The sequence below is a fragment of the Mercurialis annua genome, linkage group LG1-X (assembly GCF_937616625.2).
Source record: "Mercurialis annua linkage group LG1-X, ddMerAnnu1.2, whole genome shotgun sequence".
NCBI classification, from domain to species: domain Eukaryota; kingdom Viridiplantae; phylum Streptophyta; class Magnoliopsida; order Malpighiales; family Euphorbiaceae; genus Mercurialis; species Mercurialis annua.
In genome coordinates this window covers 47,034,404-47,093,925 of record NC_065570.1, presented here as the reverse complement: position 1 = coordinate 47,093,925, position 59,522 = coordinate 47,034,404, and the positions used below count along the sequence as shown (strand labels likewise).

Sequence of the window (59,522 nt, the reverse complement as noted above, 5' to 3'; positions counted from 1 at the left end):
ATATATATTCACACACACACACACACACACACACACACACACACTCATATTATTTATATGTATTAATAATGTGTCATTAATGTATATGTGTAACATATTTTAAATTAAAACTACATGTATGATATATTTTAATTAAAATTTATGCATCAATAACATTTTAATTTGTTACTCGATATAAACATCATTATAATTTGGTTGCATTTTTTAGCTCATTTGCCTAAAATTTAAAAATTATGTGTATCTTGTATGTATGTAGAAGATATTTCTAACATATTTTAAGCATTATTATTTTCGATATATCTATCAAAATATATGACGTGTATCTGAAATGTATTTATAGCATATATCATATTAAAAAAATATGTGTTTCATATATATATTAGAGATTTATCTAACAAATACAAGTAAGAAACATGTTAAAATACGTTTAATAAATTAATATATATTTAAAATGTATACATTTGAACTGTTTTTTGATATGTATAATTTATATATTAAATAGAAAAACACAAATACATTTAAGATACATTTTAGATGCGTCATATATACATCTCATTTTTTCAAGGTGTGACTGAATAAATTTAGTTTTTAAATTCATAAAATGCCCTAGAAAAAAGTGATGCTAGAAAGTTATAACTATCGCTCAGATAAGCATTTCCTTATATCTTCAATTATTGTAAACCATATACCAACAATTACTCTACAACTATAATGATTCACTAGTTTAAAAATTGATCGATGTATCTACAATATATCAACGATGTATCGGTAATGTATTATTGATGTATTATTGATGTATCTGTAATGTATCTACAATGTATCGTTGGTACATATATGACTATCATGTGATGTATCTATAATGTATCATTGATGTATTCAATATATATATACATGATATATAAATAAAAAAAGATGAACTAGTAACAATATAATGTCGTCATAAAATTTTATTCAATAATTATTTAAATATTTTTTTTGTAAAAAGTTCTAACTATCGCTCATATAAGCATTTCTTTATATCTTCAATTATTGTAAACCATATACCAACAGTTACTCTACAACTATAATGATTCACTAGTTTAAAAATCGACCGATGTATCTACAATATATCAACGATGTATCGGTAATGTATTATTGATGTATTTATGATGTATCTGTAATATATCTACAATGTATCGGTGGTACATCTATGACGTACCATGTGATATATCTATAGTGTATCATTGATGTATTCAATATCTATATACATGATATATAAATAAAAAAAGATGAACTAGTAACAATATAATGTCGTCATAAAATTTTATTCAATAATTATTTAAATATTTTTTTTAGTTTTGTGTCATATATATTTTAATTTATATAAAATATTTCTTTCTTCTTTTGTAAGTTCCTTTTTTTTTTTCAAATGTACTTCATTTGCTATTTTACACAAAAAATAAGAAAAAAGGGTTGAATTACTAAATATATATAATTATAGTTATATAATTAAATTTGACATATTATATTATTTCTTTCTGTAAAATTAACATGTCATGTAATATTTGTGTAAAATAATTATTCAATTTTGTAAACACTATTTCCACTTTCTTTTTTTAACTAATTTATGCTTCATAAATTTGTATTTTTTTTCTATCAACTATTTCGATTAATTTTGTAGAGACAACTATTTTTCTATTTATATAGTGCTATATATATTTATACAAAGCGAATTTAACAGTTAAGAGTAAGAAAATAATAAAAAAAACTGCCAAAATTTCGAATAAAATTATTCAAAAAAAAAAAACAATAATAGTTAGTGAAAAATAAAAAAAATGAAAAAGAAAAAAATGACGAGAAATAGAAATAAAGTGTTGAGAAAAAAATTAAAATGGTAAAAAAAGCCAACAATAATAGTTAATTAATTTTTAAAAATATAAAAAAATTGAAGACATTTAAAATAAAGGAATATAATAATTTTAATATATCAAACAATAAATAAAATGATATTTTTATTTATGTTAAATAAATCATCAAATCTTCAAAAAAATTTAAATAAAGTACTAATCTTAATTATGTGAGTCGTATATACATAGGATAAGAATATTTTATACAAAAAAATAAAACAAATGGGAAGCCTTAGATAAAAAAAAGAGAGCGGAGAGCCATTGGATAGAAATATAGGAAGGACAACTTAGCATTTTATGAGAAAAATAGTGAGAGTTTGAAAGGAGAAGGACACGTGTAAATATTGGATGACACACGTAAGAAATGTAATAATGTATCATTAGCAGCTCTCTAATGTAAAGAGCAAATTAGCATTGATGAAAAGAAATTGGCAACTTAGCAGTTTTGTAATAATAGCCCGCAATTAGCTTATATGTGTAATTTTCTCTTTATCCTATTTTGCATTTTTTTCATTTCAATTGTACCATGAAGCATAAAATTGACCTTTTTTTATTTGACAAAAGTTCAAAAATATTCTCTAAATTGACCTTTTTTGCATTAGATTAATTTTTTATATTAAATTGATAATTTTTAAAGTTTTTTTTTTGAACTTTTGTTAAATAAAGAAATGATATTTTTATGCTTTAGGGTACAATTGAAATGAAAAAAAATGCAAATTAGGATAAAATTGACAAATTTTCAACGTCAAGGTAGGATTGACAAGGGGACGAAAGGTCGGGTTTTTTTTTAAAGGCATTAAGCCTGTTATACGGAATTGCTATTTCATGATTTTGTGGAATAAACACTCCTCTCAAAAAGTAAAGTATAGTTATTCCATTACTTATGTAATAGCTATTTTATTCCATGTTATTTCATTCAATGAACCAAACATGGCCGATATTCTATGTTTCAAGATTTTTTTTACCTGTTCTGAAAATGGTTGTTTATTGTATTGAAACTCAGAGAAAACTTTAAAATTTATTTTTTTCTGTAGATTTTCAAACTTGAATTTCAGATTGCCTTGGATCAACAATGACAGCTTTAAAATTTCTCTGTTTGTTCTTGTTCTTCTTTGTCTTTCATTTATGTTGTTTCTTTACTCAATATGTTCCCATATTTAATGATGTCTAAACTTTTGTATGCAGTCATTATATTTGCTGCTGATTGTTCATCATAATTTATTATAAATGCTCCACTTTTGATGATGTTTAAGTTTGTTTTCATTGATGAAAATTGTACAATTTTATTTTGTAGCAGAAACTCTTTCATAGAAATATAATACAAATACTTTGTAATGTCCATTTCATGCTTATTTAGTTTGAGGTAGAGTAAAAGATGGCTGCCGATCATTTGAAATTGAAGATTATTTTGTAGAATTTTGAAATAGAGGTCAAGAGTTAAACTTGAATGCTGCATTCCAAAGAACCAACAAACTGAAAAGTACAAAGATTACATTAAAGCTATGCCAAATTCATAGTTATTAGACTGTTAATTTTAAATTTCAAGTAAGAAAGGTTAGATAGATATTATCTATGTTAGGCTTAATGCCTTAAAAAACCCCGACCTTTCATCCCCTTTTCAATCATACTCTGACGTTGAAAAATTGTCAATTTTACCCCAGTTTGCATTTTGTCATTTCAATTGTACCCTAAAGCATAAAATTGACCTTTATTTATTTGACAAAAGTTTAATAATTTTTTTTTTAAAATGGTAAATTTAACATAAATAGTTAATCTAATGCAAAAAAGGGTCAATTTAGAGAATTTTTACCAAATAAAAAGGACAATTTTATGCTTTAGAGAACAATTGAAATGAAAAAATGCATTATAGGATAAAATTGACAAATTTGCAACATCAGGGTAGGATTGAAAAGGAGATGAAAGGTTAGGGTTCTTTTAAGGCATTAAGCCTATATGTTATGATTATTATTTTTATTAATTTTTTTATATTTTGATAGACATTAAGTAGAAAATGTACTAAAGTTATAATGAAATGATAGTTTTTAGATAACATTATATTCATTTTGCATATTTACTATTTTTTAGTTGGCCTAATTACTTAAAAAACCCCCACCTTGAAACAATTTTTCGTTTATACCCTAAAACGTTTCTTAAATAGGAATTTAAATTAGATTTAAAGAAGTTAAATATTTAAGAAGTTAAGAGAGCAAAACTTACTGCTATGTAAATAGGATGGAAGAACACATGGGCTATAATTTGGCCAAATAAGAATTTAATGGGCCAAAAAACAAAAAAAGTGAAGCAAAGTAATTAAATGCATGTCGTGCATGCATGCTTAAGGCAATATCTATTTTTCTTTTTCTTTGAATAAACAAAATGCATGGTTAATTTATTTAATTTAATAATACAAACCAAACTCGAATCAAAGATGAATCGAAACACTACCGAATCAATGAACGATTTAAATAAAATTAAATAAACATATTTAATAATAATAAATAAAAAAAATTTATCTAAAGGTCAACGTAATGCAAAAATTTGAATACAAAATAAAAAAAATAATAAATGAAAAATACGGAATATTACATTCTCTCCAACTTATTAAAAATTCGTCCTCGAATTTACCACAAAACAAAAGTACTATAAAATCAATTATAGCACGCAAGAAATCACACATAACTCAAAATACGGAGCAACGCATCCTCTACGGAACGAAAGAAAACAAATACGAATCACCATTTCTGATTCCCAAAATCACTTTACGACCAGGTGACAACTCAACGGAAATAAAATAACACCGCCTAATTCTACCTAAGCAAAACACAACCGCAATCTCACTAGATTAAATAAACTCTCATCAAGGGTAATCCTACCACAATGGAAACTGAGGAGAGTCAAAGCGAAACGAAACATAAATCAACAAAAAAAAACACGCTGAAAAATATATGGTGTATTACATTCTCCCCAACTTAGAGAAATTCGATCTCGAGTTTAAAACTGATTTTAAAACTCGAATGGTCACCACACACATACGCGAAATAATTTTGAGTTCAACAATTTGGTACATCAACGACTTCTCAAACACCACGGGTGAACGGATTGAAAATTTATTTTCTAACCGGGAATAACTAACACGCTATGCGAGGAAAAATTTCGAAAATAACAGGCTTAAGTCTCAAAGACTACCAAAGCAACACTACACGTGTAGGAACAATCCCAAAATTCAAATCGTAATCTTGCTAAGCCAAACTCTAATGCTACAAACAGAAATATATAGACACTCTCACTGAAAATAATCTTACATCTCTTACGCCTATGCACTATACCATCCCGTGATCACAACACCAAATACCTTATGAGAACCTTAAAACTCCCGTTAACAAGCATACAACAAACCAAAATGTCGTCCTGATTATATAAGCTCTAAACAACTAACAGCCGAAAATTAAACACCACAAAAATCGTCTCCGTTCAACTAACTAAAATCAGTTCAACAATATCATCAACTTCGCGAACCAAGATGTACGAAAACACATAAATTTCTAAGGAAACCTAACTTAAACTTCAGATAACAAAATTTTTTTTTCCTCCAATTTTTTTATCAATTACTATAACCTCGAATCCTATAGGAGATCATTAGATCAAATCACAATTTATCGGTTTATTGGTTATGCTCGAACCAAATTTATTTTTTTTTAAAAAAAACGCTTTCCATAAACACAAATATATAATAACACCATCCGCCTTTAGTTTGATTTTTTTTAGCCGAAAATAATTATCCCGATGAAAATCTTCTAGGTTCGTAAACGCATCAACATAATAAAACACTCTTAATTTGAAATCTCCACATAACTGTACTTTCATAATAAATTCATGATTTTTATAAAATCGTTCATTTAGAAAAATTTAAAATCCGTTTTTAAATCAAAACTGTCAAAGTTTCATCACTTTTCAAAAGTTAACATTTCACAAATAACAATTCCTTTATTTACGAAAAATTTCCATATCAGCATCAAAACTTTTTGGACAGAAATCGAATCCGTAAAATAAAAATTATTCAAAAAAAAAACTGAAAAAGAAAATAATAATAGTTAGTGAAAAATAATAGTTAAGAGTAAGAAAATAATAAAAAAAACTGCCAAAATAACAGTTAAGAGTAAGAAAATAATAAAAAAAACTGCCAAAATTTCGAATAAAATTATTCAAAAAAAAAAACAATAATAGTTAGTGAAAAATAAAAAAAATGAAAAAGAAAAAAATGACGAGAAATAGAAATAAAGTGTTGAGAAAAAAATTAAAATGGTAAAAAAAGCCAACAATAATAGTTAATTAATTTTTAAAAATATAAAAAAATTGAAGACATTTAAAATAAAGGAATATAATAATTTTAATATATCAAACAATAAATAAAATGATATTTTTATTTATGTTAAATAAATCATCAAATCTTCAAAAAAATTTAAATAAAGTACTAATCTTAATTATGTGAGTCGTATATACATAGGATAAGAATATTTTATACAAAAAAATAAAACAAATGGGAAGCCTTAGATAAAAAAAAGAGAGCGGAGAGCCATTGGATAGAAATATAGGAAGGACAACTTAGCATTTTATGAGAAAAATAGTGAGAGTTTGAAAGGAGAAGGACACGTGTAAATATTGGATGACACACGTAAGAAATGTAATAATGTATCATTAGCAGCTCTCTAATGTAAAGAGCAAATTAGCATTGATGAAAAGAAATTGGCAACTTAGCAGTTTTGTAATAATAGCCCGCAATTAGCTTATATGTGTAATTTTCTCTTTATCCTATTTTGCATTTTTTTCATTTCAATTGTACCATGAAGCATAAAATTGACCTTTTTTTATTTGACAAAAGTTCAAAAATATTCTCTAAATTGACCTTTTTTGCATTAGATTAATTTTTTATATTAAATTGATAATTTTTAAAGTTTTTTTTTTGAACTTTTGTTAAATAAAGAAATGATATTTTTATGCTTTAGGGTACAATTGAAATGAAAAAAAATGCAAATTAGGATAAAATTGACAAATTTTCAACGTCAAGGTAGGATTGACAAGGGGACGAAAGGTCGGGTTTTTTTTAAAGGCATTAAGCCTGTTATACGGAATTGCTATTTCATGATTTTGTGGAATAAACACTCCTCTCAAAAAGTAAAGTATAGTTATTCCATTACTTATGTAATAGCTATTTTATTCCATGTTATTTCATTCAATGAACCAAACATGGCCGATATTCTATGTTTCAAGATTTTTTTTACCTGTTCTGAAAATGGTTGTTTATTGTATTGAAACTCAGAGAAAACTTTAAAATTTATTTTTTTCTGTAGATTTTCAAACTTGAATTTCAGATTGCCTTGGATCAACAATGACAGCTTTAAAATTTCTCTGTTTGTTCTTGTTCTTCTTTGTCTTTCATTTATGTTGTTTCTTTACTCAATATGTTCCCATATTTAATGATGTCTAAACTTTTGTATGCAGTCATTATATTTGCTGCTGATTGTTCATCATAATTTATTATAAATGCTCCACTTTTGATGATGTTTAAGTTTGTTTTCATTGATGAAAATTGTACAATTTTATTTTGTAGCAGAAACTCTTTCATAGAAATATAATACAAATACTTTGTAATGTCCATTTCATGCTTATTTAGTTTGAGGTAGAGTAAAAGATGGCTGCCGATCATTTGAAATTGAAGATTATTTTGTAGAATTTTGAAATAGAGGTCAAGAGTTAAACTTGAATGCTGCATTCCAAAGAACCAACAAACTGAAAAGTACAAAGATTACATTAAAGCTATGCCAAATTCATAGTTATTAGACTGTTAATTTTAAATTTCAAGTAAGAAAGGTTAGATAGATATTATCTATGTTAGGCTTAATGCCTTAAAAAACCCCGACCTTTCATCCCCTTTTCAATCATACTCTGACGTTGAAAAATTGTCAATTTTACCCCAGTTTGCATTTTGTCATTTCAATTGTACCCTAAAGCATAAAATTGACCTTTATTTATTTGACAAAAGTTTAATAATTTTTTTTTTAAAATGGTAAATTTAACATAAATAGTTAATCTAATGCAAAAAAGGGTCAATTTAGAGAATTTTTACCAAATAAAAAGGACAATTTTATGCTTTAGAGAACAATTGAAATGAAAAAATGCATTATAGGATAAAATTGACAAATTTGCAACATCAGGGTAGGATTGAAAAGGAGATGAAAGGTTAGGGTTCTTTTAAGGCATTAAGCCTATATGTTATGATTATTATTTTTATTAATTTTTTTATATTTTGATAGACATTAAGTAGAAAATGTACTAAAGTTATAATGAAATGATAGTTTTTAGATAACATTATATTCATTTTGCATATTTACTATTTTTTAGTTGGCCTAATTACTTAAAAAACCCCCACCTTGAAACAATTTTTCGTTTATACCCTAAAACGTTTCTTAAATAGGAATTTAAATTAGATTTAAAGAAGTTAAATATTTAAGAAGTTAAGAGAGCAAAACTTACTGCTATGTAAATAGGATGGAAGAACACATGGGCTATAATTTGGCCAAATAAGAATTTAATGGGCCAAAAAACAAAAAAAGTGAAGCAAAGTAATTAAATGCATGTCGTGCATGCATGCTTAAGGCAATATCTATTTTTCTTTTTCTTTGAATAAACAAAATGCATGGTTAATTTATTTAATTTAATAATACAAACCAAACTCGAATCAAAGATGAATCGAAACACTACCGAATCAATGAACGATTTAAATAAAATTAAATAAACATATTTAATAATAATAAATAAAAAAAATTTATCTAAAGGTCAACGTAATGCAAAAATTTGAATACAAAATAAAAAAAATAATAAATGAAAAATACGGAATATTACATTCTCTCCAACTTATTAAAAATTCGTCCTCGAATTTACCACAAAACAAAAGTACTATAAAATCAATTATAGCACGCAAGAAATCACACATAACTCAAAATACGGAGCAACGCATCCTCTACGGAACGAAAGAAAACAAATACGAATCACCATTTCTGATTCCCAAAATCACTTTACGACCAGGTGACAACTCAACGGAAATAAAATAACACCGCCTAATTCTACCTAAGCAAAACACAACCGCAATCTCACTAGATTAAATAAACTCTCATCAAGGGTAATCCTACCACAATGGAAACTGAGGAGAGTCAAAGCGAAACGAAACATAAATCAACAAAAAAAAACACGCTGAAAAATATATGGTGTATTACATTCTCCCCAACTTAGAGAAATTCGATCTCGAGTTTAAAACTGATTTAAAAACTCGAATGGTCACCACACACATACGCGAAATAATTCTGAGTTCAACAATTTGGTACATCAACGACTTCTCAAACACCACGGGTGAACGGATTGAAAATTTATTTTCTAACCGGGAATAACTAACACGCTATGCGAGGAAAAATTTCGAAAATAACAGGCTCAAGTCTCAAAGACTACCAAAGCAACACTAAACGTGTTGGAACAATCCCAAAATTCAAATCGTAATCTTACTAAACCAAACTCTAATGCTACAAACCGAAACATATAGACACTCTCACTGAAAATAATCTTACATCTCTTACGCCTATGCACTATACCATCCCGTGATCACAACACCAAATACCTCATGAGAACCTTAAAACTCCCGTTAACAAGCATACAACAAACCAAAATGTCGTCCTGATTATATAAGCTCTAAACAACTAACAGCTGAAAATTAAACACCACAAAAATCGTCTCCGTTCAACTAACTAAAATCAGTTCAACAATATCATCAACTTCGCGAACCAAGATGTACGAAAACACATAAATTTCTAAGGAAATCCTAACTTAAACTTCAGATAACAAACTTTTTTTTTCCTCCAATTTTTTTATCAATTACTATAACCTCGAATCCTATAGGAGATCATTAGATCAAATCACAATTTATCGGTTTATTGGTTATGCTCGAACCAAATTTATTTTTTTTTAAAAAAAACGCTTTCCATAAACACAAATATATAATAACACCATCCGCCTTTAGTTTGATTTTTTTTAGCCGAAAATAATTATCCCGATGAAAATCTTCTAGGTTCGTAAACGCATCAACATAATAAAACACTCTTAATTTGAAATCTCCACATAACTGTACTTTCATAATAAATTCATGATTTTTATAAAATCGTTCATTTAGAAAAATTTAAAATCCGTTTTTAAATCAAAACTGTCAAAGTTTCATCACTTTTCAAAAGTTAACATTTCACAAATAACAATTCCTTTATTTACGAAAAATTTCCATATCAGCATCAAAACTTTTTGGACAGAAATCGAATCCGTAAAATAAAAATTATTCAAAAAAAAAACTGAAAAAGAAAATAATAATAGTTAGTGAAAAATAATAGTTAAGAGTAAGAAAATAATAAAAAAAACTGCCAAAATAACAGTTAAGAGTAAGAAAATAATAAAAAAAACTGCCAAAATTTCGAATAAAATTATTCAAAAAAAAAAACAATAATAGTTAGTGAAAAATAAAAAAAATGAAAAAGAAAAAAATGACGAGAAATAGAAATAAAGTGTTGAGAAAAAAATTAAAATGGTAAAAAAAGCCAACAATAATAGTTAATTAATTTTTAAAAATATAAAAAAATTGAAGACATTTAAAATAAAGGAATATAATAATTTTAATATATCAAACAATAAATAAAATGATATTTTTATTTATGTTAAATAAATCATCAAATCTTCAAAAAAATTTAAATAAAGTACTAATCTTAATTATGTGAGTCGTATATACATAGGATAAGAATATTTTATACAAAAAAATAAAACAAATGGGAAGCCTTAGATAAAAAAAAGAGAGCGGAGAGCCATTGGATAGAAATATAGGAAGGACAACTTAGCATTTTATGAGAAAAATAGTGAGAGTTTGAAAGGAGAAGGACACGTGTAAATATTGGATGACACACGTAAGAAATGTAATAATGTATCATTAGCAGCTCTCTAATGTAAAGAGCAAATTAGCATTGATGAAAAGAAATTGGCAACTTAGCAGTTTTGTAATAATAGCCCGCAATTAGCTTATATGTGTAATTTTCTCTTTATCCTATTTTGCATTTTTTTCATTTCAATTGTACCATGAAGCATAAAATTGACCTTTTTTTATTTGACAAAAGTTCAAAAATATTCTCTAAATTGACCTTTTTTGCATTAGATTAATTTTTTATATTAAATTGATAATTTTTAAAGTTTTTTTTTTGAACTTTTGTTAAATAAAGAAATGATATTTTTATGCTTTAGGGTACAATTGAAATGAAAAAAAATGCAAATTAGGATAAAATTGACAAATTTTCAACGTCAAGGTAGGATTGACAAGGGGACGAAAGGTCGGGTTTTTTTTTAAAGGCATTAAGCCTGTTATACGGAATTGCTATTTCATGATTTTGTGGAATAAACACTCCTCTCAAAAAGTAAAGTATAGTTATTCCATTACTTATGTAATAGCTATTTTATTCCATGTTATTTCATTCAATGAACCAAACATGGCCGATATTCTATGTTTCAAGATTTTTTTTACCTGTTCTGAAAATGGTTGTTTATTGTATTGAAACTCAGAGAAAACTTTAAAATTTATTTTTTTCTGTAGATTTTCAAACTTGAATTTCAGATTGCCTTGGATCAACAATGACAGCTTTAAAATTTCTCTGTTTGTTCTTGTTCTTCTTTGTCTTTCATTTATGTTGTTTCTTTACTCAATATGTTCCCATATTTAATGATGTCTAAACTTTTGTATGCAGTCATTATATTTGCTGCTGATTGTTCATCATAATTTATTATAAATGCTCCACTTTTGATGATGTTTAAGTTTGTTTTCATTGATGAAAATTGTACAATTTTATTTTGTAGCAGAAACTCTTTCATAGAAATATAATACAAATACTTTGTAATGTCCATTTCATGCTTATTTAGTTTGAGGTAGAGTAAAAGATGGCTGCCGATCATTTGAAATTGAAGATTATTTTGTAGAATTTTGAAATAGAGGTCAAGAGTTAAACTTGAATGCTGCATTCCAAAGAACCAACAAACTGAAAAGTACAAAGATTACATTAAAGCTATGCCAAATTCATAGTTATTAGACTGTTAATTTTAAATTTCAAGTAAGAAAGGTTAGATAGATATTATCTATGTTAGGCTTAATGCCTTAAAAAACCCCGACCTTTCATCCCCTTTTCAATCATACTCTGACGTTGAAAAATTGTCAATTTTACCCCAGTTTGCATTTTGTCATTTCAATTGTACCCTAAAGCATAAAATTGACCTTTATTTATTTGACAAAAGTTTAATAATTTTTTTTTTAAAATGGTAAATTTAACATAAATAGTTAATCTAATGCAAAAAAGGGTCAATTTAGAGAATTTTTACCAAATAAAAAGGACAATTTTATGCTTTAGAGAACAATTGAAATGAAAAAATGCATTATAGGATAAAATTGACAAATTTGCAACATCAGGGTAGGATTGAAAAGGAGATGAAAGGTTAGGGTTCTTTTAAGGCATTAAGCCTATATGTTATGATTATTATTTTTATTAATTTTTTTATATTTTGATAGACATTAAGTAGAAAATGTACTAAAGTTATAATGAAATGATAGTTTTTAGATAACATTATATTCATTTTGCATATTTACTATTTTTTAGTTGGCCTAATTACTTAAAAAACCCCCACCTTGAAACAATTTTTCGTTTATACCCTAAAACGTTTCTTAAATAGGAATTTAAATTAGATTTAAAGAAGTTAAATATTTAAGAAGTTAAGAGAGCAAAACTTACTGCTATGTAAATAGGATGGAAGAACACATGGGCTATAATTTGGCCAAATAAGAATTTAATGGGCCAAAAAACAAAAAAAGTGAAGCAAAGTAATTAAATGCATGTCGTGCATGCATGCTTAAGGCAATATCTATTTTTCTTTTTCTTTGAATAAACAAAATGCATGGTTAATTTATTTAATTTAATAATACAAACCAAACTCGAATCAAAGATGAATCGAAACACTACCGAATCAATGAACGATTTAAATAAAATTAAATAAACATATTTAATAATAATAAATAAAAAAAATTTATCTAAAGGTCAACGTAATGCAAAAATTTGAATACAAAATAAAAAAAATAATAAATGAAAAATACGGAATATTACATTCTCTCCAACTTATTAAAAATTCGTCCTCGAATTTACCACAAAACAAAAGTACTATAAAATCAATTATAGCACGCAAGAAATCACACATAACTCAAAATACGGAGCAACGCATCCTCTACGGAACGAAAGAAAACAAATACGAATCACCATTTCTGATTCCCAAAATCACTTTACGACCAGGTGACAACTCAACGGAAACAAAATAACACCGCCTAATTCTACCTAAGCAAAACACAACCGCAATCTCACTAGATTAAATAAACTCTCATCAAGGGTAATCCTACCACAATGGAAACTGAGGAGAGTCAAAGCGAAACGAAACATAAATCAACAAAAAAAAACACGCTGAAAAATATATGGGGTATTACATTCTCCCCAACTTAGAGAAATTCGATCTCGAGTTTAAAACTGATTTAAAAACTCGAATGGTCACCCCAAACATACGCGAAATAATTCTGAGTTCAACAATTTGGTACATCAACGACTTCTCAAACACCACGGGTGAACGGATTGAAAATTTATTTTCTAACCGGGAATAACCAACACGCTATACGAGGAAAAATTTCGAAAATAACAGGCTTAAGTCTCAAAGACTACCAAAGCAACACTACACGTGTAGGAACAATCCCAAAATTCAAATCGTAATCTTGCTAAGCCAAACTCTAATGCTACAAACAGAAATATATAGACACTCTCACTGAAAATAATCTTACATCTCTTACGCCTATGCACTATACCATCCCGTGATCACAACACCAAATACCTCATGAGAACCTTAAAACTCCCGTTAACAAGCATACAACAAACCAAAATGTCGTCCTGATTATATAAGCTCTAACAACTAACAGCCGAAAATTAAACACCACAAAAATCGTCTCCGTTCAACTAACTAAAATCAGTTCAACAATATCATCAACTTCGCGAACCAAGATGTACGAAAACACATAAATTTCTAAGGAAATCCTAACTTAAACTTCAGATAACAAACTTTTTTTTTCCTCCAATTTTTTTATCAATTACTATAACCTCGAATCCTATAGGAGATCATTAGATCAAATCACAATTTATCGGTTTATTGGTTATGCTCGAACCAAATTTATTTTTTTTTAAAAAAAACGCTTTCCATAAACACAAATATATAATAACACCATCCGCCTTTAGTTTGATTTTTTTTAGCCGAAAATAATTATCCCGATGAAAATCTTCTAGGTTCGTAAACGCATCAACATAATAAAACACTCTTAATTTGAAATCTCCACATAACTGTACTTTCATAATAAATTCATGATTTTTATAAAATCGTTCATTTAGAAAAATTTAAAATCCGTTTTTAAATCAAAACTGTCAAAGTTTCATCACTTTTCAAAAGTTAACATTTCACAAATAACAATTCCTTTATTTACGAAAAATTTCCATATCAGCATCAAAACTTTTTGGACAGAAATCGAATCCGTAAAATAAAAATTATTCAAAAAAAAAACTGAAAAAGAAAATAATAATAGTTAGTGAAAAATAATAGTTAAGAGTAAGAAAATAATAAAAAAAACTGCCAAAATAACAGTTAAGAGTAAGAAAATAATAAAAAAAACTGCCAAAATTTCGAATAAAATTATTCAAAAAAAAAAACAATAATAGTTAGTGAAAAATAAAAAAAATGAAAAAGAAAAAAATGACGAGAAATAGAAATAAAGTGTTGAGAAAAAAATTAAAATGGTAAAAAAAGCCAACAATAATAGTTAATTAATTTTTAAAAATATAAAAAAATTGAAGACATTTAAAATAAAGGAATATAATAATTTTAATATATCAAACAATAAATAAAATGATATTTTTATTTATGTTAAATAAATCATCAAATCTTCAAAAAAATTTAAATAAAGTACTAATCTTAATTATGTGAGTCGTATATACATAGGATAAGAATATTTTATACAAAAAAATAAAACAAATGGGAAGCCTTAGATAAAAAAAAGAGAGCGGAGAGCCATTGGATAGAAATATAGGAAGGACAACTTAGCATTTTATGAGAAAAATAGTGAGAGTTTGAAAGGAGAAGGACACGTGTAAATATTGGATGACACACGTAAGAAATGTAATAATGTATCATTAGCAGCTCTCTAATGTAAAGAGCAAATTAGCATTGATGAAAAGAAATTGGCAACTTAGCAGTTTTGTAATAATAGCCCGCAATTAGCTTATATGTGTAATTTTCTCTTTATCCTATTTTGCATTTTTTTCATTTCAATTGTACCATGAAGCATAAAATTGACCTTTTTTTATTTGACAAAAGTTCAAAAATATTCTCTAAATTGACCTTTTTTGCATTAGATTAATTTTTTATATTAAATTGATAATTTTTAAAGTTTTTTTTTTGAACTTTTGTTAAATAAAGAAATGATATTTTTATGCTTTAGGGTACAATTGAAATGAAAAAAAATGCAAATTAGGATAAAATTGACAAATTTTCAACGTCAAGGTAGGATTGACAAGGGGACGAAAGGTCGGGTTTTTTTTTAAAGGCATTAAGCCTGTTATACGGAATTGCTATTTCATGATTTTGTGGAATAAACACTCCTCTCAAAAAGTAAAGTATAGTTATTCCATTACTTATGTAATAGCTATTTTATTCCATGTTATTTCATTCAATGAACCAAACATGGCCGATATTCTATGTTTCAAGATTTTTTTTACCTGTTCTGAAAATGGTTGTTTATTGTATTGAAACTCAGAGAAAACTTTAAAATTTATTTTTTTCTGTAGATTTTCAAACTTGAATTTCAGATTGCCTTGGATCAACAATGACAGCTTTAAAATTTCTCTGTTTGTTCTTGTTCTTCTTTGTCTTTCATTTATGTTGTTTCTTTACTCAATATGTTCCCATATTTAATGATGTCTAAACTTTTGTATGCAGTCATTATATTTGCTGCTGATTGTTCATCATAATTTATTATAAATGCTCCACTTTTGATGATGTTTAAGTTTGTTTTCATTGATGAAAATTGTACAATTTTATTTTGTAGCAGAAACTCTTTCATAGAAATATAATACAAATACTTTGTAATGTCCATTTCATGCTTATTTAGTTTGAGGTAGAGTAAAAGATGGCTGCCGATCATTTGAAATTGAAGATTATTTTGTAGAATTTTGAAATAGAGGTCAAGAGTTAAACTTGAATGCTGCATTCCAAAGAACCAACAAACTGAAAAGTACAAAGATTACATTAAAGCTATGCCAAATTCATAGTTATTAGACTGTTAATTTTAAATTTCAAGTAAGAAAGGTTAGATAGATATTATCTATGTTAGGCTTAATGCCTTAAAAAACCCCGACCTTTCATCCCCTTTTCAATCATACTCTGACGTTGAAAAATTGTCAATTTTACCCCAGTTTGCATTTTGTCATTTCAATTGTACCCTAAAGCATAAAATTGACCTTTATTTATTTGACAAAAGTTTAATAATTTTTTTTTTAAAATGGTAAATTTAACATAAATAGTTAATCTAATGCAAAAAAGGGTCAATTTAGAGAATTTTTACCAAATAAAAAGGACAATTTTATGCTTTAGAGAACAATTGAAATGAAAAAATGCATTATAGGATAAAATTGACAAATTTGCAACATCAGGGTAGGATTGAAAAGGAGATGAAAGGTTAGGGTTCTTTTAAGGCATTAAGCCTATATGTTATGATTATTATTTTTATTAATTTTTTTATATTTTGATAGACATTAAGTAGAAAATGTACTAAAGTTATAATGAAATGATAGTTTTTAGATAACATTATATTCATTTTGCATATTTACTATTTTTTAGTTGGCCTAATTACTTAAAAAACCCCCACCTTGAAACAATTTTTCGTTTATACCCTAAAACGTTTCTTAAATAGGAATTTAAATTAGATTTAAAGAAGTTAAATATTTAAGAAGTTAAGAGAGCAAAACTTACTGCTATGTAAATAGGATGGAAGAACACATGGGCTATAATTTGGCCAAATAAGAATTTAATGGGCCAAAAAACAAAAAAAGTGAAGCAAAGTAATTAAATGCATGTCGTGCATGCATGCTTAAGGCAATATCTATTTTTCTTTTTCTTTGAATAAACAAAATGCATGGTTAATTTATTTAATTTAATAATACAAACCAAACTCGAATCAAAGATGAATCGAAACACTACCGAATCAATGAACGATTTAAATAAAATTAAATAAACATATTTAATAATAATAAATAAAAAAAATTTATCTAAAGGTCAACGTAATGCAAAAATTTGAATACAAAATAAAAAAAATAATAAATGAAAAATACGGAATATTACATTCTCTCCAACTTATTAAAAATTCGTCCTCGAATTTACCACAAAACAAAAGTACTATAAAATCAATTATAGCACGCAAGAAATCACACATAACTCAAAATACGGAGCAACGCATCCTCTACGGAACGAAAGAAAACAAATACGAATCACCATTTCTGATTCCCAAAATCACTTTACGACCAGGTGACAACTCAACGGAAATAAAATAACACCGCCTAATTCTACCTAAGCAAAACACAACCGCAATCTCACTAGATTAAATAAACTCTCATCAAGGGTAATCCTACCACAATGGAAACTGAGGAGAGTCAAAGCGAAACGAAACATAAATCAACAAAAAAAAACACGCAGAAAAATATATATGGGGTATTACATTCTCCCCAACTTAGAGAAATTCGATCTCGAGTTTAAAACTGATTTAAAAACTCGAATGGTCACCCCAAACATACGCGAAATAATTCTGAGTTCAACAATTTGGTACATCAACGACTTCTCAAACACCACGGGTGAACGGATTGAAAATTTATTTTCTAACCGGGAATAACCAACACGCTACACGAGGAAAAATTTCGAAAATAACAGGCTCAAGTCTCAAAGACTACCAAAGCAACACTAAACGTGTTGGAACAATCCCAAAATTCAAATCGTAATCTTACTAAGCCAAACTCTAATGCTACAAACAGAAATATATAGACACTCTCACTGAAAATAATCTTACATCTCTTACGCCTATGCACTATACCATCCCGTGATCACAACACCAAATACCTCATGAGAACCTTAAAACTCCCGTTAACAAGCATACAACAAACCAAAATGTCGTCCTGATTATATAAGCTCTAAACAACTAACAGCTGAAAATTAAACACCACAAAAATCGTCTCCGTTCAACTAACTAAAATCAGTTCAACAATATCATCAACTTCGCGAACCAAGATGTACGAAAACACATAAATTTCTAAGGAAATCCTAACTTAAACTTCAGATAACAAACTTTTTTTTTCCTCCAATTTTTTTATCAATTACTATAACCTCGAATCCTATAGGAGATCATTAGATCAAATCACAATTTATCGGTTTATTGGTTATGCTCGAACCAAATTTATTTTTTTTTAAAAAAAACGCTTTCCATAAACACAAATATATAATAACACCATCCGCCTTTAGTTTGATTTTTTTTAGCCGAAAATAATTATCCCGATGAAAATCTTCTAGGTTCGTAAACGCATCAACATAATAAAACACTCTTAATTTGAAATCTCCACATAACTGTACTTTCATAATAAATTCATGATTTTTATAAAATCGTTCATTTAGAAAAATTTAAAATCCGTTTTTAAATCAAAACTGTCAAAGTTTCATCACTTTTCAAAAGTTAACATTTCACAAATAACAATTCCTTTATTTACGAAAAATTTCCATATCAGCATCAAAACTTTTTGGACAGAAATCGAATCCGTAAAATAAAAATTTATTTTAAATCTTTCAATGTAAGTAAACACACAGAGCATAACCAATTTCTTGAAATCAAAAATCCTCAATTTAAATAATCTAAGCTGACACAATTCTTTAATCCGAACTCAATATTTTTCCGCACTTACCACAACTAAACCTCGAGTGCAACCTTATAACCATAGCTCCTAATTACCAAACACTGATACTCCAACAATATAGAATAAATCCTTACAATGTACCTTTTAAATCACCACCGTCATCACAGAGTATTGTCTAGATACCAACCAGATAAAAATTTTAAAATCGTTTGAAATTTTAGTAACTTTTTAAACACCGTTTTCACAATATAACTCGCGAGTTTATAAAAACATTTTTTTTCTTGAAAAGTTTCACTGGTAAAATTTGTTTTACATAATTGTGCGCTAGGGTGATGACAGCTCTCATCACCAAAGAGTTGCATTCAACCCTAATAATTTAATGTAGTGATGAATGTTCTAAATGCATGTATCAATTATTTATTTCTCTTTTAATTAGTGATCATACTAATTGCTCAATGCAGTTTCCTATTCGTGGCATTTCAAATGCATGTTCATGACATGTCTAGGCACAATTACGTGATAAAAACATTTCAATTACTTTAACAAGTTAACATTTGAAATCAATTTTCCCTCGAAACATTTCCTAGACATTACACTCTGTGAGACGTGCACTCGCCCATCTTGACATATTTGCCCATCTCCATTATCCTAGTCCACCAATTTGCATCGTCATTAACGAAATAACCCAAAACCGACAACGAAACTAAAATTTACCTAACAACGAATATCCTCTCAAATTGAATTGAAAATTTTCCAAGGCATCAAAGCAACACGACCGCCTTAACAGCTCCACTATGAGTTTCAGTATTTCACTGACCCACCTAAAGAAAACACCAGTGTATTACTACACTGATCAACCTCGATTCACAGATTGCATATCTAATTCAATAACGCGAACAGCCAAAACTTTCGATACTACAATTTATCACAAATGAGCCTGACGTAGAAACGCATAAGCTCGAAATTTCACGCACGAGGCAAACACCCACGCGAAGAATTATTTCACCGGTGTTGAGTAATATAACTCGAATCGCCTTCCTCTGACCAGGACAGATTCAGAATTCAAGTCTACGAACAGCTCTTGAGAATCGCTCCTCCAAATTTCTTGGTAACAAAATTAACCACTTCGATCTTTCAGAGTTCAGGCTAAACCAATTAGAACATCTAAACTAGTCGTAGGGACAAAACAAAGGTTCGAATCGCACATCGACACCAATGTCAAAGTTAAGCCAAAGATAAATTAGGGAGTAGTGTCCTCACGTTATACTCCACACAATGAGGCAAACGAGAACAATAACTACCATAGCATAACTTAACCAAACATGAGAGACAAAATAATAACACAACACTATAGGTCATTAATTTTCATACGACCGAAAAGCATTTAAATATCTTGCAATAAGACAACAATCATCAGGGTAGGTAAACAAAATTATACCAAAGAGTTGAGCATGCAACAACTTATCAAATCAACGTATTCCTACCAACATAGTAGTAACTCAAACAGCCCAACAATGATTAAAACATTAAATCATGTAATAACATGTTCAAAACGTCAATTCAGAATAAAAAGAATTGTGATATTGATCAAAAGTGCGCATTAAAACCAATTTTGAAAGATAGTATTTACAAAATATACTTCAAGTTCATGTCGAGTCCCACAGTTTTAAAAAATCATATTCCGGAACCTCCTTATGAAACATTGGTTAATAAATTTTTTTTTATTCCCAAACGTCTCAGTTTAAAATCATCGAGTTAGCCGAGTAATTAAAACTTCGAAGCTCAACTCCCAAATTGGGTGACCCAAGTCAACCCGCAATTACCATCTGTAAAATGTATACAAAATATTTTCAAATCCGGAAAAACGCATTTCAAAACAAATATCTATATTTTCAAAATAAAAAGCTCGAAGTCACCCAATTAACAACATCAGACTCATTTTCTAAGTGAGAAAACAATTATTCTTTAACAACCTTTTCATAAATACAGCTTTCGTCAAAACTAGCAAATCGAGCATAATACAAACAACACCAAAGTGTTGACAACCAAAATATGAAAAAAAAATAGAAGTAATATTAAATCATCAAAACGATATCCCCTTTTAAATAAATAATTTTATTTCAGAGAAAATATTTTGAACACACCATGATAGACGTAACATTAATTTTTTTTAATACGAGAAATTCATTTTATTTCAAAATAACAGCTTTTTTTTTTCCAATCTCAGTCAAATGTTAAATTTTGAATATAAGAATTTTATTTTACTACCAAGATAAAAAAAATAATGTTTTAGGGTGTCGTGTCGAGACTATCCATTTGATTTTTTGTCTCAAAACACCAGTTAGGCAAAAATAATTTTCTTAAGAAAAATTAAACCAATACGTGGCCAGCAACATAATCCACAAAACGTGAAAAACATTTTTCAGTTAAAAATTATTTAATCCCGAAACAATGTCAAGTCTAACAAAATATCATTTTTAAAATCAAGGCTCTCGGCCAAAACCAGAAGTACTCACAAAATAATTCAACGTCAATAATTTTTATAAAAGGCATAAAACAGCCAAAAATTTATCACCCAGTGAAACGCATCAACAACATGATAAGAAAAATAACATCATGCCCAAGCATGAATTAAAGCAAATTACCACCATAGAATTTTCCTAGAAATCAAAAGCAATTTAAAATCACTGAAGTGAAATGGCGTTAATAAGATAAAAATAATAGCATCAAATCAAAACATCAATATTGACTGACTTGACGTAATCCTATCGGTGTAGGCAGAAAGTTAAAAATTAAAAGATGACATTTCAAAGACAAGACATGAAACCTAATTCCGCAGTAGTACCTATGACTCAAAAACGACCTAACAGAGTAAACACAGAGCAAGCAAATGGCCTTGGTTTGAAACCAAAGCTCTGATACCAAGTTTGTCACGACCCAATTTCATGGATCGCGACCAGCGCTAGGGTATGGGTATGGTTGTACCAAAACCCGTAGCAAGCCTTGCGGATAAAATCAAACATACAAAGTAATATAACAACTTAAATATAATTACTTACATTAAATAATAAATAGCCAGAGTTAAACAAATAAGTATGCCAAAGCATAAAATAAAGCCAGTCAGACCAATCCGACAAACATCTAATATAATATGGACTTCTAGTTTACTACTGCGGTCTAAGAATAAAAATCAGTTTGACAATTAATAAACCTCCGAAGAATAAAAGATTCGGAGTGGACCAACTTTCAATTCATAAACCTGGAAAATTTGGGAAACAACGGGGTCAGAAATACTGAGATGAGTTCGCAATACTATTTACATTTATTAAATTTAAAACCCTTAAATCAAAACAGTTTATACTAATATAATATGATTATGGAAAACAGTATTGAAATGATCCCAGCGTAAGTATGACATAGCATACTGATAAACCCAGAGTGGACGGGAACAAATCCTCGTCATAAATATATACCAGCGTAAGCAAGACTTTAGTCTGCCGTTTCCCAGAGTACTCACCGGTGCACACAGTCTCGATACAAGCCTATCGAGTAGCTCGTTTCAATCCAGATTCATAATCCGTAAAAACAGTTCAAAAGCATTTATAATATTAAAATACGATACGGTACTTAATAAATCGGTAAATAGCACTACAAACTCACTGCTTGCTTATCCACGTGATTCTTGGCAAACAGCTAACCCTGCGTAGACCCCGAAGCACGAGCAGACGACGGGTCTAAAACAATATATAAGTTAAAATCCATTCAACCCCTAACTCTAAGAATACTAGACACCACATAGGACTAGCACAATACCAAGTCTCGCACAAGCATAGCCAAAGCAAAAAGAACAATTAATTACATAATGACCCGAGTCAAAATACGAACCACCTTGAGTAGACACAATATTCAAATAAATAAATAAGCCAAGTCTATTGGGTTTCCGTTTTAAAATTCGTTCCTGAAAATATTATTTAAATAATAAGTAAATAATAACTTAAATCAATTTCCTCAAATATTGGGTTAGCCGAGTTACCAATAACTACCAAGCTACCTCACATGTCGGGTGACCCAAATTTAACCCGACCCAAAATATTTTATTAAAATCTCAACCAGAGTCTATAATGCCCAAAAACAACTTTGATAAAATAAATGTAATTATATCCAATTATAAACCATAGTTTATAATTATAGAATCAACTTTGATAAAATAATAAATCAATATTTAAAACGAAACCCAATAACTTTAACTTCAAGTAACCCAAGTTACAACCAATTTATTTAATTAAAATAAATTAAGAAAGACATTCAAAATCTCAAACGTTAAATTGACACGCCCAGTCAATACTTAAAATAACTTAATTACCCAAGTAATAAATAAATTCAAACAAAACTCATCGTTAAAAACAATTAGAAGAATAATTAAAAGCTAAATTATAAATTTAGTCACATTAGCACTCTAAGCCAAAATCTCAAAATAACAATTAAATAATAATTAAAAATAATTATTAATTTAATAACTCAAATATTATTTTTAGGTTTTAAAAATAATATTACTAATTTGACAATCTTTGTAATTAAAATGAAATCTCCAATTTAGAAATCAAAGTCAATAATTCAATTAAATCTAAAATCATTTAAATTATAAAAAAGATTAATATTAAATCTAAATTTAAAATAATAATGCCCAAAGTAAATTTCAAATTATAAGTAATAATATTATTAAATTGCCAAAATATAAGTCGGAATTAAATCCGTAATTTAAAAATCAAAATCAATTATAAGGTAGTTAAATAATAACTTAAAGAACTATTTATATTAATCCAAAACAAATCAGTGACCTTAATAAACCTTTAGTCAAAAATAAATCAAATGAGCCAACCAACACCTGCCATATCATCATCTCTTTCAAACATTCAAAACCCAACTCCAACATATTATAGTACGAACCCAGAAACTCAAAACTTGCCAAAATCATCAATCATAATCAAATGAAACCAACTATCGGCAACAACCAATCACACCAAATGAAACCAATCACACCAAATAACTATGGCAAAGGAACAAATCATCGGCAAAAACCAATCACACTAAATGAAACCAAGAACAACAACAAGGCACCTCGCTGCAAAACCGAGAACGATGCACAAGAACCGGAATCGATGAGGTTAAAGGCAACTCATACAAACGATTAATGAATAATAAATCATGAGTCTATAGCTTAATCTCAACAAGAATTATGCTTGAAAACAATGTTGGAATTTGGCAGAACAAACATATGAAAATTGATACAAACACAATCAAAAAGCGATGAAACGACGGCGGCTCAAACAGATTAACTACGTACCGTTTTGCGAAAACGAAGATGAAAATCGTAGAGGCGTGAGTCTACTTTAACTAGGACGACACAGATCCAAATAATACGCTAAAACGAAAAAGAACGATTAAAAATACGGAAGTGTCGATTTCAGCTAAAACAGAGAATGAAAGAACAATTACTTACCGAATGAATACAAGACTTGGAGGATGAATTGCACCATGAATTTTTAGAGATTCTGGAGTAAAGAGGACGGCTAGGGTTTGATGAAAGTGTGAGGAATGATTGTTTTGTCTAAAACGTTTCTTAAATAGGAATTTAAATTAGATTTAAAGAAGTTAAATATTTAAGAAGTTAAGAGAGCAAAACTTACTGCTATGTAAATAGGATGGAAGAACACATGGGCTATAATTTGGCCAAATAAGAATTTAATGGGCCAAAAAACAAAAAAAGTGAAGCAAAGTAATTAAATGCATGTCGTGCATGCATGCTTAAGGCAATATCTATTTTTCTTTTTCTTTGAATAAACAAAATGCATGGTTAATTTATTTAATTTAATAATACAAACCAAACTCGAATCAAAGATGAATCGAAACACTACCGAATCAATGAACGATTTAAATAAAATTAAATAAACATATTTAATAATAATAAATAAAAAAAATTTATCTAAAGGTCAACGTAATGCAAAAATTTGAATGCAAAATAAAAAAAATAATAAATGAAAAATACGGGATATTACGTAATTTTTGAGTGATTTGGCCTAATTTTTGAGTGATTTGGCCTAATTTTTTTTCATAATCATAAGTTATTAAGTAAGATTACACTGTTAGATAAATTTTAATGCAGTGTCAAATATTTAGTGGTTAAATGCAAAGAAATGGAAAAATTAAGGACTTGAGGAGTGTCATTTTCATTATTTTTGAAAAAGTATCGATTTGCATATGTTTAAATTCTCACATACACATTTTAATTCTACTGCTACTAAATATTTACAATTATTAAGTTATTATATAGGATTTTTTTTAGAGAAAATTAGGATAAATACTCCATTTTTAAAAATAATTTGATTTCCTACTTCAATAAAGAAAAGATAGAGAAAAGAGAAAATTAGGAAAAATACTCTCTTTTTAAATATAATATGATTTCCTACCTCAATAAGGAAAAGATAGAGAAAATACCTCACTATTTTAATATAGAGAAAATTAGGTAAAACACTCTATTTTTTAAAATAATAGTAAATTATAATTCAACAAGGAAAACATATAAAAAATACCTCACCTTTTTAGCACTTTTATTTTTTTTACTCTATAGTCTTTTTTTATTATAATAATACTTATTTCTTATTTTTTTACTCTAAATATTTTATTTTTACTCTAATATATATCTCTTTTTTTTCTCAGATTTACTCTCTCTCTCTCTCTCTCTCTCTCTGTTTCTTCTTCATCTTCTTCTTCTCCATTTTTTTTCTTCTTCATTGTTTTCTTCTTCTTCATTTTTTCCTTTCTTTATCACGTCGTCGTCGTTCCTTCAACGATTCGTCATCACTCCGTCGTCACTCCGCTGTTGCTCCGCCTTCGCTTCATCTTCGCTTTGCCGTTGATTCATCGTTCTTCCATATTTTAGCAATTTTTTCTTAACTCGTGGTGATTATTACGATTTATTTTAACTCTCAGATCTAAAAAAATTGTTCTTGAATTTTTTTCAGTTTGAGATCTGAAAATCTACATTAAAAACGATTTTCCAGTTGAAAAAAACGATTTTCTGCAGAAAAACGATTTTTTTTGCAGAAAACAGCGCTTGATTATCATATCGTTATCACTATGACGTTATCATACCATTATCATAACACCGTAGAGAAAAACGATTTTCTGTCAAGAAAAGTATTTGATTATCATATCGGTATCATTAACGTTAGCATGTCTGTATCATAACGTTATCATATCAGTATCATAATATTATACGATTATGATAATAGTATGATAAGGTTTATGATAACAGTATGATAAGTATATGATATAGTTATGATAAAATACGTTATAATAATGTTATGATAATATTTTATGATATTCTTATGATAAAGTTTATTATGATAATGTTATGATAATAGTATGATAAGGTTAATGATAAAAGGTTACGATACAGCTATGATAAAGTACGTCATGATAATATTATGATAATATATTTATGATACTGTTATGATAAAGTATATTATGATAATGTTATGATAATTTTTATAAAAACAGATGATAAAAGTATGACAAAGTTAACGATAATAGTATGATAACATACGAAAAATAATTTTTTTAACAGAAACATTATACCGAGATGATAATGTCACTGCTTCTTTTATGATAATATTTTGAAAAAATTTGTGATACCGATATGATAATATCACTGCTGCTTTTTTATATCTAGATCTGAAAGATCAAATTGCGAGATAAAAAATAATGATACGTAAATAATTAAAAATTTTGAAATAAAATTACAAGATTGAAGATGACGGAAAATTAAAAAAAAAGTGAAAGTGAAAAATGCAGGGAAAAAAAGGAAGAAAGAAAAAGAAGAAAAGTGAAAGAAGAGAGAGAAATAGAAAAGAAGTGAAAAGAGAAAGAAAGATAGAAAATAAGGAAAGTGTTAGGTCATGCATTTTTTATGTTGGAGTAAAATCATTAACCTTTTGTCATGTAGAGTAAAAATATAATATCTAAAAAGTTGCGATGTATTTTTTCTAACTTTTCTGTGTTGAGGTATAATATTATTCTATTATTTTTGTTTTTGAGATAAATTTGTAAGGAGCCCTTTAATATATTTACTTTGTTTACTCTAACACCTATTTATATTATAATTATACCTATTCATTATTATTATTTTACTCTAACTATATTATTAGGGATTTATAAGTGACAGCTGTCATTTCTTTTCTTTTTTCTCTCTCTTTTTCTCTTTCCTCTTCATTGGCTTTCTTCTTCTCTGTTTTTTTTCGCCATTTTTTTCTTCATTTTCTTCTTCTTCTTCTTTATCTTTATTTCTTCTTCATTTTTATTCTCTTCTTCTTCATCGTTAATTCATCGCTCCGTCGTCGTTCCGCCATCATCCCACCATCGCTCCGCCGTTTTTCATATTTGATTTTAGCGATTTTCCTCAACTCGTGGTGATTAATACGATTTCTTTTAACTTTTAGATCTAAATAAATTACTATTGAATTTTTCCAATTCTAAATCTAAAAATCTTTATTAAAAACGATTTTCTGCACAAAAAACGATTTCTGCAAAAAAACAGCTTCTGATTATCATATGAGTATCACCACTGCATTATCATGTAAGTATCATAACACTGCAGAGAAAATTGATTTTTTTACAAAAAAAACAGTGTCTGATTATCATATGAATAACACTGTATTAACATATCGTTATCATAACATTATTTGATTATGATAAGGTTATGATAATACAAATGTACGATAATGATAATAGTACAATAATGTTTTTATGATAATATAATGATAAGCTTATATAGTATGATAATATGATACTTACTTGGAATTTTTTTTACAGAAATAGTGTCATATGATAATGTTTTATCATATGATAACGAGATGATAATATTTATGGTACATATATGATAATATCTATGATAATGTATGATAAAATAGGTTCTGATTATCTTGTCGTTATCATAACACTGGAGTATGATAATTAGATGATAATTGATGGATACCGAATCCTATTGTAAATATAATGGAGCCGAGTCACAGGAGATCCACTCTCAGATGATACCGGACTCCCCCTGAAGATCCGAAGATATGGAAGAGACGCCGAATCCCTTAAGATCCGGTGATATGCTAATAAAGACCGAATCCCATATGATCCGCCCAAAGCGCGTTAGGTCCGGGATTCGGGTAATCGACTAAAAATGGAAGTAATTGTCCTATTCGGACACAAACACTATATATGGAAGGATAGGCTCTACTTTAGGAAGATAAGACTATTTAGGAAGACGTTCCTAAATAGGACTCTTATCAGATTAAGGTAGATCACGACAAATCAGGAGAATCCCTACGATATCGCCGAATCCCTACAAAGTAGGATTCACCTGCCTAATACAACTCTACTAGGTATATTCGACTACTATAAAAGGAGCACGAGGTATACCTAGAATCACAATTACATTCATATACACAAAACGCTGCTCAAAGCTCTAAACTGACTTTAGCATCGGAGAGTTAATCGGACAACCACCGTCCGGTTAGCTTCTACCCTGTTTTGCAGGTCTTACTCACCGGTTCAGAAGGCAGACTCCATCAATTGGCGCCGTCTGTGGGAAGAGCTTAACTAAACTTCAAATAGAAGGAGCTTTTCTGAACTCAAAAACAAATCTCATTGAAGAAGATGACTTCTGAAAGAGTGAACCTGAAAGACAAACAACCAATGGACCCAAAAAACACTCCGGAGATAATCAACGTGACGGAAGACGGGCTTCACAACTCCGGGGAAAAAAGCAATACCGGAGGGCCCTCTTTTTCAACACCTCAATACCAAACTAATCCGATGAGGGGAAGCAACCCAATTGCTTTCAATCTGGGCACTGAAGAACAACAAGCACCAAACGTAGCAGCACAAGATTCGTACAACGAAATGCTGAAAAAGGTATTAGAATCAGTACAGGCAAATCTAGACAGATTGGCTAGCGAAGCCAAAAGAACGAACGATAGGCACGAAGAAACCATGAAAATCCTAAGGGAAAATTTCAGCCCTACAGCTCCCAGAAGAAGAGGAAGAACAGAAAACGCAAACCCAAGCCGTCGAGAAACAAGAGCAGAAAAAAATAAGAGCAAGGAACCCCGAACCAGAGGGAATGGAGAAAGAAACGAAGCAAGAAACCAGCGAGAAAATAGAACAAGCGACGAGGAAAGTCCGAACAGAGACAAATCTAACGAGGAATCACCAGAGACACCCAGAAATGAGCACAACCAGGAGGACGCCCGTAGTGGTTTGAATTCAAAAAGAGACGAACGGAGGGAGAAGGAAAAAGAAGACGCCCCGCCAAAGAGAAGGCGACAGGAAAGAGATGCAGGGAAAGAGCAAACTAAGAAAAAACACCAAGAAGGAGAGGGCGAATCGTCAGAAACACCCCAAAAAAGCAAGGCCACATATGTGGTGGAAGAAGATTTGGAAGAGAAGATCGCCAAAGCACTCAAAAAACTAAAATCTGAAGAATTGGATATAGACGATCTCAGGTTGAAAGGATCCCCCCTCTCGCCCGAGATCATGGAGGAAACCATCCCACACAGCATGAAGCTACCGATCCTGCCAACTTTCAATGGGGAAGGAGACCCCCGAGACCATACTTCTAGATTCACAGCGACCATGGGGCTACTCAGCGTATCAGACGCCATTCTTTGCAGGGTTTTCCCTACCACACTCACGGGCACGGCCCAGAGATGGTATAACAAATTAAAACCAGGCTCGATCAAAAGCTTCGCTTCGCTTTCAACAGAGTTCCTTAATAGATATCTCACAAACATCCCGGCGAAAACCACTACTAGCATCCTAAGATCCTGCATCCAAGAAGAAGGAGAAACCCTGCGAAGCTACATCGAACGATTCAACAAGCAAGCTATGAAGATTGACAACCTGAACGTCGACATGGTGACAGAAGCATTGCGAGAAGGGACGCGATTCGGAAAACTGGTGGACAAGCTACTAGTCAATAAGCCCACGACTTTCTCGAACTTAATGGGCATAGCCCAGAAATACTTCGAGTTAGACGAAGGGCGAAGGGCGATCCGTGGAAAGGAAGCAAAAGGAAAAGAGTCAAAAGAGAGATCCAGAGAAAAGACCAAGTCCAAACCTGATGACAGGAGAGGAAGGACAGAGGAGAACAGACGATTCGCCCCCCAGACAAGATATGAATCGAGATATGATCCAAGAGATGACGAGAATAACTTCACTCCGCTAAACACCAGCCGAACTAATGTCCTCATGTGGATCAAAGAAAATGTCAAAAACGTGGTATGGCCACCAAAGATGAAAGCAGAGGTAAGAGACACCAGAAAATACTGCAAATTTCACGACGATTACGGACATGAAACGGATAGCTGCAGAGACTTAAAGGTCGAAATCGAAAGGATGATCGACACAGGCGAGCTGAGGAAATTTGTGGCCCGAAAAGAGAAGTGCAACGACAAAGGAGAAAAAAGAAGCAGAGAAGACAAGCCAAAAGAGAAAGAAGACGAGCGCCCATCCAAAATACTGGGAACCATTCACATGATTAACGGAGGAGGACATAGCAGCTCCACGATCAGGAGAAAGCAGAGGAAAGAAGTGATGAACATAAGAGAAACTCACATGCCACCGGTGATCTTTGATGTAGAAGACTATGAATACGTCAAAGCACCCCACAACGATGCTTTGGTAGTAACTACTATCATTGAAAATTGGAACATGGAGCGAATCCTAATCGACGAAGGAAGCGCGGTAAACCTTATGACAAACGCAGCATACAAAATGCTTGGAGGAACGGCGTCAAGGCTACGCCGAGTCCCAATTCCGCTATCAGGACTCGGTGGACCTTCCATCAATCCACTAGGAGCAGTCACCTTGGAAGTAATAATCGGCCCAGAAAGAGGAATCAACAAGAAAGTCATGTCACTATTTAACATAGTAGACATGGAATTAACATACAACGCCATCCTAGGAAGACCTTTCCTCCATGATTCGGCGGCAGGAACTAGCATAAGAGCGTTGGCAATGAAAATACCAACTGAAAAAGGAGTAGTGACGCTGAGAGGAGACCAAGGAATAGCCAAGAAATTCTATGACGAGTCAGTAGTGGATCTCCAAGAGAACAAGAACGAACAGAAGGAAGAATAGGAAAAGAAAATGACCCATCATCGGTAACGACTTTATGTCTTACCAGATGGCGTCAAATCTATCTTTAATATTTTGTATGCCGTCTTTTTATCAATAAAAGTTCAATTTTCCTACTATAAGATCAGCCAGACGAACCAATAAAGAAATAGCCACGAACGATTAAATCAAAGGTGAAAGATGAAAAAATAAGTTAAAGATCAAACTCAAGAAAGGCAAAATCACCAAACAAGGCGAATCAACACGAAAAGGCTGATAGCCAAGAAAATGAGTTTAAATTAACTCAAGGCAAAATCGCCAAACAAGGCAAATCGCCACAAAAGGCGGATAACCAAGAAAACGAGTTTAAATTAACTCAGAAAAGGCAAATCGCCAAAAAAGAGTTTAGATTAACTCAAAACACAAAGATAAAGAGTTTAGATTAACTCGAAATAAAAACAAAAATAAAAGAGTTTAGATTAACTCTATAAAGCAACGCCAAGAACAGGGTTTAGAATAACCCTCGAGGCAAGACAAGTACATAAACAAAAAATGGATATAAGACGAAAGCGCACTTTCGAAGAAACACGAAGAAAATATATTCATAAATTGCGAATTACAAAAAACAAAATTCGTACATTAACAAATACAATCAAAAGAAAAAAACTACTGGACACGGTCCTTATCTATCTTGGCAAGAAGGTCACGAGCGATGGCCTGGGGATCCAACCCATTAACTCCAGAAAGATCAATATTAGGATTCTGCTCCAGATGTTTCCTCCCAATCGCAAGGCGATACTCGCTTATCAGAGCAGAATAAAAAGCTTTCGTATCCAGTAAACGGATGTGAAGACCTTCAACCTCCGACCTCAGCTTATCCCTCTCCCCACCAACAAGGGAGTTGATTCGAATAAGCTCCTCAATCTCTTAAGTCAAGTCATCGGTTTTCTTCTCGATCACTTTAACTTGGCGATCGTTAATCGCATCCTGCGCCTTAAGTTGCGCCAAAAGGGAATCATGCTCTTCCAAAAATGCCTTCAATTTTTCCCTTTCAGACTCGGAAGTTGCCAAAAGAGAAGACAGACGCTCGACCTCCTCCTCGGCACACTGTCGGCGGTCGTTCAATACCAGAACAGATTGAAGAGCCTACAAACACCAAAAACAGATAAGTAAGGAAACAACAGAATAAAAAAAAATATTATATTCAAGAAAGAAAACACTTACAGAGAAACCATGAAAACAAGCCAGATCGGAAAGCTCCTGACCCGGCCTAGCACAAAACCACGTGACATCATCAGGAATCGCCAAAGTTCGGATATATTCCGCTAACACTCTAGGATTCAGCAAACTAGCGGGATCCTGACCTTCGACCCACTGCACCAAATCTGGAGCAGAAGAAGAGCTTCCAGGAAAACTCTCCCTCGATGGAGAACCATCGCCAACTCGACGTCTTTTCCTAGACGGAGAATCCAGGTCTCGACCCAAAGAAATCTCTCCCGAATCAGCAACAACCAGCCCATCTGAATTCACACCCCCAACTCCCCCCGAGACGGTAAATGATGTTAGAGGGGGAAGTAGCGATGGAACCGCCTCGTCACCTACTGGATCAGCCAAGTCATCATCATCATCTACAACAATAACCTCATCACCCGCAGGCAACGCTATCTCGACGGGAGCGATGGGAATATCAGCAGGAGCCACATCCACATCAACGTCGCCAGGAATAACGTTGGCGATATGAGCGTCAGGAGCCACATCCACATCAACGTCGCCAGGAATAACGTTGGCGATATTAGCGTCAGGACCACCTATCGGAACGTCCAAATCTACTTGAAACCCGGAAAGGAAATCGTCAGAAGAAGAAGACATCCTACAAAAGAAACATCAAAAAGAACTTAAGCAAATTAATATACCTTGAATAAAAGAGTAGCAAAGATCTGCCAAGCCTCGAGGAGGATCCTCCAAAGGAAACCATCGACGCCGAAGATGACTATTAACCAAGACATCTAGAACGTGACGCGATATAGCACCATAGAAAGATATGTCGAAAGCAAGTTTTGACTCGGATAAACTTAAAGGAGACGGACAACTCTGAACTTGGTGAGAAGAAAAACCATCCGAAAAATGAAGAAAAGCAAATTTATGATAAACAATAAAGAAACGCCTTCGCCAGCGACTGGTTAGGCAAGGAAGATAAATACGAGATCGCCCTTCTCTGCCAAGGGCGAAAACGAAGCAACCATCGCACTTCCTAAAGTCTACAAAATAATACAACACGTTGAGAGAAGGGGCACAACCCCGAAGTCTACACGCCTCCGAAAAGGCGAGCACTACTTTAATCGTACCGGGATAAAGTTGTCCCAGAGCGACCTTTAAATCCCTGCACACTTCTACTACAAATGAGTCTAAAGGAAACCTAAGACCAGCAGCAAATTGCTCTTCGAAGAGAACCGCCCTACAAGAAGAACCTGGAGAATCGGAAGCAGCCATATCGGCACCGGGTAATATTACCCTATAATCGAAAGGAAAGCTATACTTAAAATAGATATCTAAGACTTCACTCCTACGAAGCTTTGATCTGGTAAAAGCCATAGCAGCGCATGCATCTTCCACTCGACTAAGAGGCATCCTAGAACAGGAAATCACAAATATAAATACAAAATAAAGATTAAACAAGAAATATATTGAAGAACACATTGAAGAACACATCGAAGAACACCAAGTACAGAAAAGGAATTTCCAGAACGATGATCATGAAGAACATATACAAGGAAGAAAACCATACTAACATCCAAGTAACAAAAGGGAACATACCTGAAGATCTGGATAAAACAAGTCACGAAGAACCAAATAACCAGACAAAGAACGAAGAGGAAATAGTTGCAAGAAATAAGAACAAATTCGAAAAGCAAGTGAGAGGGAAAAGAAGAAATGCAAAGAGATTAAATATGAAGAGTTTTGAATAAATCATTAATCGTTAAATCACTAAATGTCGACACGTGGCAACGCAGAATCTTACTAAAGAAGAAACGTCATCCACAAACATATGAAACGACTCGCCCGGAATACAAAGCGACTCGCCCGTATAAGGGGACTCAGCTCCAAAAGAGCTAAAATCCACTAAGGCATAAATGCCAAACTACTTCAGCTCACTTGCGGGGGGGCTAATGATGGATACCGAATCCTTTTGTAAATATAATGGAGCCGAGTCACAGGAGATCCACTCTCAGATGATACCGGACTCCCCCTGAAGATCCGAAGATATGGAAGAGACGCCGAATCCCTTAAGATCCGGTGATATGCTAATAAAGACCGAATCCCATATGATCCGCCCAAAGCGCGTTAGGTCCGGGATTCGGGTAATCGACTAAGAATGGAAGTAATTGTCCTATTCGGACACAAACACTATATATGGAAGGATAGGCTCTACTTTAGGAAGATAAGACTATTTAGGAAGACGTTCCTAAATAGGACTCTTATCAGATTAAGGTAGATCACGACAAATCAGGAGAATCCCTACGATATCGCCGAATCCCTACAAAGTAGGATTCACCTGCCTAATACAACTCTACTAGGTATATTCGACTACTATAAAAGGAGCACGAGATATGCCTAGAATCACAATTACATTCATATACACAAAACGCTGCTCAAAGCTCTAAACTGACTTTAGCATCGGAGAGTTAATCGGACAACCACCGTCCGGTTAGCTTCTATCCTGTTTTGCAGGTCTTACTCACCGGTTCAGAAGGCAGACTCCATCAATAATGAATTATGATAAGTTTATGATAACTGGATGATAACGTACGTGAAAATAGAATTACAAAAAGATTCATGACACCAGTATGATAACCAGATGATAATAAAATAATAAAGTTATGATAATAGTATGATAATATGATACCTATATGTAAACAAATCACATAAAAATTATGATAATGAGATGATAATGTAAAGATAATAGTATGATAATATGATACCTGTATGAAAAAAATAATTACAAAAACATTATGATAACGAGATGATAATGTGAAGATAATAGTATGATAATATGATACATGTATAAAAAAAACAATTACAAAAAAATTATGATAATAAGATGATAAGGTGACGATAATAGTATGATAACATGACCTTATTATACTTCATTATAATACTATTTTCTTCACATTATCATCTCGTTATCATATTTTTATGTAATATTTTTCATATAGGTATCATATTATCATACTGTTATCATAATTTTATTATTATGTCGTTGTCATAACATTATCATTTAGGTACAATAATATATTATCATTTCGGTATCATATGATTATATTATGATTACGAGATGATAATACAGTGATAACAACATGATAATCAATTTTTTTTGTAGAATATCTTTCTTTATGCAGTGTTATGATAACATTATGATAATACAGTGATACTCATATGATAATCAGAGACTTTTTTTTATAAAAAATCATTTTTTCTGCAGTGTTATGATAATCATATGATAATCAGATGCTGTTTTTTTTTCTTTCAAAAAATCGTTTTTTGTACAGAAAATCATTTTTTTCATCATAATATTGTTTTCTCATGCAAATTTTTAGATCTAAATTGAAAAAAAAATCAAGAGTAATTTATTTATATCTGAATGTTAAAAAATCACAATAATCACCATGAATTAAAGAAAAGTTCGCTAAAATAAAAAATGAAAGAACAGTGAAACGACGGTGGAGCGACGAAAAAAGGGCGGCGGAGCGATGAAGGAACGATAGAGAAGAAAGAAAAAAATGAAGAAGAAAAGAAAAAATAAAAAAGAAGAAGAAAATTAACGAAGAACAGAGAAGAAGAAGAAAAAGAAGAAGATGAGAGAGGAGAGAGGAGAGAGAAAGAAAAAAAGAAAGAAATATAAAAATATGGCAGCTGTCATATGATAAGAGTAAAAATATATATTTAGAGTAAAAAATCAATAAAAAATAGGTATAATTAATATAAACATGCTTTAGAATAAAAAAATAAAAGCATTAGAATGATGAGGTATTTTTCTATCTTTTCCTTATTGAGGTAGGAAATCAAATTATTTTAGAAAATAGAGTATTATCCTAATATTCTCTAGAGAAAATACCTCACCACTTTAATGTTTTTATTTTTTTACTCAAAACATGTTTATATTATAATTATACCTACTATTTATTAATTTTTTTACTCTAAATATAATTTTTCTTACTCTTATTATGTTACAGCTGTCATTTTTTTTTATATTTTTCTCTCTCCTCTCTCCTCCTCCTCTTCTTCTTCCCTGCTTCTTTTTCTTCTTCTTCTTCTTCTTCTTCTTCTTCTTCTTCTTCCCTGTTTCTTTTTTCTTCTTCATTATGTCTTCTTTCCTTATTTATTTTTTCTTTATTCCGCCGCCGTTCCTTCATTGCTCCGCTGCCGTTCCTTCATCGCTCCGCTGCCGTTCTTTCATTGCTCCGCCATTTTTTATATTTAATTTTGGCAATTTTTCCTCAACTCATGGTGATTAATACAATTTGTTTTAATTTTCAGATCTAAACAAATTACTCTTGAATTTTCTCATTTTTATATCTAAAAATTTGCATTAAAAACGAACGATTTTATACACAAAAATTGATTTTCTGCAAAAAAAATACAGCTTCTGGTTATCATATGAGTATCATCACTGCATTATCATGTAAGTATCATAACACTGCAGAAAAACTCGATTTTTTTTATTAAAAACAACATCTGATTATCATGTTATTATCACTATATTATCATTTCGTTATCATAACACTGCAGAAAAACACAGCCTCTGATTATCATGTTATTATCTTAACATTATCATATAACAATGCAGTATGATAACTAGATGATAATGAAGTATGATAAAATTATGATAATTAGATGATAAAGTACGTGATAATATAATGACAAAAAGATTCATGATACCAGTGATAACCAGATGATAATAAAATAATAAAGTTATGATAATAGTATGATAATATGATACCTATATGGAAAACAATACATAAAAATTATGATAACAAGATGATAATGTGAAGATAATCGTATGATAAGGTTCTTATTGATAATAAAATGATAATAGTATGATAACATGATACCTGTATGAAAAAAAAATTATAGAAAAATTATGATAACGAGATGATAATATTCAGCTACATACAATACTAATACTGGCATGATAATAAAATGACAATGCAATATGATACATTGATAATTATATGATAAGGTGAAATTGTGATAATCATATGATAATGTAATACTGTGATAATCATATGATAATGTGATTTTGTCTTATTATCCAGTAGTATCATCATATTATCACATAACAATATGCTATATACAATACTGGTAATGACATGATAATAAGATGACAATGTAATATGATACACTGATAATTACATGATAAGAAGAAGATATGTTAATCGTATGATAAATTGATACAGTATAATCATATGATAAAGTGATACAGTGATAATCATATGATAAAGTGATACAGTGATAATCATATGATAATGTGATTTTTTATTTAGTTCATATAATTTTTAAATATGCTATTAATATACTAAAATATTTAAATAGTAGTGTATATTTTTAAATTATAAAATATATGATAATACTGAAATAAATGAAAAAAAATATTTTATTTATTGATAATTTATAATAAACATATTTATTAATTTAAAGTATGAAAAAATAAAGAATATCTAATTAAAAAATGTTTGAAAAAAGTTTGAACGATGTAAACAAAACAAAAATTTGAAAAGAAAGAAAGAAACGTGAGGTATGTGGAGAGAGAGAGAAAGAGAGAAAGAGAGAGAGATAGAGATAGTGTGTCAGAGAAAGCTTATTATATAGGCAGAGTAAAATTCTAATAAATTAGACACGGGGAATAAAAACATTAAAGTGGCTAAATTATGGAGTATTTTTGTTGACTTTTCCTTATTGAGGTAGAAATTCAAATTATTTTCTTTTTTTAGATAAATAAATATATATTTTTTTTATTAATTCCAGGGCCCAATGATCCCTTGGACCTAAGTTAAATCTGTCACGGCTTACAACTATCTTTATAAAAGATGATTTCACTTTTTTTTATAAAGGCTAATAGTATGAAAAAAATATTCACCTTTTGACTTCTTTTTATTTGCACTAGATGTTGTAAAATTGCTAATTACACCCAAATTCGCACCTACCATTTTCAATTGCATCTTTAAACATTAAATTGATCTCTTTTCACTTAAAAAAACTTTAAATCAATACTTCATATTTTAACATATATTCAAAAGAGTGTTTAATGTTATATTTTAAACAAAAATCTCTTTTTCCCAAAACCTTTAAATCTCAATATTTTATTTAATACAAATACATATTATTATGTTATAAATGTAATTGTTTTTGTTTAAATTATAATATTGACTACTATTTAAAATATATGTTAACATATGAAGTATTAAAAAAGAGGTCAATTTGATGTTTAAGGGCACAACAGAAACCAAAAGGTGTAATTTTAATTGTTGAGAGTGTAATTGAAAATAAAGGTGAGTATTTGAATAAAATTGACAATTTTACAACGCCAGGGTGTAAATAAAAAAGGGATAAACGGTGTAGTTTTTTCAGACCATTAACCTTTTTATGATATAAAACAACAATTAATATTAAAAAACAATTATACCGTTTATGGTAATTTATCTATTAAAAATAACAAGTAATATATATATACACCAGTAACATTCTGACCACGATTGACTGTATTAGAATTATAATTTAGTATAATTGATCAAGCAGAATTTGTATGAATAGATAAAATTACTGCAAATAATTAATTGCTTGTACTTTTGAATGATTGTACGTAAAATAAACAATCATGCATCAAAACCATAAAAAAAAAATTTGATATTTTTTTATTATAAAACAAATTCAAAATATTAGAATATAAGGAGTTTCTACATTTAATTAAAACCTCAACAATATTTGATAGATAAAAATTGGAAATGAAAAAATATTCTTGAAATGCGTTTATAATTCATATAATTCCATCATGTACATGGATTGGCCTGATTACATTTGGTAGGAATTTGCATAGCCTTTTGAAGGTCAATAGCATAAAAGGACAATATAAATTTATATTTACAAAGGCATTGCAAGTCGGCGTTTTGGATGTTAAGGCAACATTGCGTGGTGGGATCTCCATCAACTGCGGAAAAGCATTCACTCATTAATGGTATACTAGTGTTACATATACCTTCGACTCTTCCTCCACTTATCATCACAGTCATCAACATCACCGCAATCCACATTACCAATACGTTGTTGCGACCCATTCTATTTATTTATTTAAGTTTATGCAGCTGATAGATGCCTATTGAAATTACACAAAAATCAGATCAATATATAGTGAAATAATAGAGGGTTGTTATTATTTGAATAGTTGGTCTTATTAATTTAAATGAAATGGTTTGAATATAACTATAGTTGGTTACAAGAGAATTGAACAAATTTGAGAACCAATGAACCAATAATTATACCAAATTTGGTTACAAGGTAAAGAAAATAAAAAATTAGTTACAAGCAAACACAAAAAAGCAAAGCTGTTTTTTCCATTTATTAAGAGAGAAAAAACGTTTTTTTAACGTGTATAACAATCAATCTGTTTTATAATATTTACCTAATCTTTTTTTATCTTTTCAGTTTATTACAATATGTTGGAAAGAAAGATGTTATATTTTTTTTAAAAAAGTCAATTTAGTTTTAAAAACTAAAATGAGATTAATGAGATATTAAATAAATAATATAAACTAACTATTAAGATTTTTTTTATAAAAAATATGAGCTATGTGCTCTTTTCCCCAACATCCCAAAAAATCTAAACTTAATGGTTCTTCTAGGTTCATGCAGGGGAACCGGAGTGTTCGAACATCCAAATCTCTTCCCAAACTTCGGATTTGTCATCTACCAATAAGAGTTTGATTTATTTCAAGAATTTCCCTCGAACTTGGAGATATCATGATCTTAAGAATATTTTGCAAGGTATGGTGTAGATGGTATACACCATACCTTATAAGGAACGTTCCGACGTGGACGAGGCGCCGGTGCAGAAGATGAACCAGGAGGACTGGAAGAAAAACGCTTCCTTCCTCCCTTAGAAGAAATCGAAGGGAGGGAAACAGACGATGCATGCGCTAGAGACGACACTACCAGGAATGAAACATAGTCAGTAGCAACTGATGATATAGCCCGGGCAAAAAAGCGGCAGGCATAAGAGCCGGAAGAGAAGCCAAGAAAGCAGGGGCCTCGTCCTCGTTGTTAGAAAAATACGAAATGAACGGAGTAGAGGGCCGATCAAGCAAAGGAACGGAGTAGAATTCCAACGTTAAAAACGAGGAGACACAAGCGTCAGAACACAATTAAGTAACAAGAGCACGATGTAATAACCCCAAAATTTTGAAATAAGAAAATGATGCCACGAATCCTAAAGTTCCATAATTTAGTTCAAGTAGGTTGTAAATTAGAGTTTAATTATTAAATATGGTGGATTTAATAGTAGTATGAGGTAAGGGTTATTATTAATTCAAAATAGTGCGCGTGTTTAAAAATAAAATTTTTCGATAAAAGTTTAAGAATTAAGCTTGACGGTTTTGCATTGAGATAAATTTGTCACGACCCATTTTCATGAATCGCGACCGGCGCTAGGGTATGGGTATGGTTGTATTAAAACCCGTAGCTAGCCTTACATATAACCTTATAAATACATAACCTGCAAGAAACCAATGCTCGGGGTCAACCGAGACTTCAGCCTAGTTCTAGCAGTTCATAAAATACAACATTTATATAATATATGGTCGATCAATTCCGAGTCTCCAACATAGCATAAATATTTAATAACCCAAGTTATTATATTAATGTCAAAACAACACTTAAATCAATAGAATAATTCTGATAACAAGTATTAGACAAATACGACTTCTAATTACTACTGCGGTCTAAGAATAAAATCAGTTTAATAGTTTTAGTAAAATAAAATAAACCTCCGAGGAAATAAAGAATCGGAGACCAGCTGACTCGCTCAAATCATAACCCTGGAAAATTTGGGAAAACAACGGGGTCAGATGTACTGAGATGAGTTCATACAACTATTTACATTTATTAAGTTAAAACCTTTAAAAACCTTAAAACATTTGTAAAGCATTTTACCATTATGGATAAGCATTGAAACCCTAAACCACAAATATCTAAATCCAATTATCGTGTCGGTGAGACGTATCTCCATAACCGATCCCCGACTGTCACTCAAATAAAACACGTGAGTCCCAGTAGACGTATCTTCCACCGGCGCCCTCACTAGGTGAGACGTATCTCTAACCTACCTCAAATACCATATATGATCATACCGGTGCGCATGCAATCTCGATGATGCCCATCGAGTAGCCCGTTCCAATTCAGATCCATAATGCCGAAAAACAGTTCGAAAGCTGTTTATACAATATATATATATATATGCAAAAATACAATTTACTTAATAAAGCGGTAAATAGAGATATAAACTCACTGCTTGCTAATCCACGTGATAACCCCTGGCAAGCAGTCTAAACTCGGTTCGCCTCAAAAGCATGAACGGTCGACGGGTCTAGACAAGGTATAAATAATAATTAAAACCAGACCCTAACTCTAGAGATTACTAGACACCATGTAGGAATAGTACAACATGATAGAACCAATGCATAAGCCAACATAGATTAATTACACATACACCAACCATAAGCCAAAACCATAAAATAAGTTAAGTCCTATTGAGTTCCATTTGAAATAAAAATTCGGAAACTTTCCAAACCATTTGGTAAAATATTTCAAAGCTACAATGGTACTTAGCCGAGTCAAATAAGACTTCCAAGCTTAACTCACATGTCGAGCGACCCAAGTCTAACCCGACCCAACATAACCAAGTTGTAAATAAATGTTCAAAATCCGGAATCAAATAATAATTCAAAACCCAAGTTTGAAAAACAAGGAACTCAATATCGCTAAATCAACAATTAACCAACACCTAGCAAGTGTTTAAATAAAATCCACAACAAATCAATTTGCTTGAAATAGACAACACAAACCATAGCTTTTATGTAACATTTTAACAAGTCGAGTTATTGATACTTAGAATAACACTTAGCCAAAGTAGTATTCCAAGTAATCTTGTAATCAACATACCAAGACACTACAAGAATTTAACAAATGACATTTGACATAAACAATTTCTATTTTCAGCTTCAATTCCTCTTGTCAAAACATGCCAATTGATCACAATAATCAAACCAATTAACCAACAATTTAATATACACAAACTCCACTAATCAAACTCTATTACTTTGATTTTAAATCATCAATCACATGCTAAATCCATTATTTACAGCTCTATAATCAAGAACAATAAAACAGTTTATAGTATTTCAATTCCCTACAACATTGTAACCATTCAACCTATGGATTTACAACAACCAAGCATGATTTTATTAACTCTAACAACATACATCCACTTTAAAACATTATGGCAGCCAATGATTCAACTAAAACAGTTTATACAATCCACACAACCTATAGTTTGAATCTTTATCACAATAAACAAGATTTAATCCATAACAATGCCAAATACAATGATGCTAGCCAAAACATTATAATTCAACCTAAATCATAAAGAATCAGCCACAACATAAACAAAACTCAAGGCACAACAATCAACAATACCAAGGTAATCTACAACCTAACAATCGCAGCGATATAAAACGATTAAAAGCAAAGGAAAAGGGATTAAATACCTTGATAGATCAAAGAGTATAAGAATCTGAAAGATGGGTTGGATTCGAAGCTACAAAATTGATTTGAATGGAAAACCATAAGCCTCAATCTATTAAACTAAGAATTGAGATTGAAAAACAAGATTTAAACCACTTACCAAGAGTTTTGGACACCACAAATCGAAGAAAAAACGCCAAGGAAGTGATTAGAATATGTTTAGGGTTTTAGAAATTGAATATGGGCTGATTAGGTCGAGTAAAAGTCTAGAGAAAAAATTAGAATTGCCTATACGGTGGCAAAATAATCCCACAAATACCCGTTGACCATTCCTTGTTGATTCATTATTGCGCTGACCTTCATTTAGTTAATAACTAAACTTCTTGAATTGAGAAATACGGTTACATGCAAACTGATCTTCAAACAGATCTTTTCCAATTCAAATAATTTGAAAGAACAAAAAATCGTATATATTTGATTCTTATCTCTTCTATTCTCATATCTTCGACTCTGCATACAATTCTTAGCAAAAACGAAGAGCATTAAATAGAGCTCAGATCACGATCAACTGCGAATATTGAAGCAAAAATAGAAGAAGCAAAAACGCGAAGACATTGAAATTCTATCAAAAATTGAAGATTCGTACAATCATGAGCTTAATCACCAATTCTGGTGAGTTGATTACTTTAACTCAGTTTTCTTACAATCGTTTGAAACAATAATAGTAGAATATCAATTATCTCAGAAAAAATTGAATTATAGGGCAAATATTTGATGGTAATTTAAACAAACTGTGATTTTAGGTTTGCTATTGGTTGTTTATACTGAGTAGATCTGTTTTATTGAAGATTCGTCAAATTCAATATGTTATGAATCCTTTAATTTGCTATGACAAATACTTAATTGATGTAGTGTACTATATGTTTTATATATGTGTAATTGTGATTCAATCTGCATTAAAAATCGAAATCAGTTGTTGAGTTAATATAACTGAACTGACAATTGAAACAATTTGATTGAATTTGGTGTAAGTGACAATTGAAACAATTTGCTATAATTAAGTAGTTATGTTTGTAGTTTACTACATGTTTTATATATGTTTAACTGTGATTTAATATGTAATGAAACTCGAAATCAATTGCTGAGTTAATATAATTGACAATTGAACTATTTAATTGAATTTTTCCTGTTTTAGGTTTACTAATAGTTTTATATCAGTTTTCTACTATGTTAGTATTGATTTTAGATGTTTTGCAGGAAATAACACACTGAAGGCTCTCATATACTATAATGGAAAATGGGATGCAAATTTTAATTACTCAGACTACATAATGAAAGGAATTATAATACCAGATGACACAAATTTTGAAAACCTCCGGTCAATGATAGCAAATATACTGCAAGTTAACTATTGGGAAACCAACATGGAGATCAAATATCAGTTGGAGAACAACGGTCAAACTTTAAAAGTTGAAGACGACAACAGCCTCATATTTTACCTTGAAATGAGAAAGAGTGACTCTATGATAACAAAGTTTCCGCTTTGCATTTCAACCAAAAAATCTGAAGAACAGCCCCAACTACCGATGATTAACAGCAACTCTTGGACGACAGTGAATGAAGAGCAAACAGAAAATGTAGTATCCAAAGACTCACCCATGGATTTTGTAGAATATGCTGATTTTTTCAGAAAACAGATCAGTATAGAAGTTGAAGAAGCTGAAAGTAAACTAGAAGACTACCGAATTATAACTGATCCAAATCAAAAAGAAGTCTATGTTGGGCAAATCTTTAAAGATAAAACGATCATGAAGACATGTTTGAGTTTATATGCAATTGCTAACAACTTTCAGTTTAAAGTGATTAAATCATGCACAATTGAGTATGTACTCAATTGTTTGGATAGAAATTGCAAATGGAGTTTAAGGGCTTCAAGAGATGGAAGGACAAGCATGTTTCTTATTAGAAGACTCAACAACATTCACACATGCTCAGTAGACATTAGAATGGAAGAAAAAAGGCAGGCAACATCTTCAATTGTAGCAGAGGTGATAAAATCAAAGTTTTTGAATGTCAAAACAATTTACACACCTGGAGATATAATTTCAGACTTTCAAAAGGAATATGGTGTGATTTTGAATTACAATAAAGCTTGGAGACCGAAGGAAAAGGCGCTTGGACTGATTAGAGGTAATCCGCGTGACTCTTATGGTGTTTTGCCTAGTTACTTTCATATGATTTTGGAAACAAATCCCGGATCAGTAGTAGACATTCAAACTGCAGAAGGCAATAGATTTCTATATGCTTTTATGGCGCTCGATGCTTCGATAAAGGGCTGGAAATATTGCAGACCGGTGGTTGTAACAGATGGTACTTTCTTAAAATCAAATTATGGTGGAACTCTATTGACAGCATGCACACAAGATGGAAACGGTAAAATTTTTCCTCTAGCATTTGCTATTGTCGACTCTGAGAATGACGCTTCATGGGAATACTTTTTTCGAAAGTTCAAAGAAGCTTTTGGTGAAAAGGATGGACTTTGTATCGTATCAGATAGATGTGAAAGCATTTCTAAGGCAAAAAACAAGCTATTTCCTCAAGCAAGTCACGGGATATGTATGTTTCATCTTCTGAATAATCTGAAATCTAAATTCAAGAATAAAGATAATAAGGTTAAAGAATGTTTTTATGCTGCTGCAAAGTCATACACAGTTATGAAGTTTGACTACCACATGAAGGAGCTTGATAACATAAATGTACAAATTCGACCCTACCTAATGAAAATCGGAAAAGAAAAATGGGCAAGGGTGTACTCAAAATTCCCAAGGTACTCAACAATGACATTAAATATTGCTGAGTCTATGAATGCAGCTAACAAAGCAGCTAGAGATTTACCGGTAACAACACTTATGGAATATTTGAGGAGTTTGATTCAAAATTGGAGTTACACAAATAGGACTATTGCAGCATCAACATTTACAAAGCTGACAAATAGAGCAGAAGAGCAGCTCAGAGAAAACTACTCATATTCTTTAAGAATGAAGGTAAACAAAAATTTTACCTTTATATATTTTTATTGGTTTACTAACTGGTTTCTAATGGTTTATCTCACATATCATTTGTTTTTTTTTTTAATAGTTCACACCATCAATGACAGCTTTATACAGTGTGCAAGATGGAACTAACACATACATAGTCAAGCTAAAGGAAAAGACATGCACATGCAGTAGATTTCAAATGGATGAAATGCCATGTGCCCATGCACTTACAGTATTGAGCTCATTATACCAAGATCCATATCAGTATTGCTCATCTTTTTTCAGCAAAGAAAACTTGGTTGCAGTTTATGAGGGTGTTGTCTATCCAATGCCAAGCAAAAACAATTGGGATATATCTGCTGAAATTGAAGGAATGACAGTTCATCCACCTATAGCACTAGTACCAGCTGGAAGACCAAGAAAACAAAGAATAAAGTCATCAGCGGAAGGGAAACAGCAAAACAAATGTGGAAGATGTGAAAAGAGGGGACATAACAAAAAGACGTGCCGAAATCCACCAATTTTCTAAGTATTGGTGATACATATTGCTGTTATGTTTTCAGTAATTGACATTATACACAGAGTATTCTTTGATTGTTTCTAGTCAGGTAGTTTACCAAACATTACCTATCAGTTTGCAAAAAAGTCTACTATGGTTTACCAAATGTTTGCCTAACGTTGCATTTTAGTTTACCAAGTGCTTACCTAATGTTTATATGATGTCTTCAATAATAAATTTAATATAGTATGTTTTTCAAAAGGTTTAATAAAGGATAATCAAATTTATAAAAACAGCGTATGATAAGAAATATAACATTTAGAAGAAAAAAAAGGTTTACGAAGAATTTCTTAATATTTAACGAAACGTTTACCAAACGTTTACTAACACTTAACTAAAGGATCACCAATTCATAAAGACATGAGAAAATAAATTCTGTAAGAGGAAAAAAACATCATTGATAGAATGAAAAAAGCTATATACAAGACCATAAAAAGTTATGTTATTTAAAAAATGATTTAACAATAGTTTACTATTATAAATGGTTTACCAAAGTGTTACTGAAAGTTGCCTATCCGTTTATCTAGATTATAATTGTACTAAAAAAATTCATTGCAATTGCAATATGCATATAGATCATGTAAAAGAAGCAAAAAAAAGTTATTTTATGAAAGTTTAGTATCAGATTTCATGATAAATAATAAATTAAACATAAAAAATATCTAAAAGGGATTATCAAAGGTTTACTACATATGTTTTAAAGGTTATTTGAAGATTTATATGATGTCTTAAATAATAAAATCAATATAGTATGTTTTTTAAAAGGTTTAATAAAGGATCATCAAATTTATACAACAGTGTATGATAAGAAATATAACATTTAAAAAAAAGGTTCACCAAACGTTTACTAACACTTAACTAAAGGTTCACCAATTCATAAAGACATAAGAAAATAAAGCAGTCAGTTAAGCTGTCAAAAAACATACAAAAAAACCTAAAAAGAAACTAAAATTAACAAGTCTGATCAGACTAACAACAAATCCATAATGAATACATTCATTATTCTGCAATCTTTTTCTTCCCACGTCTTTTCAATTCCCGATTCATGTTCTTGGGCTCAACTTCTTCACCACTGTCAATATTCTCAGTCATTTTCTTCATGCCATATTCATAAAGCAAAAACGAAATGCGATCACGATGATGGACTATATTCAAATCAGATGGGATAGGTCTCTTCTGTATCAAATACTCCGCAAAGGCTAAAACATATGCTCCACAATCACTATAACAAATAAAAAAATTGATTTAATAAAAAGAACATAGAGATATATAATAATCAAAAGTTAAATGAACTTACTTCTCTGACTGGCTAGGAAGACCAGTTACAACTTTAACACGAAAAGCATCAGTTGGATTTTTATCTCGATAAGCAGGAGATGTCATATCAATGTCACTTCGAAGCGCAAACAAATCCAAAGAAGCAAAAAATAGTGGTAATAAAACTGCATATTTCTCAGCCGCTTCTAATCCATTTTTCCTTGCTAAAGCAGAATCCAAAGAGTTATACAAGTAGATACATCTATCCTTGAAAACCAAGCGACCCAAAATCCAATGTTTATGTGTACCAAGATTCATCGGAATAAGAACTTCATCCACATCCTTCCAATGAGTATTGCACAGAATTTTTTTTCCACAAATAAAATCAGGTCCAGCATTGCGCAAACTTATACATGACACATCATGATTCTTCTTAACATATTGTTGCCATAACGCACTGATTTTGTCATCAAATAGGCAGTCAGTAGTAGTAATACGCAGACCATCAACTGGAAAATTCTTGGCCTTTTTGCGTAAATAATACATAACAATATTGATATGCTGCAAAAAAGTTCAAACAAGTAAACCAAATAAACACTGAAAGTCAACTGCAAGTAAACTTGAAAAAATAATTTAGAATCAAACAAAAGAAGTACTTACAGAGTCATATAAAAATTGATCCTTAAAATACAATTGATAAAACTATAACTTCTCCACAATGACTTGAACTCCAAAATTCATCCCAACTGGTATGATGTTGTCCTTATCCGCATACATTTTTTGCCTAAAAATAAAAAAAATCATGATCAATTACAAAAAAAACAAGCACAAAAATTAAGTAATTTAATGCAATAACTTACTTATATTTCTTGCCCCTACATCCATCTTCAAGCCAATTATAGAAAGTATCTTGTCCAAAATAGGTGTAAAATTGACCGAGCTTATCATCGAAAGGAGTCAGTCCCTTCACAATATTCATATACATATTCGGCTCACTGGATTCTGGCGGAACATAAGGAAGCTCTTTGTCACTCTTCTCAGCATACTCAGCAGCAATCTTCATTATTTGCTATTTTTTATTAATTAAAATGGTAAAACTATTAATAATTTATTTAAAAATTGTTAGTAAAAACATTGTAATAGCCAGTGAAAAATAACATAAAAACATAGTTAAACTATAGTAAACATAAAATAAAATACCTCAGAAGGACTGGAATGAAAAACAATAACATCCTTAACAGCTGCCTGTTATTAGTAAATAGTTGGATATCTCTTAGTAACCTATTAGTAACTATATATCAAAATAGTAAACCTAATGTAAACTACTGGTAAACATGAAAATATACCTTGGGGGATTCGACAGTAATGCTTGTAGAATCCTTAACACAAACCTGAAGAAAAAAAATACAATTAATAAAATTATCAAATATATAATAATAATTATTTATAAACTATAAAAGAATGTATGCAAAATAAATAAATTATCACCTTAGAATCTGATGCTAATGCAGCTTTTTTTTCAATTATGTCAACAGCTTGACAACAAGCACTAAGATCAATACCATCAAAAGGTGAAACATATGCAGGAGAATCCTCATTATTTCCAACCTCGTTCGCAACAAGCGGACAATCAACATCACCAGCCTAATAAATTAGAATACAATATATATTTATTAATTTCAAACAGATAAGGACCATGTTTTATTAAAAAACTAAAAACACTAAAATAGATAAAAATATACCTCTCGGCCCTCGTTTTTCTCGACATCATCATCGCCCTTTCGACTCTCTTCCCCATTTTTCTCAACATCATCATCGCCCTTTTTATTCTCCTCCTCATTTTTCTCAACACCGTTTTCAGCCTCTGCCATCTCACTACCATCGACGTTTGTAGTGGAATCTTGGCCAGCCTGCTCCTCAGTTGGACCATCTTCATCATCACCATCATTTGTTTTATCAAAATGAGCACCGCCTTTGTCATTGCCATTGTCATCATCATCGCTTTCATCCTCATCATCGCCTTTTTTATCGCCACTGTCATTGCCAGTGCGACGATCACTCATAGTTTCTTCAGAAGAAGATGCATCACCAGCAGGATCCAGCTAACAAAAAAAGAAAACATTTACTAAAATATAATTAAAAATTAAATTATCAAAAGAGTTTACTATGTATTTACTAACAGTTTACTTAACAATTACCTAATCATCAGTTTGCATGGTAGCAGTGGACATTATGCTCTTCAGTTCAGCCAAATTTTTTAAAATCTCTGAAAACTGAATTTCAGAAAAAGATTTGTAATTTGCAAAATCATTAGCCAACTTTTTTTGATTCAAAACCAGTTTATCGAGTTTCGTCTTCGAACCAACTACATTAAAGGAATCCTAATCAACAACATCTTCATGAACTTTTTCCTTCCCTTTCTCAAAAAAACCCTCCAAATTCAATTCCAGCCTCTCCTCCGTAGTGGGTTGTAAATTGCATAATTGCAACTTAATCAAATACAAAAACAGAAAGTATTATCACAAATACATAACGATAAACAAAAAATAAATAGAATACAATAAATACAAGTAAGAAAAAGCAATATAAAAAAAACATGTAATTTTGGTTTAATAAAAGTTTACTAATAGTATTTCAACATATTTCTACATATAAAAGAACCTAAAAAATATAAACATAAATTACAGTTTACTAACAGTTAAATAAAAGTATATTATAAGAATAAAAAGGTACATGTTTTGCTGACTGACTGAAGATTGTACGGGTCAAATACTGCCGATCTCTAAGAATTGACGACTTCCACCGCAAAATGCGAGGCACTTGTGTGCCCATACAGGATGCAACTGTGTCTTTGGCGAAAGGACAACACTCTAAAAACCATGTTTGAAAAGACAAGGGGAAGCCATCGTATCGTAAACTTGTAGGAGGTTCAGATTTTTTATTTTTTTTCAAATAATCACATTTTTTCAGCGAACTCAGTTTACTTTTCAGAAACTCTAATGTTATATGAAACAAGTCCTTACCCCAAGCAAAATTCTCAAACTCCCCACTACTAACAAGATAAAAATGTTCATTGGGAACATTACACTCAGTTTTGTTGTTATACAAAAAGTGTTCAATAAAATACAAAACTGCCATTTTAAAAGCATCATCTTCATTGTCCCAACGCTTCAATAGAAAACAGTCCTCGACACATTTCTTTGAAATCTTAGTTATATTCCCAAAACATCTTTCTTTCAAATCAGAACTAAGATTCCTATATTGCTTCTTATCAACATTCCCTTGACATTTCAAACCAGTTATAAGAGCAAACTCATCAAGTGAAAATTTCAAAAAACTACCAGACACTTTCAGCCATAATTCATAAAAAACCGGTTGCTTAACCTCCATTAAAAGCAAATGGTGAATAAGCTGAGGTTGCAACTTGTACTCCTCTTGCATGCCTAAAAATTTGCCGAAGCAGCTTTTTGAAAATCTGTCAAGCGTCTCCGTAGACAAATTCTTCTTCAAGTTGGCAATCACATTTCCACCAACATGATGGCCAATTTTTAGAGAAAAATGATCTTCAGCCCTAATAAAGTAATTCCAGTCCTAATGAACAACAAAGAAAACAAGTCAGCAAGTACAAATAGTAATTGACATTGAAGAATCAGTAAACCCTTAGTAAATACATAGTAAACCACAACATCTACTAATATGAATTAATAAAAAATAAATAATCAAAATACATGGATACAATATTTTTATGCACATAGATCATGAAAAGAAGTAAACAAATAAAAAACTACTGGTAAACCAAAAAACACAACCTTAAATTGTAATTTATTAAAAAAAAAAACAGGCAATAAAACTACAATTAAACTAATAGAAAACCTAGATAAAATTCAAATATTAAAACAAAACAACTATAACATTGAGAAACAATATGACAGTTAAAAATAGTAAACTATAAACAAACATAAATAAAACCTTAATAAAACTACAGTTAAGGTTAAAACCATTAAAAGAACATAATGAACTACAATCTAAAATTAATTTTAAAATCTAAACTATTAAAAATAATAAAGAACACATCTAATATAAAATGAAAATAAATCTGAATAACATATAAACTGAAACCTAATTTCCTAATAACTAATATTAAAAAATAAAATAAATTCTCAAAATAAATACCTTAACAGTTTGAGAATCACTAACAACAGCCTTATCTTTCCGGATTTTAGAGACAGGAACATCCTCAAAGTCATCATCAGAATCAGTTGGCTTAATAGCTCTCATTTTTTTTGAAGATGATGGATCCTTCCTCAGTACACCGGTGGCGGGAAAATCAATTTTCCTTTTCGTACCAGTTTTCTTTCCTCTGGCCATTTCTTTTTTTGACTTAGGAGAGTTTTTGGTAACAGACCTAGTAGTTACCATTGAAGAGAAAATTCGTGATAGTGTGAAAATAAGAAAAACAAGAACAAATTAAAAAGAAAATCAAAGAACAGTTGAGATCAAAATCGGTTTATTTTCTAAGAAATACGTGAGATATGGAGAAGTTATGGAAAGATTGTGAGAGAGAATTAAGGAAAATTTGAATTTCAATGACATGCAAGCCTATATTCTAGGGAAAGATTAGAGAAAATAAACCACCGCACCGTTTTATTAATGACAGTTAACGGTAATTTAGAAGAACGATAAAGTAATATTAGGAGGAGATGAAAGTTTTCAGTATTTCTGAAGGGCAACAGGCCGGGCCGTATTTGTGGGATTATTTAGGGCTTTAACAGTGCTGGGCCTAAATTCCTCAAAAGTCTATTTAAAGCCTCCAAATGAACCCAACCGGTTCTATGGCCGGTTCTGCCCAGTAGAACCGGTTATAGAACCGGTTTGCTCACTGAAACCAAAAAAATCGAACTGGACCGGACCTACGGCTTGATCTACCCAGCAGGTCCGGTTCACAGGTCCGTTTGACCCGAAAAAAGGTCAAAACAACGATCCGAACGGTCGAATGAAAGATAATCCTCTTAGGTACAACATATCCAAAATGCAGCCCGATCCGACGGTTCAATTGGAAGATATGAACGTTTTACTACAACATGGCAGATTTGGAAAACATGCAAACATTGTTTCGATAACAACCCGTAAATAAATCAATTCAACATCAAATACTTAAAGGTTCAAGGGGCACACGTAAGTCATTCAACATGACACAATCAAGGGACCACCTACGCTAATTCGCACATAAATCAATTTGAAAACAAGTCGGAAGCACAACGAGAACATGTCGAAGTGAAAACACAAACAAAGTCCATCACAACCCAAACTTTAATCGGACAACCAACCACCAAAACAAGTTATAAAAATACGGGTTATTACAAAATTGGATATTTAACCTATTAAATATGGTGATTTGGCTTTGGATAAAGGCATAAAGCTTGGGTATCTATCTCATTTGAGATAAGTTAGCTAGAGAAAAATAAAATAGGAAAGAAATAAGAAAAATAGGGAAAAGAAAAGAGCAAACCCTTACCTTCTTCTTTCACTTTATGGCGTGAAACTCTCCCCCACCATCACCAAGGACTAGCTCACTTAGACTTCGATCTTTTTTGGAGTTTAATCATCACAAGACTACGGTAATCAACTTATCTCTACCAATTTGAATATTGCCTAAGGTTTTGTAGAGATTTGATGATAAGAAAAAGTTAGGTCTTGTGATAAGTTTTGAAATTTTAAAGTGTTTTTAATTGTTTGAGGTTTAGATTGAATCTAGAGCTTATATTATGCGCAAAATTGTGATTAATTTCAGGTATAGGAGGGCAAGGCTCCAGCCAGCCATGTCCTTGCTCGAAGAGCAAGGAAATTCTGCCATCCATGGCAAAGTTGCTACCATGGTGAAGCAGAATTTTGCTCCGGCAGAATTACTGCCGTGAGCAGCTATCATGGCAACCCATAGGGGCTGCAAGAGCAGTCCCTATGGGTGATGGAGAGGACGTTTTTGATAAATTTAAATGGTAGTTTGTTTTCGTAACACTTTGGAGAAGTTTGAATGCGAAATTCAAACGATAGATACGATAAATTGTGATACTTTAGAACAATGGATTACGATATTTTAAATTGATGATTGTTATTGTTTGAAGTATGATTTAATGACATGTAAAGTGTACCAGAATTACATTTTAATAGCATATGAGAATTCTATAAAAATAAGTTATATTGAGATAGTTTGATTGAATGAAAGTTTAATATAGTTGCTGGAATTAGCGCGCTGCAGAATAAGGACGTTGTGAAGGCTATATATCAAGCTATACAGCTTTGAATTAAGCTCCCTTTGTTGGTACGGAAGCTTAAAGGTGTTATCTGCAAATGTTTAGTTTTTAAGTTTTAGCTAATTCGGCCTCTAAGTGGCACAAAGAAAGAAGAACATTATGACGCGCGTAATGATAGGAGTAAAATACTCCTATATTATAGAGGTGTTTTTATATCTTATTTGTGTGCTTAAGCGTTTCAGGATAACGGAGCGTTATGATGCATCTTTGGTGTAAAAAGAGGAAGATTCAAGGAAAGGAAGCAAAGAGCAAAGCCGGGAGTGAAAGAAGCAGAGCTTTCGTGAAGACAGAAGGCTGCACGAATCGTGCAAGCTCAATTCAAGCCTTGCACGATTCGTGCATGACAAATAGAAAGGCAGATTGTTTTCCAACATTCTGCACGGATCGTGCAAACAGGGATAAGTAGGGTTGCATAATTCGTGCAAAGAGTTAATTGAAGAATCGAAAATCTGAAGGAAAAAAGGACAAGGCTTTTGCACATTTCCTCTTTTGGCCCAACACTCATTTGTAGGATGTTTTATTTCCTTTTTGAGAATACTATAAGTACTACTTTATGATTCAAATTAGGGTATGCAACATTCATTACTGTTATTCCTTTTGTGTTGCCTCGTAGAATAGCTTATAATCTCTTTAGAATTTAGTGCTCCATCTTTTCCACCATTGTTGGTGAAGTTGAAGCTTTTAAGTTTGATTAAACAAGATCTCTTATTAATTAATGCAAGTTTATTTATTATGGAATCTTCATTATCTTGTATGAGTTATTGTTCTTCCATTTTACTTAAGGTAACCTTTCTCTACTTTTTAATGCTATATTGTTTTTATTCATTGTTTGCTTGTGTTGCTTCAAGCATGAGTGGCTAAAACCCCCTTGTTTGAGGGTTGATATGAATCCTAGTTAATGCATGATTGGGTTAGGGTTAGGGTTTGTGTGGATGTTCTAATTAATAATCCTAAAGCTTGCTTAGATTAGCTACCTAAGTATTGTTGTTAGATTAAGATTCACCTTGAGAGAGGGTTTGTTAATTGGAAAGAATTGATTAGATGCTTAATTAGTGACACCATGAGAGTGGGTTAGTAATTAAGTGGCCTTTGAGTTATGATTATTGCAATTACCCTAATTGTGTTTAGTGCTACGAGAGTAGGTTAAGCTTGATTAGTTGTGATTTTGTAGCTCCTTGAGGCTCGAGAGAGCGGGAGTTATGATTTAGGAACGCTCGGCCCTCGTTTTATGACTCTAATCCCGAAACCCGTGAATGGATGACCTAGGTGGATTGTTGACCTCCAAACCTCGTTTATCATTTGAATTCTCGTTTGTAGTTAATTGCTTTTAGTCTTTCACAATTGTTAAATTAATTGTCAATTCTATTTGTTAGTTGTACGTTAGTGATTAGTTGAATTGTTAGTGTTAATTTGACTCTTGAATCTAAAACCAATTGTTTGTTGCGCTAAACGAATTGAAATACAACTATAATTCATTCTCGTCAATCGCTCTAAGATTCACTCCTCGTGGAATCAATTTCCGACTTCCGAATTATTACAAGTTGGGTTAATTCTCAACAAGTTTTTGGCGCCGTTGCCGGGGAGTGACGAGTGTTTATTGATTGATTGATTGAAATTAGTTGTAGTTTGGTCGAGTTATTTTATTTTCTGTTTTTGTTACTATTGTCGTTTTTGCTTCTTTCCGGGTTTACGCGTGGTTTGTTTGTTTATTTTTTGTGTAGGAGATCAACTATAGTGTATGCACAATACACGAAGGGCTAATCTTCCGCTAGAACCTTTCCAAGACAACCTTGGGGGCTTTGAAAAAAGTGTGAGGCGGGAAAATCGTAGACCCGTTATTATGGAACACGGAGAAGATGATTATGAGGACGAGCAATATCACCCTCAAGTCCATGGAGTGAGGCAACATCCGCCCCCTCCACTCGATGAGAGAGTTCGGCAAGAGCATCAAGGGGAAGATCGTTCTCAAGCTCAAGACCATCAAGCGCAAAGGCAAACTTTGGGGGAATTCTTCCTTCCGGATGTGGATAACGCCACCTATGGGTGCTTTGCTCGGCCGGTCACCGCAGCCACTTTCGAAATCAAGCCTAGCACGATTCAAATGTTGATTTTTAGCCATAAAAAGCCCTCCAACACTTCATCTTCTCCATTTTTCTTTCCTTTTCTAGCAAATCTTCCATAGCCAAAACCTCCACTCTCTTTCATCAAGCCAAAACTTCCACAAGCTTTAGCCACCACTTAAGCCATCCAAATTGCAATCCGAATTCATTTCCGCACGCATGCTAGGCTAAGGAGGCACGAACAAAAAGTGCAAGAATTTTACAATGCTCAAGGCGGTCCACGGTTTCCGTCTCCAACTCCATCGCCCGGACACCCGAGTTCGATTGAACTCTAAGATTTGCTTTCTCCAACTCTAACTCATGCAATTTTCTGTTTTATTTCATTGCAATGTGGACATGGCATTGAAATAGTGTAAGGAGGGTTGAAAAGTGAATGTGTTAGAGTTCTATTTGTGTTATCTTTATTGCTTTCTTGTGTTAGGATTGTTTAGTTTATTTTCTTGTAAGTTTTGTTATTTTGATAAGTGTTTAGGTTGTAGTGTTTCCTAGCACTAATCTCTTGTCTTGAAATCATGTTTATGGAAATGAGAATTTTTTTTTGCAATTTTCAAAAATTTGTCAACAATTAGAATCTCCCAATTTATGAATGTCTAAATGCTTTTGTCTAGTTTAAGCAATTTTTGGTTGATGCTTGCTTAATGAAATGCAATGGAATTGGACATGTTTAGTTGGCATTAGGGCAAGTGTGCTAATTGTGTGATTTTTGGACATGATCGAGGTACTTGATTCAGATTCATGATATGTGCCTTAAATTGAAAATTTTTGGTCACTTTGAATATGAGCATATTTTGGCATGAATTCATAGGATTTAAGCATTTGAGCATGACACCGCTTTTTATGTGAGCATTTTGAGCCTAATTGATTATTGTGAGTGTCGTTTTGCCCGGAATTCCTAGAATTTGCTCGGTGTCCATTCGAGATTGCATTGTTGAGTGGTTGATGATTAGATGAGTATGGCATTAGGTATAACTATTTCTAGAGACCGCTTTAAAAGCTTACCTTTTTACCTCTAGAAACACAAGTTTGGGCCTAGATCCTTGTTGATATGACCGTATTCACGCACTAATCCCGTTCTTCCATTTCCACTTTAAACACCCGAACTTGACTTGAGAACTAGTGTGAGGAGGATGAGGTAGTAGCTTGATGAAAAAGAGAGTTTGAACTTGAATATTAAAAGATAAATTTTTATGCCTAGAAAGTCAAAAGAAAAAGAAAAAGAATAAAATAAAGAGAAGAAAAGAAAAATACAAAAAAAATAGAAGAAGAAAAAGAAAAGAAAAATAAAGGCATTAGAATGAAATAAGAGTTAAAAAGGAGTTCAAGTGTGCTAAATTCCAAGCTAGCCCAAGTATTTGACAATTAATGTTTTATCTAGTTCCAAGTCAAGTTTTAGCCTAAATATCAACTTCGACCTACCCCAACCCTTGGCCACGTTGCAACCCGAAAAAGTCCATATGATAATTATCGATCACCGAGCTAAGTAGTGAAGTTTAGGACTATGAGCAAACATATGGGAATTCCGTGTTTTGTGTGCTTTAATTCTTTACCTTAAACACTCGAGTGTGAAAGCAAAATCTTGTGAGAAATATTTGCTAGTGTTTAATGCTTATGAGTGATTGCCATTGTGTTCATGTTTTGAGATTGACCAAATGCTCGCATGTCCCTTAAGTGATAGTACTCTCGTGATTGCCGGTTGAAATGTTTATTAATGTGCGGCTTGTCTTGATGCCGGCTAAATACGTCTTGTCTATTGCATTCTTCATTTGTTTGCATGAAACACGAGTTGTTGACACTAGACGATTGCATTTGCATTATATTTGTTGACAAGTAGTCGGTTTCTTGCTAAGTTCTTGATTCCTAGTTGTTAAGTGAGTCTTGTTCTTACTTGAGGACAAGCAAGAGTTTAGTGTGAGGAGGTTTGATATGAGTGAAATACTCCTATAATTAGAGTGCTATTTCGTATGCTTTTGTATGTTTTCACCTCGCTTTTCTATAAAAATGTATACCTTATAGCGGGTGCGTATGTTTCAGGGAATCAAGAGCATTACGGAGCGTTTTGAGGCCAAAAGAGTGAAAAATCATCAAAAGAGGAAGTCGAGTGCGAAAGTCGGAAGCAAGCGAAGACTTCTTCCCCATCTCAGAGGGTGTCTCGATTCGAGACACCCAACTTAAAAGACCATCTCGATTCGAGATGAACTAGAAGAGGGGGCAGTAGCTTTTTAGGAGATTGTCTCGAATCGAGACAACTCCTTAAGTTGAATGTCTCGATTCGAGACATGAAGAAAGAAGGAATTCCAGCTTTTTCTCAGCACTTGCACATGGTTTCCTCATTTGGCCAAGCACACTTTTATGAGTTGTCTCCTATTTCCTCATTTGTAAACACTATATAAACCATTTTATCTCCTTTTTAGGTTAAGAGTGATTTGACAGAGAATCATTGTCACCTTCATTATTGTAGCAACAACTTTTCTCTCAAATTATTAGTATTGTTCTTATTGCTCTTACTAATTTTAGTAATAGATCATCATAGTTCTTTGTGTTCTTAAAGTTATTTCCAGATTTTGCTATTTTGGGAAAGTTATTCATAACAAGTATTATTTTAATTATTGAAGCTTCATTATCTAGTTCATGCTTTTAAGGTTCATTTATTATTCCAAGGTACTAAATCTTTACTCTATGTTTAATCTTTGTTATTGTTTAATTAATTGTGTTATGATGATGGTTAGTGGCTAAACCCTTTGTTTAGGGGTTGTTATGATTGCCATGTTGCTTTGATAGGTGATTAGGGTTAGGGTTTTAGATTGAGTTGGTAGTTGTGCTCCTTGGACCTAGTGCTTAGATTAAAGTGATCTCTTAATCTATGATTTGTGATTTAATTAGGAGGGCGAGAGCTAACTAATTAGATTATACCTAAGGGAGTACAAGGTTTAATCCTAGATGCACTAGCGTGATTTAGGATTATCTCGGTTGTGAAGTTTGCTTGATTAGTTGACTTGATTAGTTCAATCGAAGTCTATGAGCACGAGAGTGGATTAGATTTCGGTATTGTTAATCAAGATTCGACTCGTTCACTTCCGGCTCGAGAGAGCGGAATTGGTTCCGTAGAATAGCTTGACCCGACCTAGAATCCAATTACCTTGACCCGAACCACCTAGTTATTACTTTGGCATGACTAGCAACCTCTAAGCTTTTACTCTTATTGATTTAAATCTTGTGTTTTTTAGTTGATTGTTTAGTTAAGTGGCATTTTGATTAATAGTTGTTTGTTGATCGTTTTAATCGAAACCAAAGCCAATCTTTCTATTGCTTTCC

At 31.3% G+C, this 59,522-nt stretch overlaps 3 protein-coding genes and 2 long non-coding RNA genes across 5 annotated transcripts; 2 read left to right on the top strand and 3 right to left on the bottom strand.

The window, feature by feature from the left end:
* Positions 1 to 22,292: 22,292 nt before the first annotated feature.
* Positions 22,293 to 24,743, bottom strand: LOC126665689 (uncharacterized). Its single transcript, XR_007637682.2, has 3 exons — positions 24,471 to 24,743; positions 24,315 to 24,392; positions 22,293 to 22,704 (listed from the first exon to the last, which is right to left on the bottom strand). It is a non-coding gene; the product is annotated as an uncharacterized LOC126665689 (long non-coding RNA).
* Positions 24,744 to 33,882: 9,139 nt separating this feature from the next.
* LOC126671782 (uncharacterized) lies at positions 33,883 to 46,567 on the top strand. The gene is made up of 6 exons (XM_050365591.1): positions 33,883 to 34,047; positions 43,293 to 43,391; positions 43,518 to 43,597; positions 44,121 to 45,969; positions 46,064 to 46,439; positions 46,527 to 46,567. The coding sequence occupies exons 1-6, from the start codon at positions 33,883 to 33,885 to the stop codon at positions 46,565 to 46,567; spliced, it is 2,610 nt and encodes an 869-aa protein (XP_050221548.1).
* An 828-nt stretch (positions 46,568 to 47,395) lies between these two features.
* LOC126671775 (uncharacterized) lies at positions 47,396 to 48,325 on the bottom strand. Its single transcript, XM_050365580.1, has 2 exons — positions 47,820 to 48,325; positions 47,396 to 47,744 (listed from the first exon to the last, which is right to left on the bottom strand). Exons 1-2 carry the CDS (start codon positions 48,323 to 48,325, stop codon positions 47,522 to 47,524), a joined length of 729 nt encoding a protein of 242 aa, XP_050221537.1. The 3' UTR covers positions 47,396 to 47,521.
* Positions 48,326 to 49,101: 776 nt separating this feature from the next.
* LOC126671766 (uncharacterized) lies at positions 49,102 to 52,279 on the bottom strand. Its single transcript, XM_050365572.2, has 6 exons — positions 51,953 to 52,279; positions 50,513 to 51,370; positions 50,170 to 50,268; positions 49,522 to 49,881; positions 49,268 to 49,423; positions 49,102 to 49,170 (listed from the first exon to the last, which is right to left on the bottom strand). The coding sequence occupies exons 1-6, from the start codon at positions 52,196 to 52,198 to the stop codon at positions 49,102 to 49,104; spliced, it is 1,788 nt and encodes a 595-aa protein (XP_050221529.2). The 5' UTR covers positions 52,199 to 52,279.
* A 947-nt stretch (positions 52,280 to 53,226) lies between these two features.
* LOC130015575 (uncharacterized) lies at positions 53,227 to 54,820 on the top strand. Its single transcript, XR_008790765.1, has 2 exons — positions 53,227 to 53,397; positions 54,273 to 54,820. It is a non-coding gene; the product is annotated as an uncharacterized LOC130015575 (long non-coding RNA).
* The last annotated feature ends 4,702 nt before the right edge of the window (positions 54,821 to 59,522 follow it).

Coding starts and splice junctions, on each gene's coding strand:
- LOC126671782 (XM_050365591.1), top strand. CDS start 33,883: ATGATCATGAAGAACATATACAAGGAAGAAAACCATACTAACATCCAA. Junction 43,392..43,517: donor ATTTGAAAGAACAAAAAATC/GTATATATTTGA, acceptor AAGCAAAAATAG/AAGAAGCAAAAACGCGAAGA. Junction 46,440..46,526: donor GCAAAACAAATGTGGAAGAT/GTGAAAAGAGGG, acceptor TTATGTTTTCAG/TAATTGACATTATACACAGA.
- LOC126671775 (XM_050365580.1), bottom strand. CDS start 48,325: ATGTATTATTTACGCAAAAAGGCCAAGAATTTTCCAGTTGATGGTCTG. Junction 47,745..47,819: donor CTTCCTAGCCAGTCAGAGAA/GTAAGTTCATTT, acceptor TATTTGTTATAG/TGATTGTGGAGCATATGTTT.
- LOC126671766 (XM_050365572.2), bottom strand. CDS start 52,198: ATGGTAACTACTAGGTCTGTTACCAAAAACTCTCCTAAGTCAAAAAAA. Junction 50,269..50,512: donor TCAGTCAGTCAGCAAAACAT/GTACCTTTTTAT, acceptor TATTTGATTAAG/TTGCAATTATGCAATTTACA. Junction 49,171..49,267: donor CATTAGCATCAGATTCTAAG/GTGATAATTTAT, acceptor TTTTTTCTTCAG/GTTTGTGTTAAGGATTCTAC.